The sequence below is a fragment of the Oncorhynchus clarkii genome, chromosome 25 (assembly GCF_045791955.1).
Source record: "Oncorhynchus clarkii lewisi isolate Uvic-CL-2024 chromosome 25, UVic_Ocla_1.0, whole genome shotgun sequence".
In the NCBI taxonomy this organism is placed as follows: Eukaryota; Metazoa; Chordata; class Actinopteri; order Salmoniformes; family Salmonidae; genus Oncorhynchus; species Oncorhynchus clarkii.
This window is the reverse complement of record NC_092171.1, coordinates 44,393,871-44,459,102: the sequence shown is the minus strand read 5'-3', so window position 1 is coordinate 44,459,102 and position 65,232 is coordinate 44,393,871. Positions and strand designations below refer to the sequence as shown.

Here is a 65,232-nt window from a genome sequence, read left to right as displayed (position 1 = left end):
TTCAGTCCAACGCTGACAGTCTACTCAGTCCAACGCTGACAGTCTCCTCAATACAACGCTGACAGTCTACTCAATACAACGCTGACAGTCTACTCAGTCCAACACTGACAGTCTACTCAGTCCAACACTGACAGTCTACTCAGTCCAACACTGACAGTCTACTCAGTCCAACGCTGAAAGTCTACTCAATAAAACCTACCGTTCAGTCCAACGCTGACAGTCTACTCAGTCCAACGCTGACAGTCTACTCAGTCCAACGCTGACGGTCTACTCAGTCCAACGCTGACAGTCTACTCAGTCCAACGCTGACAGTCTACTCAATACAACCTACCGTTCAGTACAACACTGACAGTCTACTCAGTCCAACGCTGACAGTCTACTCAATACAACGCTGACAGTCTACTCAGTCCAACGCTGACAGTCTACTCAATACAACGCTGACAGTCTACTCAGTACAACGCTGACAGTCTACTCAGTCCAACGCTGACAGTCTACTCAATACAACGCTGACAGTCTACTCAGTACAACGCTGACAGTCTACTCAATACAACCTACTGTTCAGTCCAACGCTGACAGTCTACTCAGTCCAACGCTGACAGTCTACTCAGTACAACCTACCGTTCAGTCCAACACTGACAGTCTACTCAGTCCAACGCTGACAGTCTACTCAATACAACGCTGACAGTCTACTCAGTCCAACGCTGACAGTCTACTCAATACAACGCTGACAGTCTACTCAGTACAACGCTGACAGTCTACTCAGTACAACGCTGACAGTCTACTCAGTCCAACGCTGACAGTCTACTCAATACAACCTACTGTTCAGTCCAACGCTGACAGTCTACTCAGTCCAACCTACCATTCAGTCCAACGCTGACAGTCTACTCAATACAACGCTGACAGTCTACTCAGTACAACGCTGACAGTCTACTCAGTCCAACGCTGACAGTCTACTCAATACAACCTACTGTTCAGTCCAACGCTGACAGTCTACTCAGTCCAACGCTGACAGTCTACTCAGTCCAACGCTGACAGTCTACTCAGTCCAACGCTGACAGTCTACTCAATACAACGCTGACAGTCTACTCAGTCCAACGCTGACAGTCTACTCAGTCCAACGCTGACAGTCTACTCAATACAACCTACTGTTCAGTCCAACGCTGACAGTCTACTCAATACAACGCTGACAGTCTACTCAATACAACGCTGACAGTCTACTCAGTCCAACGCTGACAGTCTACTCAGTCCAACGCTGACAGTCTACTCAGTACAACCTACTGTTCAGTCCAACGCTGACAATCTACTCAATACAACGCTGACAGTCTACTCAGTACAACCTACTGTTCAGTCCAACGCTGACAGTCTAACAACGCTGACAGTCTACTCAGTACAACGCTGACAGTCTACTCAGTACAACCTACTGTTCAGTCCAACGCTGACAGTCTACTCAGTACAACGCTGACAGTCTACTCAATACAACGCTGACAGTCTACGCTGAGTCTACAACGCTGACAGTCTACTCAGTACAACGCTGACAGTCTACAACGCTGACAGTCTACCAACGCTGACAGTCTACTCAGTACAACGCTGACAGTCTACTCAATACAACGCTGACAGTCTACTCAATACAACGCTGACAGTCTACTCAGTACAACACTGACAGTCTACTCAGTCCAACGCTGACAGTCTCCTCAATACAACGCTGACAGTCTACTCAATACAACGCTGACAGTCTACTCAATACAACACTGACAGTCTACTCAATACAACGCTGACAGTCTACTCAGTACAACCTACTGTTCAGTACAACGCTGACAGTCTACTCAATACAACGCTGACAGTCTACGCAGTACAACGCTGACAGTCTACTCAGTTCTACACTGACAGTCTACTCAGTACAACGCTGACAGTCTACTCAGTCCAACGCTGACAGTCTACTCAGTACAACCTACTGTTCAGTCCAACGCTGACAGTCTACTCAATACAACGCTGACAGTCTACTCAGTTCTACACTGACAGTCTACTCAGTACAACGCTGACAGTCTACTCAGTCCAACGCTGACAGTCTACTCAGTACAACCTACTGTTCAGTACAACGCTGACAGTCTACTCAATACAACGCTGACAGTCTACTCAGTTCTACACTGACAGTCTACTCAGTACAACGCTGACAGTCTACTCAGTCCAACGCTGACAGTCTACTCAGTCCAACGCTGACAGTCTACTCAGTACAACCTACTGTTCAGTCCAACGCTGACAATCTACTCAATACAACGCTGACAGTCTACTCAGTGCTACACTGACAGTCTACTCAGTACAACGCTGACAGTCTACTCAGTACAACCTACTGTTCAGTCCAACGCTGACAGTCTACTCAGTACAACGCTGACAGTCTACTCAATACAACGCTGACAGTCTACGCAGTACAACGCTGACAGTCTACTCAGTACAACGCTGACAGTCTACTCAGTCCAACGCTGACAGTCTACTCAGTACAACGCTGACAGTCTACTCAATACAACGCTGACAGTCTACTCAGTCCAACACTGACAGTCTACTCAGTCCAACGCTGACAGTCTCCTCAATACAAGGCTGACAGTCTACTCAGTCCAACGCTGACAGTCTACTCAATACAACCTACTGTTCAGTACAACACTGACAGTCTACTCAATACAACGCTGACAGTCTACTCAGTCCAACACTGACAGTCTACTCAGTTCTACACTGACAGTCTACTCAATACAACGCTGACAGTCTACTCAGTCCAACGCTGACAGTCTACTCAATACAACCTACTGTTCAGTCCAACACTGACAGTCTACTCAGTCCAACGCTGACAGTCTACTCAGTCCAACGCTGACAGTCTCCTCAATACAACGCTGACAGTCTACTCAATACAACGCTGACAGTCTACTCAATACAACGCTGACAGTCTACTCAGTCCAACACTGACAGTCTACTCAGTCCAACACTGACAGTCTACTCAGTCCAACACTGACAGTCTACTCAGTCCAACGCTGAAAGTCTACTCAATAAAACCTACCGTTCAGTCCAACGCTGACAGTCTACTCAGTCCAACGCTGACAGTCTACTCAATACAACGCTGACAGTCTACTCAGTACAACGCTGACAGTCTACTCAGTCCAACGCTGACAGTCTACTCAATACAACCTACCGTTCAGTACAACACTGACAGTCTACTCAGTACAACGCTGACAGTCTACTCAATACAACGCTGACAGTCTACTCAGTCCAACGCTGACAGTCTACTCAATACAACGCTGACAGTCTACTCAGTACAACGCTGACAGTCTACTCAGTCCAACGCTGACAGTCTACTCAATACAACGCTGACAGTCTACTCAGTACAACGCTGACAGTCTACTCAATACAACCTACTGTTCAGTCCAACGCTGACAGTCTACTCAGTCCAACGCTGACAGTCTCCTCAATACAACGCTGACAGTCTACTCAATACAACGCTGACAGTCTACTCAGTCCAACGCTGACAGTCTACTCAATACAACGCTGACAGTCTACGCAGTACAACGCTGACAGTCTACTCAGTTCTACACTGACAGTCTACTCAGTACAACGCTGACAGTCTACTCAGTCCAACGCTGACAGTCTACTCAGTACAACCTACTGTTCAGTCCAACGCTGACAGTCTACTCAATACAACGCTGACAGTCTACTCAGTTCTACACTGACAGTCTACTCAGTACAACGCTGACAGTCTACTCAGTCCAACGCTGACAGTCTACTCAGTACAACCTACTGTTCAGTACAACGCTGACAGTCTACTCAATACAACGCTGACAGTCTACTCAGTTCTACACTGACAGTCTACTCAGTACAACGCTGACAGTCTACTCAGTCCAACGCTGACAGTCTACTCAGTACAACGCTGACAGTCTACTCAGTACAACCTACTGTTCAGTCCAACGCTGACAATCTACTCAATACAACGCTGACAGTCTACTCAGTTCTACACTGACAGTCTACTCAGTCCAACGCTGACAGTCTACTCAGTACAACCTACTGTTCAGTCCAACGCTGACAATCTACTCAATACAACGCTGACAGTCTACTCAGTTCTACACTGACAGTCTACTCAATACAACCTACCATTCAGTCCAACGCTGACAGTCTACTCAGTCCAACGCTGACAGTCTACTCAGTCCAACACTGACAGTCTACTCAGTACAACGCTGACAGTCTACTCAGTCCAACGCTGACAGTCTACTCAATACAACCTACCATTCAGTCCAACGCTGACAGTCTACTCAGTCCAACGCTGACAGTCTACTCAGTCCAACACTGACAGTCTACTCAGTACAACGCTGACAGTCTACTCAGTCCAACGCTGACAGTCTACTCAATACAACCTACCATTCAGTCCAACGCTGACAGTCTACTCAGTCCAACGCTGACAGTCTACTCAGTCCAACGCTGACAGTCTACTCAGTACAACGCTGACAGTCTACTCAGTACAACGCTGACAGTCTACTCAATACAACGCTGACAGTCTACGCAGTACAACGCTGACAGTCTACTCAGTACAACGCTGACAGTCTACTCAGTCCAACGCTGACAGTCTACTCAGTACAACGCTGACAGTCTACTCAATACAACGCTGACAGTCTACTCAGTCCAACACTGACAGTCTACTCAGTCCAACGCTGACAGTCTCCTCAATACAACGCTGACAGTCTACTCAATACAACGCTGACAGTCTACTCAGTCCAACGCTGACAGTCTACTCAATACAACCTACTGTTCAGTCCAACACTGACAGTCTACTCAGTCCAACGCTGACAGTCTACTCAGTCCAACGCTGACAGTCTCCTCAATACAACGCTGACAGTCTACTCAATACAACGCTGACAGTCTACTCAGTCCAACACTGACAGTCTACTCAGTCCAACACTGACAGTCTACTCAGTCCAACACTGACAGTCTACTCAGTCCAACGCTGAAAGTCTACTCAATAAAACCTACCGTTCAGTCCAACGCTGACAGTCTACTCAGTCCAACGCTGACAGTCTACTCAGTCCAACGCTGACGGTCTACTCAGTCCAACGCTGACAGTCTACTCAGTCCAACGCTGACAGTCTACTCAATACAACCTACCGTTCAGTACAACACTGACAGTCTACTCAGTCCAACGCTGACAGTCTACTCAATACAACGCTGACAGTCTACTCAGTCCAACGCTGACAGTCTACTCAATACAACGCTGACAGTCTACTCAGTACAACGCTGACAGTCTACTCAGTCCAACGCTGACAGTCTACTCAATACAACGCTGACAGTCTACTCAGTACAACGCTGACAGTCTACTCAATACAACCTACTGTTCAGTCCAACGCTGACAGTCTACTCAGTCCAACGCTGACAGTCTACTCAGTACAACCTACCGTTCAGTCCAACACTGACAGTCTACTCAGTCCAACGCTGACAGTCTACTCAATACAACGCTGACAGTCTACTCAGTCCAACGCTGACAGTCTACTCAATACAACGCTGACAGTCTACTCAGTACAACGCTGACAGTCTACTCAGTACAACGCTGACAGTCTACTCAGTCCAACGCTGACAGTCTACTCAATACAACCTACTGTTCAGTCCAACGCTGACAGTCTACTCAGTCCAACCTACCATTCAGTCCAACGCTGACAGTCTACTCAATACAACGCTGACAGTCTACTCAGTACAACGCTGACAGTCTACTCAGTCCAACGCTGACAGTCTACTCAATACAACCTACTGTTCAGTCCAACGCTGACAGTCTACTCAGTCCAACGCTGACAGTCTACTCAGTCCAACGCTGACAGTCTACTCAGTCCAACGCTGACAGTCTACTCAATACAACGCTGACAGTCTACTCAGTCCAACGCTGACAGTCTACTCAGTCCAACGCTGACAGTCTACTCAATACAACCTACTGTTCAGTCCAACGCTGACAGTCTACTCAATACAACGCTGACAGTCTACTCAATACAACGCTGACAGTCTACTCAGTCCAAAGCTGACAGTCTACTCAATACAACCTACTGTTCAGTACAACACTGACAGTCTACTCAATACAACGCTGACAGTCTACTCAATACAACCTACCATTCAGTCCAACGCTGACAGTCTACTCAGTCCAACGCTGACAGTCTACTCAATACAACCTACCATTCAGTCCAACGCTGACAGTCTACTCAGTCCAACGCTGACAGTCTACTCAGTACAACCTACCATTCAGTCCAACGCTGACAGTCTACTCAGTCCAACGCTGACAGTCTACTCAATACAACCTACCATTCAGTCCAACGCTGACAGTCTACTCAGTCCAACGCTGACAGTCTACTCAGTACAACCTACCATTCAGTCCAACGCTGACAGTCTACTCAGTACAACCTACCGTTCATTCCAACACTGACAGTCTACTCAATACAACCTACTGTTCAGTCCAACACTGACAGTCTACTCAGTACAACGCTGACAGTCTACTCAGTCCAACGCTGACAGTCTACTCAGTCCAACGCTGACAGTCTACTCAGTCCAACACTGACAGTCTACTCAATACAACCTACTGTTCAGTCCAACACTGACAGTCTACTCAGTACAACGCTGACAGTCTACTCAGTCCAACGCTCACAGTCTACTCAGTCCAACGCTGACAGTCTACTCAGTCCAACGCTGACAGTCTACTCAGTCCAACGCTGACAGTCTACTCAGTCCAACGCTGACAGTCTACTCAGTCCAACGCTGACAGTCTACTCAGTCCAACACTGACAGTCTACTCAGTACAACCTACCGTTCAGTCCAACAGACAAACATAGTCATAAACTTGAGTCTACTCTGTAATTATTAATCCATTTCCTGCCAAGGCAGCAGCTACCCTTCCTGGGGTTTATTATGGATCCCCATTAGTTCCTGCCAAGGCAGCAGCTACTCTTCCTGGGGTTTATTATAGATCCCCATTAGTTCCTGCCAAGGCAGCAGCTACTCTTCCTGGGGTTTATTATGTATCCCTATTAGTTCCTGCCAAGGCAGCAGCTACTCTTCCTGGGGTTTATTATGGATCCCCATTAGTTCCTGCCAAGGCAGCAGCTACTCTTCCTGGGGTTTATTATGGATCCCCATTAGTTCCTGCCAAGGTAGCAGCTACTCTTCCTGGGGTTTATTATGGATCCCCATTAGTTCCTGTCAAGGCAGCAGCTACTCTTCCTGGGGTTTATTATGGATCCCCATTAGTTCCTGCCAAGGTAGCAGCTACTCTTCCTGGGGTTTATTATGGATCCCCATTAGTTCCTGCCAAGGCAGCAGCTACACTTCCTGGGGTTTATTATGGATCCCCATTAGTTCCTACCAAGGCAGCAGCTACTCTTCCTGGGGTTTATTATGGATCCCCATTAGTTCCTGCCAAGGCAGCAGCTACCTTCCTGGGGTCTAGCAAAATTAAGGCAGTTTATACAATTTGAAAATCATTACAATACAATAAGTAATTATTTTGTGGCACCTGACCACACGACTGAACAGTTGTCCAGGTGTGACAAAACTAGGGCCTGTAGGACCTGCCTTGTTGATAGTGTTGTTTAGAAGGTAGAAACTAGATCCTGTAGGACCTGCCTTATTGATAGTGCTGTTAAGAAGGTAGAAACTAGGGCCTGTAGGACCTGCCTTGTTGATAGTGTTGTTAAGAAGGTAGAAACTAGGGCCTGTAGGACCTGCCTTGTTGATAGTGTTGTTAAAAAGGTAGAAACTAGGGCCTGTAGTACCTGCCTTGTTGATAGTGCTGTTAAGAAGGTAGAAACTAGGGCCTGTAGGACCTGCCTTCTTGATAGTGTTGTTTAGAAGGTAGAAACTAGGGCCTGTAGGACCTACCTTGTTGATAGTGTTGTTAAGAAGGTAGAAACTAGGGCCTGTAGGACCTGCCTTGTTGATAGTGCTGTTAAGAAGGTAGAAACTAGGGCCTGCAGGACCTGCCTTGTTGATAGTGTTGTTAAGAAGGTAGAAACTAGGGCCTACAGGACCTGCCTTGATGATAGTGTTGTTAAGAAGGTAGAAACTAGGGCCTGTAGGACCTGCCTTGTTGATAGTGTTGTTAAGAAGGTAGAAACTAGGGCCTGTAGGACCTGCCTGGTTGATAGTGCTGTTAAGAAGGTAGAAACTAAGGCCTGTAGGACCTGCCTTGTTGATAGTGCTGTTAAGAAGGTAGAAACTAGGGCCTGTAGAACCTGCCTAGTTGATAGTGCTGTTGAGAAGGTAGAAACTAGGGCCTGTAGGACCTGTCTTGTTGATAGTGTTGTTAAGAAGGTAGAAACTAGGTCCTATAGGACCTGCCTTGTTGATTGTGCTGTTAAGAAGGTAGAAACTAGGGCCTGAAGGACCTGCCTTGTTGATAGTGTTGTTAAGAAGGTAGAAACTAGGGCCTGTAGGACCTGCCTTGTTGATAGTGTTGTTAAAAAGGTAGAAACTAGGGCCTGTAGTACCTGCCTTGTTGATAGTGCTGTTAAGAAGGTAGAAACTAGGGCCTGTAGGACCTGCCTTCTTGATAGTGTTGTTTAGAAGGTAGAAACTAGGGCCTGTAGGACCTACCTTGTTGATAGTGTTGTTAAGAAGGTAGAAACTAGGGCCTGTAGGACCTGCCTTGTTGATAGTGCTGTTAAGAAGGTAGAAACTAGGGCCTGCAGGACCTGCCTTGTTGATAGTGTTGTTAAGAAGGTAGAAACTAGGGCCTACAGGACCTGCCTTGATGATAGTGTTGTTAAGAAGGTAGAAACTAGGGCCTGTAGGACCTGCCTTGTTGATAGTGTTGTTAAGAAGGTAGAAACTAGGGCCTGTAGGACCTGCCTGGTTGATAGTGCTGTTAAGAAGGTAGAAACTAAGGCCTGTAGGACCTGCCTTGTTGATAGTGCTGTTAAGAAGGTAGAAACTAGGGCCTGTAGAACCTGCCTAGTTGATAGTGCTGTTGAGAAGGTAGAAACTAGGGCCTGTAGGACCTGTCTTGTTGATAGTGTTGTTAAGAAGGTAGAAACTAGGTCCTATAGGACCTGCCTTGTTGATTGTGCTGTTAAGAAGGTAGAAACTAGGGCCTGTAGGACCTGCCTTGTTGATAGTGTTGTTAAGAAGGTAGAAACTAGGGCCTGTAGGACCTGCCTTGTTGATAGTGTTGTTAAGAAGGTAGAAACTAGGGCCTGTAGGACCTGCCTTGTTGATAGTGATGTTAAGAAGGTAGAGCAGCGCTTTATTAGACAGACTTCTCCCCATCTTAGCTACTGTTGTATCAATATGTTTTGACCATGACAGTTCACAATCCAGGGTTACCCCAAGCAATTTATTCACCTCAACTTGCTCAATTTCTACATTATTCATTACAATGTTTAGTTGAGGTTTAGAGTTTAGTGAATGTTTTACACAGTCACTCGTCTCAGGGCACCAGTCTCCCCTTCTCCAAACATCTTGTATTGAATCAAAATCCCGTAACTAGTCATTGTTATTCAATTTAGTCATTTCCTGTCTACTTGGCTGAGGACATAGGGTTGTTTTAGTCTCTGCTTTGCTGAGGCCATAGGGTCGTTTTAGTCTGCCTACTTGGCTGAGGCCATGGGGTCGTTTTAGTCTGGCTACTTGGCTGAGGCCATAGGGTCGTTTTAGTCTGCCTACTTGGCTGAGGCCATAGGGTCGTTTTAGTCTGTCTACTTGGCTGAGGCCATGGGGTCGTTTTAGTCTGCCTACTTGGCGTTTGTTAAGTCGGGCAACTTTACCTGTCCTTATTATTCCATTGCTGATGACGTCTGTCGTTATTGCCGGGTTCAAGTGCTAGTCGGGAACTAGGAAACTTCAACCAGTTAGCAAGTCAAACATTTCAGAGTTTCCTAGTTCTGACTAGCACATGAACGCGGCGGCATTGGTCGTGATCCAAGCCCATGCTTCTTTTGATATTATTTATTCTCTCCCCAGGCATGTTTACCAAGCAACAGATCATTAGAAAAACAAAATTACATGTAGATAGTTTATTTTGATTGTATAAATGTTGTGACAAGTGTCAGGAGAGAAGCTTTGCTCCTCTCTAAAGTGAACCACTATATGGTGAACAGTGAGTTCTCCTTACGTTCATCTGAATGTGTCTGTGGTAAAGGCAGGCAGTAGCCATGCGTTAGGCTATTTATTAACCCATTTCATTGATCATTGAATAGGACAACGTAAGTGTATCGTGTGCATTTTCATCTGCCAGGTTGTTTACCTCTGAACAATGTGAATGACTGACGGAACCATAACAAGTGTACTGAGTGATAGAGCAGTAGACATAACCATGTGCTCTGAGAATGGCCATCATATTTACAATGTTTATCATTGAAAGAATGTAGCCAACTACATTTCCTAATGTTTATTTTAAAAGTTAATCTTGCATTTTAACTTTCTACTGGAAAAAATAAAAAAAGAGGAGAAAAGTAGCATCAGTCAGACCGCTGTCTGGTGACCCAATGAACAGATACAATATATATTCATCCCAGTGGAAAAGTGCAACTAAGGCACGAAATCACTTATTTTCCATGATTTGGAGCGAACCCTGACTGAAGCTGGGCAGAATATACAATAACAAGCTGTTTAGATCTGCAGCAAGGTCTTTTTCTGTGTTTTATCTAAAAATCCTGCATTAACGAGTCCTGCATTAACGAATCCTGCATTAACGAGTCCTGCATTAACGAATCCTGCATTAACGAGTCCTGCATTAACGAGTCCTGCATTAACGAATCCTGCATTAACGAGTCCTGCATTAACGAGTCCTGCATTAACGAGTCCTGCATTAACGAATCCTGCATTAACGAGTCCTGCATTAACGAATCCTGCATTAACGAGTCCTGCATTAACGAGTCCTGCATTAACGAGTCCTGCATTAACGAATCCTGCATTAACGAGTCCTGTATTAACGAATCCTGCATTAACGAGTCCTGCATTAACGAGTCCTGCATTAACGAGTCCTGCATTAACGAGTCCTGCATTAACGAATCCTGCATTAACGAGTCCTGCATTAACGAGTCCTGCATTAACGAGTCCTGTATTAACGAGTCCTGCATTAACGAGTCCTGCATTAACGAGTCCTGCATTAACGAATCCTGCATTAACGAGTCCTGCATTAACGAGTCCTGCATTAACGAGTCCTGCATTAACGAATCCTGCATTAACGAATCCTGCATTAACGAGTCCTGCATTAACGAATCCTGCATTAACGAATCCTGCATTAACGAGTCCTGCATTAACGAGTCCTGCATTAACGAGTCCTGCATTAACGAGTCCTGCATTAACGAATCCTGCATTAACCAGTCCTGCATTAACGAGTCCTGCATTAACGAATCCTGCATTAACGAGTCCTGCATTAACGAGTCCTGCATTAACGAATCCTGCATTAACGAATCCTGCATTAACGAATCCTGCATTAACGAGTCCTGCATTAACGAGTCCTGTATTAACGAGTCCTGCATTAACGAGTCCTGCATTAACGAATCCTGCATTAACGAGTCCTGCATTAACGAGTCCTGCATTAACGAGTCCTGCATTAACGAGTCCTGCATTAACGAGTCCTGCATTAACGAGTCCTGCATTAACGAGTCCTGCATTAACGAGTCCTGCATTAACGAGTCCTGCATTAACGAGTCCTGCATTAACGAATCCTGCATTAACGAGTCCTGCATTAACGAGTCCTGCATTAACGAATCCTGCATTAACGAGTCCTGCATTAACGAGTCCTGTATTAACGAGTCCTGCATTAACGAGTCCTGTATTAACGAGTCCTGCATTAACGAATCCTGCATTAACGAGTCCTGCATTAACGAATCCTGCATTAACGAGTCCTGCATTAACGAGTCCTGCATTAACGAGTCCTGCATTAACGAGTCCTGCATTAACGAGTCCTGCATTAACGAGTCCTGCATTAACGAGTCCTGCATTAACGAATCCTGCATTAACGAATCCTGCATTAACGAGTCCTGCATTAACGAATCCTGCATTAACGAGTCCTGCATTAACGAGTCCTGCATTAACGAATCCTGCATTAACGAGTCCTGCATTAACGAGTCCTACATTAACGAGTCCTGCATTAACGAGTCCTACATTAACGAGTCCTGCATTAACGAGTCCTACATTAACGAATCCTGCATTAACGAATCCTGCATTAACGAATCCTGCATTAACGAATCCTGCATTAACGAGTCCTGCATTAACGAGTCCTGCATTAACGAGTCCTACATTAACGAGTCCTGCATTAACGAGTCCTGCATTAACGAATCCTGCATTAACGAATCCTGCATTAACGAATCCTGCATTAACGAATCCTGCATTAACGAATCCTGCATTAACGAATCCTGCATTAACGAGTCCTGCATTAACGAATCCTGCATTAACGAGTCCTGCATTAACGAATCCTGCATTAACGAGTCCTGCATTAACGAGTCCTGCATTAACGAGTCCTGCATTAACGAGTCCTGCATTAACGAGTCCTGCATTAACGAGTCCTGCATTAACGAATCCTGCATTAACGAGTCCTGCATTAACGAATCCTGCATTAACGAGTCCTGCATTAACGAGTCCTGCATTAACGAGTCCTGCATTAACGACTCCTGCATTAACGAGTCCTGCATTAACGAATCCTGCATTAACGAATCCTGCATTAACGAATCCTGCATTAACGAATCCTGCATTAACGAATCCTGCATTAACGAATCCTGCATTAACGAATCCTGCATTAACGAATCCTGCATTAACGAGTCCTGCATTAACGAATCCTGCATTAACGAGTCCTGCATTAACGAATCCTGCATTAACGAGTCCTGCATTAACGAATCCTGCATTAACGAATCCTGCATTAACGAGTCCTGCATTAACGAGTCCTGCATTAACGAGTCCTGCATTAACGAGTCCTGCATTAACGAATCCTGCATTAACGAGTCCTGCATTAACGAATCCTGCATTAACGAATCCTGCATTAACGAATCCTGCATTAACGAATCCTGCATTAACGAGTCCTGCATTAACGAATCCTGCATTAACGAGTCCTGCATTAACGAGTCCTGCATTAACGAGTCCTGCATTAACGAGTCCTGCATTAACGAATCCTGCATTAACGAATCCTGCATTAACGAGTCCTGCATTAACGAGTCCTGCATTAACGAGTCCTGCATTAACGAGTCCTGCATTAACGAATCCTGCATTAACGAGTCCTGCATTAACGAATCCTGCATTAACGAATCCTGCATTAACGAATCCTGCATTAACGAATCCTGCATTAACGAATCCTGCATTAACGAGTCCTGCATTAACGAATCCTGCATTAACGAATCCTGCATTAACGAGTCCTGCATTAACGAGTCCTGCATTAACGAGTCCTGCATTAACGAGTCCTGCATTAACGAATCCTGCATTAACGAGTCCTGCATTAACGAATCCTGCATTAACGAATCCTGCATTAACGAATCCTGCATTAACGAATCCTGCATTAACGAATCCTGCATTAACGAGTCCTGCATTAACGAATCCTGCATTAACGAATCCTGCATTAACGAGTCCTGCATTAACGAGTCCTGCATTAACGAGTCCTGCATTAACGAGTCCTGCATTAACGAATCCTGCATTAACGAATCCTGCATTAACGAATCCTGCATTAACGAATCCTGCATTAACGAGTCCTGCATTAACGAATCCTGCATTAACGAGTCCTGCATTAACGAGTCCTGCATTAACGAGTCCTGCATTAACGAGTCCTGCATTAACGAATCCTGCATTAACGAATCCTGCATTAACGAGTCCTGCATTAACGAGTCCTGCATTAACGAGTCCTGCATTAACGAGTCCTGCATTAACGAATCCTGCATTAACGAGTCCTGCATTAACGAATCCTGCATTAACGAATCCTGCATTAACGAATCCTGCATTAACGAATCCTGCATTAACGAATCCTGCATTAACGAGTCCTGCATTAACGAATCCTGCATTAACGAATCCTGCATTAACGAGTCCTGCATTAACGAGTCCTGCATTAACGAGTCCTGCATTAACGAGTCCTGCATTAACGAATCCTGCATTAACGAGTCCTGCATTAACGAATCCTGCATTAACGAATCCTGCATTAACGAATCCTGCATTAACGAGTCCTGCATTAACGAGTCCTGCATTAACGAGTCCTGCATTAACGAATCCTGCATTAACGAATCCTGCATTAACGAGTCCTGCATTAACGAGTCCTGCATTAACGAGTCCTGCATTAACGAGTCCTGCATTAACGAATCCTGCATTAACGAGTCCTGCATTAACGAATCCTGCATTAACGAATCCTGCATTAACGAATCCTGCATTAACGAATCCTGCATTAACGAATCCTGCATTAACGAGTCCTGCATTAACGAATCCTGCATTAACAAGTCCTGCATTAACGAATCCTGCATTAACGAATCCTGCATTAACGAATCCTGCATTAACGAGTCCTGCATTAACGAATCCTGCATTAACGAGTCCTGCATTAACGAGTCCTGCATTAACAAATCCTGCATTAACGAATCCTGCATTAACGAGTCCTGCATTAACGAGTCCTGCATTAACGAGTCCTGCATTAACAAATCCTGCATTAACGAGTCCTGCATTAACGAGTCCTGCATTAACGAGTCCTGCATTAACGAGTCCTGCATTAACAAATCCTGCATTAACGAATCCTGCATTAACGAATCCTGCATTAACAAATCCTGCATTAACGAGTCCTGCATTAACGAGTCCTGCATTAACAAGTCCTGCATTAACGAATCCTGCATTAACGAATCCTGCATTAACGAATCCTGCATTAACGAGTCCTGCATTAACAAGTCCTGCATTAACGAATCCTGCATTAACGAATCCTGCATTAACGAATCCTGCATTAACGAGTCCTGCATTAACGAGTCCTGCATTAACGAGTCCTGCATTAACGAATCCTGCATTAACGAATCCTGCATTAACGAGTCCTGCATTAACGAGTCCTGCATTAACGCAACCTGCATTAACGAGTCCTGCATTAACGAGTCCTGCATTAACGAATCCTGCATTAACGCGACCTGCATTAACGCGACCTCTGTAGGGTTAGGGTTAGGGGTTAGGGTTAGAGTGAAGGAAACATAGTGAAGGAAACAGAGTAAAGTGAGAAAACAGAGTGAAGTGAGAAAACAGAGTGAAGGAAACAGAGTGAAGTGAGAAAACAGAGTGAAGGAAACAGAGTGGAGGAAACAGAGTGAAGGAAACAGAGTGATGTGAGAAAACAGAGTGAAGGAAACAGACTGAAGGAAACAGACTGAAGGAAACAGACTGAAGTGAGAAAACAGAGTGAAGAAAACAGAGTGAAGGAAACAGAGTGAAGGAAACAGAATGAAGTGAGAAAACAGAGTGAAGGAAACAGAATGAAGGAAACAGAGTGAAGGAAACAGAGTGAAGTGAGGAAACAGAGTGATGGAAACAGAGTGAAGGAAACAGACTGAAGGAAACAGACTGAAGGAAACAGAGTGATGTGAGAAAACAGAGTGAAGGAAACAGAGTGAAGGAAACATAGTGAAGGAAACATAGTGAAGGAAACAGAGTGAAGGAAACAGAGTGAAGGAAACAGAGTGACGTGAGGAAACAGAGTAAAGAAAACAGAGTGAAGGAAACAGAGTGAAGTGAGAAAACAGAGTGATGGCCTCTATTAAAAAGAGGAGGATCCCATCAGCTTTCTATAGGCTAGGTCTACTATATTTATTTCTCAACTTTCCTAATATTATGCAAATATTAAGCACATTGTTTATCTTTACATAACGTGAAGAAACAGTCTAATAGTTCGTCAGTATTTTAAGCTAAACATTCTGATCTGTTGCGTCAGCCACATTGCGTTTAAAAAAAAACGATTTTGATGCTAGTGGTTGTATTAATTTGGGATCTATCGCATCTCACAACTGTCCCAGACTATGATTGGAATATATTTTTCCTCGCACAGAATATGTACTATGGGGAAAGGAGATTGACAAGATTGGCTAGTGCTTTCGCTGTTCGTTAGACCTACTCATCTTGTTGGCTGACGAAAAGTAAAATGTGGACAGTTCTTCCAATAGCTTCAATATGCACCTCGGAATTGGATGAGGATGGGCACAGTTGCGTCCCCGATGTGTCCGTCTTCACTTGCAGCCTGTGAGAAAGACCCGATCACGTGATGGAGAGCCGTGTGAGTGAGACGAGAGGTTCTTCGGAGCAGGCAGCACTCAGGGAGAAGGGCTGCAAAAAAGGTATGGATATTTTAGGGTGCATCGTGGTCACACAAACGGGATCCCGCTGGGAAATCCGAGACATTATCAAGTGCTTCTCAAAAAAAAAAAAACAATGCAGAGCTCATGCATTTCAAGCAACTTTTTTTTCCAAATCATCATTAGAGTCCCATCATGCAGCCTTACAATGTATTAAACACCAAAACATACAGGCCAACGTTTGTAGAACAACTAAAGTTACATTAATGACTCTAAATTAAGCGTCTAGGAGGACCTGTTTCTTTGTTGACCAAACAACACAGAATAGCAGTATGTGCGTTTTACAGCTTTGTTCAATTGTATTCTTCATACCATAAAATAATATCAAATAATGCCACGGAATACTAAGCAAATCTTGTCTGTTAAATTAACTAGTGTAGCCCACAGCCAGATCAGGACCTAACATAAGGACAACTCAGAGTATGCTATTCTGTTCTTCTGAAATAGGCAACATTTTCTTCATATCATGTTTCTTTAGACCTGTCTAAAATAAATCATGGATTTATTGTGAAGGTGTAGGATATATTACATGGATTTATTGTGATGGTGTAGGATATATTACATGGATTTATTGTGAAGGTGTAGGATATATTACATGGATTTATTGTGAAGGTGTAGGCTATATTACATGGATTTATTGTGAAGGTGTAGACTATATTACATGGATTTATTGTGAAGGTGTAGACTATATTACATGGATTTATTGTGAAGGTGTAGGCTATATTACATGGATTTATTGTGAAGGTGTAGGATATATTACATGGATTTATTGTGATGGTGTAGGATATATTACATGGATTTATTGTGATGGTGTAGGATATATTACATGGATTTATTGTGATGGTGTAGGATATATTACATGGATTTATTGTGAAGGTGTAGGATATATTACATGGATTTATTGTGAAGGTGTAGGCTATATTACATGGATTTATTGTGAAGGTGTAGACTATATTACATGGATTTATTGTGAAGGTGTAGGCTATATTACATGGATTTATTGTGAAGGTGTAGACTATATTACATGGATTTATTGTGAAGGTGTAGGCTATATTACATGGATTTATTGTGAAGGTGTAGGATATATTACATGGATTTATTGTGAAGGTGTAGGATATATTACATGGATTTATTGTGAAGGTGTAGGATATATTACATGGATTTATTGTGAAGGTGTAGGATATATTACATGGATTTATTGTGAAGGTGTAGGATATATTACATGGATTTATTGTGAAGGTGTAGGATATATTACATGGATTTATTAGACTTTTATCAAATGTAGATGTTCCAAAGGTCTGCTCAGTGACTTGTAGGCTGTGTTGAAGCCAGGAGACACTAAATGTGTTCGTGTTAATTAACGGTCAATTACCGTGAGACCAACAGTTATTTGCTTGACAATCACCCGCTGACGAAATTTCGTGATCCCCACAGCCCTCTCGCCTCACCTGAATGTCACCTGACTGCATTGCCTGGAAACCAAACTCAGGCGGAAATTAGGATTTGATTTGTATTGTTTATTTCACCTTTATTTAACCACGTGGGCCAGTTGAGAACAAGTTCTCATTTACAACTGCGACCTGGCCAAGATAAAGCAAAGCAGTTCGACACAAACAACACAGAGTTACACATGGAATAAACAAACGTACAGTCAATAACACAGTAGAAAAATATATATACGGTGTGTGCAAATAAAGTAAGGAGGTAAGGCAATAAATAGGTCAATAGTGGCGAAATATTTATAATTTAGCAATTAACACTGGAGTGATAGATGTGCAAGTAGAAATACTTGATCAGGAAAGTTTCCTCTCATGACCTCTACAGGCCGCCAGATTTTTTTAATAAAATTATATTTGAACTTTCTTTACCGGTTTGTCCATGTGGTTGGTCCTTTTGGCAGTAGAAATGTGAGACAATATATCCACAGGAATATATGTCCAATTTTTTAAAGCGCTGGAAGAGCATTCATATTTCTACCTGAAGCATGTACACAACCGTGTAAACACGTGCACGCATACCGTTCCTTACCGAGCTGCTGTGTTTTCATCTTCGGCTCGAGATAATGTGATATACATCTGAACGCTGCACCAGCGCTGTGAAAACTGATGCAAGTACACTTTCCTGTGGATATATTGTCTCACATTCCTACCGACAAAAAAGGACCAACCGTACGGAAAACTGGTCAAGTACGTTAAAATATATAATTGTATTCAACATTTTGGCTTATAGAGAAAACGGTCCTTATTCAAACGCTCATCTCTGACAGAGTTCAGTTTCGGGTCCCAGACAACTGACCACAGTGTCAATGCCCTATATTTCAGTAATCCAATTAATACGACATCTAAACCTGATCTTCCCTAGCTATTTGATACCTAGCTATATTAGTTATTCGTTTCTATCGATTAGCAAATAGCACGTAACTCTACTGGAAAACTAAACCTAGCTATTTACTCCGAATGGTTACCTAGCTAGATAGCAAGTTATCTTTTTTATCTAACCGTTATTTAACTAGGCCGATAGTCAGATCATATATATTTGCATTCCATCAAAAAACGTGTATGATTCATCTTTCAGCTGTAATGGAAACGATTTGTAAGAGAAGAAAAACCCCCACCTGATTTTGATACGTCTCGGAGAAATATAAATCCTGTTGGAGAGGAACAATTATCGGTTCTGTTGATTGTGGTTCTGACGTCCGCATTCACTGACATAGGAGGGGTTTAGGGTATGTCTTGTTTCCCATTGGCTGACAGGAACATCCATCCATTCATTCATTCGCTCCATCCTACTCTTCATTCTGCAGTTTATTGGCACCATTGTAAAAAGGATGAAGAAACGCTGTTATAGAAACACACGGCCAGTTTATGTGGAAAGATCAAGCAAGGCGGCAGCTAAACAAGTGAAATAATATCTTGCTATCTTGTTATCTTGCTATGCTAAATTCATAGGATTCCGTGTGGCTCGGATGGTATAGCATTGAGGCTTGCAACGCAAGGGTTGTGGTTTCGGGACCAGCACTAGAATGTCTGCATTGTGTCCCGCCACCCCCTCTTTTTACGCTTCTGCTACTCTCTGTTCATCATATATGCATAGTCACTTTAACCATATCTACATGTACATACTACCTCAATCAGCCTGACTAACCGGTGTCTGTATGTAGCCTTGCTACTGTATATATCCTCTCTACTGTATAAAGCCTCTCTACCGTATACAGCCTCTCTACTGTATATAGCCTCTCTACCGTATACAGCCTCTCTACCGTATACAGCCTCTCTACTGTATATAGCCTCTCTACTGTTTATAGCCTCTCTACTGTATATAGCCCCTCTACTGTACATAGCCCCTCTACTGTATATAGCCTCTCTACTGTATATAGCCTGTCTACTGTATATAGCCCCTCTACTGTAAGTAGCCTCTCTACTGTAAGTAGCCTCTCTACTGTATATAGCCTCTCTACTGTATATAGCCTCTCTGCTGTATATAGCCCCTCTACTGTATATAGCCCCTCTACTGTATATAGCCTCTCTACTGTATATAGCCCCTCTACTGTATATAGCCTCTCTACAGTATACAGCCTCTCTACTGTATATAGCCTCTCTACTGTATATAGCCTCTCTACTGTATATAGCCTCTCTACTGTATATAGCCTCTCTACTGTATATAGCCTCTCTACAGTATACAGCCTCTCTACTGTATATAGCCTCTCTACTGTATATAGCCTCTCTACTGTATATAGCCTCTCTACTGTATATAGCCTCTCTACTGTATATAGCCTCTCTACTGTATATAGCCTCTCTACTGTATATAGCCTCTCTACAGTATACAGCCTCTCTACTGTATATAGCCTCTCTACTGTATATAGCCTCTCTCCTCTATATAGCCTCTCTCCTCTATATAGCCTCTCTCCTCTATATAGCCTCTCTACTGTTATTTTTCACTGTCTTTTTACTGTTGTTTTTATTTCTTTACCTACCTATTGTTCACCTAATACCTTTTTTGCACTATTGGTTAGAGCCTGTAAGTAAACATTTCACTGTAAGGTCTACTACACCTGTTGTATTCAGCATTTCACTGTGAGGTCTACTACACCTGTTGTATTCAGCATTTCACTGAAAGGTCTACTACACCTGTTGTATTCAGCATTTCACTGTAAGGTCTACTACACCTGTTGTATTCAGTATTTCACTGTCAGGTCTACTACACCTGTTGTATTCAGCATTTCACTGTGAGGTCTACTACACCTGTTGCATTCAGCATTTCACTGTGAGGTCTACTACACCTGTTGTATTCAGCATTTCACTGTGAGGTGTATTCGGCGCACGTGACAAATAAACTTTGATTTGATTTGTAGTTACTCACTATTCTAAATCGCTCTGGATAAGAGCGTATGTTAAATGGCTCACACATTATTGAATTATTTTTCTACAGCAAAGAGATTGAGTCTGGTCGAGACCAATTTATTTATTACTGAACATAAATATAAACGCAACAGGTAAAGTGTTGGTCCCATGGTTCATGAGCTGAAATAAAAGATCACAGAAATGTTTCATACGCACAAAAATGCTTATTTCTCTAAAATGTTGTGCACAAATTTGTTTACATCCCTGTTAGTGAGCATTTCTCTTTTGCCAAGATAATCCATCCACCCTGACAGGTGTGGCATATAAAGAAGCTGATTAAACAGCATGATCATTACACAGGTGCACCTTGTGCTGGGGATCCATAAAAGGCTACTAAAAAAGTTTTGTCAAACAACACAATGCCACAGATGTCTCAAGTTTCCAGGGAGTGTGCAATTGGCATGCTGACTGCAGGAATGTCCACAAGAGCTGTTGACAGAGAATTTAATGTTAATTTCTCTACCATAAGCCACCTCCCACGTCGTTTTAGAGAATTTGGCACTACGTCCAACCGGCCTCACAACCACAGGCCAGGTGTAACCACGCCAACCCAGGACCTCCACATCCGGCTTCTTCACCTGCTGGATCGTCTGAGACCAGCCACCCAGACAGCTGATAAAACTGAGGAGTATTTCTGTCTGTAATAAAGCCCTTTTGTGGGGGAAAACTCATTCTGATTGGCTGGGCCTGCCCTCCCAGGCTGCACCTCTGCCCAGTCATGGTAAATCCATAGATTAGGGCCTAATGAATTTATTTTAATTGACTGATTTCCTTATATGAACTTTAACTCAGTAAAATTGTTCAAATTGTTGGATGTTGAGTTTATATTTTTGTTCAATAAATATCAAACTCATTCCACGGAGGACCGAGTGTCTGCAGGTTTTCGCTCCTCCCTTGTACTTGATTGGTGAATTAAAGTAACTAATTAGTAAAGACCTCCCCTCACCTGGTTGTCTAGGGCTTAACTGACCAATACAATTTGATTCGAAAGGAAAAACCTGCAAACACGAGGCCCTCCTTGGAATGAGTTTAGTACCCTTATTGTATGTAAACCCTGAACTGCTGATGCTACAGTATGTATTGGCCATAGAGCCCCACAGTATGAGTCATAATACCCGTAAAACCTAGCAGTCAAACAGGGAAATGGTTCCAATCGTTTTTTTCCACCCTTCATTTTTCCCCCATAGGGAAACACTTAAAATAAGGGCAGTGTTTCGTGTAGGCTTACCCTGGCGAGACATCTTTTTTAACCATGTAAAACTCTCTCTAGGACAAGGTGACACTTATCAATACATTCGGCTCTATTTTCTCTCAGATTTAGAAAATGCTAATTAGCGTCAAAGTAGACATCGTTGAAGACTACAAAACCGTGATTTAAAACTACAAATCCCTGCAAGCTCCTGCACATCATCTCTAGCTGACACCTTTGTTAACAGGTATTGTGTCAATTTAAATCTTACACAAGACAGTTCACAGAATTGTCCATTTAATTTATTTTTTTTGCCAATTTATTCATTACTAAATTTAGCCTCGGTGTACATATCACTGACAAACTGAAATTGTCCACACAGACAGTGTGGTGAAGGCGCCACAGTGCCTCTTCAACCTTAGGAGGATGAAGAAATGTAGCTTGTCACCAAAAGCACTCACAAACTTCTACAGATGCACAATTGAGTGCATCCTGTCGGGCTGTATCACCGCCTGGTACGGCAACTGCTCTGCCCACAACCGCAGGGCTCTCCAGAGGGTGGTGCTATCTGCACAACTCATCACTGGGGACAAACTACGTGCCCTCCAGGACACCTACACCACCCGATGTCACAGGAAGGCCATAAAGATCATCAAGGACAACAACCACTCAAGCCACTGCCTGTTCACCCCGCTATCATCCAGAAGGCGAGGTCAGTACAGGTGCATCACAGCCTGGACCGAAAGACTGAAAAACAGCTTCTATCTCAAGGCCATCAGACTGTTAAACAGCCGTCACTAACACAGAGAGGCTGCTGCCTACATACATACTTGAAATCATTGGCCACTTTAATAAATGGAACACTAGTCACTTTAATAATGTTTACATATCTTGCATTACTCATCTCATATGTATATACTGTATACTATTCTACTGTATCTTAGTCTATGCCGCGCTGACATTGCTCATCCATATATTTATATATTCTTAATTCCATTACTTAGATTTGTGTATTAGGTATTTGTTGTGAAATTGTTAGATATTACTTGAAAGACAATGTTTTTATATACTGTATTTTTGATTTGTTATGTTTAGCTCACATATCATTTAAAAGTATGAATGAAGGTGTCTGTAATAGAAGAAATGTGGCAAAGACAAAGGTAGACATTCATAAATGGATTTCTATAGATTCCTAAATACTATGGTGGGGGAGTTCCAAGATGGAGGCACGGTGGCTTCAACAGCGCCCCCTATCAGTCATCTAGTGTATATATAAATCATTGGTGGAGACAACAGATCCAGTCAATCAGTTCAAGTAAAAGCAAGACAAGTTCACAAGAAAATTGTAAAGACTGAAAAAATAATTTATTGAAAACGTTTGTTTTAAATACATTGTTTCTTTATTTCATTTACACTAGTTACGTGATTGTTCGCTCTATTTAAATATAATGATAGTCAGAAGAAAAAACTAAACAAAAAGAACAAGTATTTAGTTTCCCAGTAAACAATTAGTGTAAAACAAGTCGTGGGCCGATGTGAGATCGGAGCGGAATGAAAGCAGCTCTGTTCAGTCACGTTTTGTTCTTTGAAATGATATATTTCTCTCATTGTTCCTCTCATTCTCGTTTTTCTCTCCCTCCCTTGTTCTTCTCTTCCCTCTCACCCAGCTCTACCCAATGATGTGTATAAACACTAGATTGCCCGATGCTATATATTGGTCAATGACAGGCTCTGAAGCCACCGTCCACCATATTGGTACTCCTCAGAAGGAGCAGTCCTCCATAGGAATGAAATTAAGTCTACGGTATTTCAATGTTTTTTTTTTAAAGATGGTGGCGCAGTGGCTTCAAAACAACCCCCCACTCAATCATCTAGTGTTTCTATAGCTACAGCATCGGCTCTAACCCAGGTTGATCTCACCAACGAACATGGTGATGAGCAGGATGATAGCGAACCCGGTGAGCAGCCCGGCGTTCTGGATCAGGAAGAAGATAACATTGGTCACCGTCGACCCGTCCTGTTCATTCATGATGGCGTTCATCTCTGGGAACTGAAATCAGAACCAACCGGTTTTAAACCAACAGTTAAATATCGCATTCTGTTTCTTCCCAAGATATCAGAATAATTTCAGTCTCTCTCTCTTTCACTCCCACTCTCTCCCTCGTTCTCTCTCTATCTCTCCATTGTCGCTGTCACGATGTTCGTAATAATGATGGTCGGACCAAGGCCGTAGAGGTACGTAGAGTTCCACATATTTTAATGAAAGAAGTGAAACGTAAACAAAACAATAAAGAATAAACGTACCGTGACGACAATGCAGAGCGAACAGGCAACTAAACATAAACAATATCCCAAAACGAACAGGTGGAAAACATGCTACTTAAGTATGATCCCCAATTAGAGACAACGATAACCAGCTGCCTCTAATTGGGAATCATACAAATCACCAACATAGAAAATGAACCTAGAACCCCACATAGAAAATATAAACTAGAACAAGCCCCCAGTCACACCCTGACCTACTCTACCATAGAAAATAAAATCTTTCTATGGTCAGGACGTGACAGCAGCTATCATCAGGTCACACTGTTTTACAGTCAATAAAGCTGTGCTCCCTCCGTCTCTCCCTCAGTCTCTCCCTCCCTCCCTCAGTCTCTCCCTCCCTCCCTCCCTCCTGGGGTGGGGGGTAGAAGCAGCTCTGCAGCTGTGATAACACGTACAGTATGGTATGATGAGAAACTGACTGTCCACTGGGTCATTCAGTGGTTGGGTCCTTAAAAAAAATAATGACCCGTCTGCTCTCCCTGCAAGACCAGAGAACCTTCATACTAAACTCAATATAGATATACTACTGAGCTATTGAAAAGTTAGGCCCTGATTCTCTAATACATGTACGCCCTGCTTGGCAGCTGAAGGTTGATGAACGGCAGAACACAGCATATACAAGTTAAAAACTAAAGTCAATTCAGTTAGTCAGTCAGTTGGGGATCTAAAGGATAAGCGTTGTAATCTGGGAGTTGAAGCAGATCAGGTGGCATTGAGGGTGGAGGAAGCATCATGGGAGAATCTCAATTGCATTTCCTTGATTCCTAGCATCCTCTCTCCTCACCTCAAGCCCCCCCCCCCCCCCCCCCCGCTCTGCGAGAAATGCAAGGATTCAAGGAAATGCAATTGAGATTCTCCCATGTCATTCACCATGTCTACCAGGAACATTCTACTCACCATATCTGCCAGTACTATGTAGAGGAACATTCTACTCACCATATCTACCAGGAACATTCTACTCAACATATCTACAGGTGATATGTAGAGGAACATTCTACTCACCATATCTACCAGTACTATGTAGAGGAACATTCTACTCACCATATCTACCAGGAACATTCTACTCAACATATCTACAGGTGATATGTAGAGGAACATTCTACTCACCATATCTACCAGGAACATTCTACTCACCATATCTACCAGGAACATTCTACTCACCATATCTACCAGGAATATTCTACTCACCATATCTACCAGGAACATTCTACTCACCATGTCTGCCAGTACTATGTAGAGGAACATTCTACTCGCCATATCTACCAGGAACATTCTACTCACCATATCTACCAGGAACATTCTAATCACCATTTCTACCAGGAACATTCTAATCACCATGTCTGCCAGTGCTATGTAGAGGAACATTCTACTCACCATATCTGCCAGTGCTATGTAGAGGAACATTCTACTCACCATGTCTACCAGGAACATTCTACTCACCATATCTACCAGTACTATGTAGAGGAACATTCTACTCACCATATCTACCAGGAACATTCTACTCACCATATCTACAGGTGATATGTAGAGGAACATTCTACTCACCATATCTACCAGTACTATGTAGAGGAACATTCTACTCACCATATCTACCAGTACTATGTAGAGGAACATTCTACTCACCATATCTACCAGGAACATTCTACTCAACATATCTACAGGTGATATGTAGAGGAACATTCTACTCACCATATCTACCAGGAACATTCTACTCACCATATCTACTGGTGATATGTAGAGGAACATTCTACTCACCATATCTACCAGGAACATTCTACTCACCATGTCTGCCAGTACTATGTAGAGGAACATTCTACTCACCATATCTACTAGGAACATTCTACTCACCATATCTACTGGTGATATGTAGAGGAACATTCTATTCACCATATCTACCAGGAACATTCTACTCACCATATCTACCAGGAATATTCTACTCACCATATCTACCAGGAACATTCTACTCACCATGTCTGCCAGTACTATGTAGAGGAACATTCTACTCACCATATCTACCAGGAACATTCTACTCACCATATCTACTGGTGATATGTAGAGGAACATTCTACTCACCATATCTACCAGGAACATTCTACTCACCATGTCTGCCAGTGCTATGTAGAGGAACATTCTACTCACCATATCTGCCAGTGCTATGTAGAGGAACATTCTACTCACCATGTCTACGAGGAACATTCTACTCACCAAATCTACCAGTACTATGTAGAGGAACATTCTACTCACCATATCTACCAGTGCTATGTAGAGGAACATTCTACTCACCATGTCTGCCAGTGCTATGTAGAGGAACATTCTACTCACCATGTCTGCCAGGAACATTCCACTCACCATGTCTGCCAGTTCTATGTAGAGGAACATTCTACTCACCATGTCTGCCAGGAACACTCTACTCACCATATCTGCCAGTGCTATGTAGAGGAACATTCTACTCACCATGTCTGCCAGGAACATTCTACTCACCATGTCTGCCAGTGCTATGTAGAGGAACATTCTACTCACCATATCTGCCAGGAACATTCTACTCACCATATCTACCAGTACTATGTAGAGGAACATTCTACTCACCATATCTACCAGGAACATTCTACTCAACATATCTACAGGTGATATGTAGAGGAAACATTCTACTCACCATATCTACCAGGAACATTCTACTCAACATATCTACAGGTGAAATGTAGAGGAACATTCTACTCACCATATCTACCAGGAACATTCTACTCACCATATCTACTGGTGATATGTAGAGGAACATTCTACTCACCATATCTACCAGGAACATTCTACTCACCATATCTACCAGGAATATTCTACTCACCATATCTACCAGGAACATTCTACTCACCATGTCTGCCAGTACTATGTAGAGGAACATTCTACTCACCATATCTGCCAGTGCTATGTAGAGGAACATTCTACTCACCATGTCTACCAGGAACATTCTACTCACCGTATCTACCAGTACTATGTAGAGGAACATTCTACTCACCATATCTACCAGTGCTATGTAGAGGAACATTCTACTCACCATATCTACCAGTACTATGTAGAGGAACATTCTACTCACCATATCTACCAGTGCTATGTAGAGGAACATTCTACTCACCATATCTACCAGTACTATGTAGAGGAACATTCTACTCACCATGTCAGCCAGGAACATTCTACTCACCATGTCAGCCAGGAACATTCTACTCACCATGTCTGCCAGGAACATTCTACTCACCATATCTGCCAGTGCTATGTAGAGGAACATTCTACTCACCATGTCAGCCAGGAACATTCTACTCACCATGTCTGCCAGGAACATTCTACTCACCATATCTGCCAGTGCTATGTAGAGGAACATTCTACTCACCATATCTGCCAGTGCTATGTAGAGGAACATTCTACTCACCATGTCAGCCAGGAACATTCTACTCACCATGTCTGCCAGGAACATTCTACTCACCATATCTGCCAGTACTATGTAGAGGAACATTCTACTCACCATATCTGCCAGTGCTATGTAGAGGAACATTCTACTCACCATGTCTGCCAGGAACATTCTACTCACCATATCTACCAGGAACATTCTACTCACCATATCTGCCAGGAACATTCTACTCACCATATCTACCAGGAACATTCTACTCACCATGTCTGCCAGGAACATTCTACTCACCATATCTACCAGGAACATTCTACTCACCATATCTGCCAGGAACATTCTACTCACCATATCTACCAGTACTATGTAGAGGAACATTCTACTCACCATGTCTGCCAGTGCTATGTAGAGGAACATTCTACTCACCATATCTACCAGTGCTATGTAGAGGAACATTCTACTCACCATGTCTGCCAGTACTATGTAGAGGAACATTCTACTCACCATATCTGCCAGGAACATTCTACTCACCATATCTGCCAGTACTATGTAGAGGAACATTCTACTCACCATGTCTGCCAGTGCTATGTAGAGGAACATTCTACTCACCATGTCTGCCAGTGCTATGTAGAGGAACATTCTACTCACCATATCTGCCAGTACTATGTAGAGGAACATTCTACTCACCATATCTGCCAGTACTATGTAGAGGAACATTCTACTCACCATGTCTGCCAGGAACATTCTACTCACCATATCTACCAGGAACATTCTACTCACCATGTCTACCAGGAACATTCTACTCACCATGTCTGCCAGTGCTATGTAGAGGAACATTCTACTCACCATGTCTGCCAGTGCTATGTAGAGGAACATTCTACTCACCATATCTGCCAGTACTATGTAGAGGAACATTCTACTCACCATATCTGCCAGTGCTATGTAGAGGAACATTCTACTCACCATATCTGACAGTGCTATGTAGAGGAACATTCTACTCACCATATCTGACAGTGCTATGTAGAGGAACATTCTACTCACCATATCTGCCAGTACTATGTAGAGGAACATTCTACTCACCATATCTGCCAGTGCTATGTAGAGGAACATTCTACTCACCATATCTGACAGTGCTATGTAGAGGAACATTCTACTCACCATGTCTGCCAGTGCTATGTAGAGGAACATTCCCCCAGCGATGGCGAAGATGGCGTTGGGGGCGAAGTTGCTCCCCAGCAGGATGCCGAAGGCCAGGCCGATGTAGCAGGACATGGCTGACAGCAGGTTGAAGAAGACGGCCTGGGGGATACTCATCCCAGCATTCAGCAGAATCACAAAGTCCCCTGCAGGAAGGGTCGGAGAGACAGCGACAGGTTCAGGAACACAGTAGACACATCGAGGAACACAGCACGACTTTTAGTTATGTTTATTAACAAAAAAAAAATTGCCAAGTTATTTAAAAAAGGAATCTATCGTTTTTTCAGATGAAGGTCGGTTTAGTTCAGCCAAAGTTGCTTACCGTTGTTACTGTACAATCACTTAATGACAACTGCTTATAAAAAAAAAACGAAGGCAATTCTAGATACATATGATTGATTGATCTCTCACCTAGCTCGTGGGGGAACTCCTCACAGACGATGGCGATGGAGGTACTGAAACCAGCGACGACAGACACGGTAAAAGAGGCTCCGATCGCCAGGCCGTCGATGAAGTTGTGCAGAGCGTCACTCAGTGTGATCATCCAGGCCACCGTCTTTATGTTAGCGATGCGCTGACCCCGCAGCCAGTGGCACATCACATTATTGACATGGACTTCCTGCTGGGACAGGAAGTCACAGAGGAAGGAGGCAGAGTAAAGGGGAGTAAAACTGGATTGTACATGAGAGTAATATCATAATCTAGATAATATAACATATTTTTACTATATAATATGTCATATCCTAATTAATACAACATATTTACTATATAATATGTCATATCCTAATTAATACAACATATTTACTATATAATATGTCATATCCTAATTAATACAACATATTTACTATTTAATATGTCATATCCTAATTAATACAACATATTTACTATATAATGTGTCATATCCTAATTAATACAACATATTTACTATATAATATGTCATATCCTAATTAATACAACATATTTACTATATAATATGTCATATCCTAATTAATACAACATATTTACTATTTAATATGTCATATCCTAATTAATACAACATATTTACTATATAATATGTCATATCCTAATTAATACAACATATTTACTATTTAATATGTCATATCCTAATTAATACAACATATTTACTATATAACACGTTTACTATGTAACAGAATTATGTTTGTTTATTTTCTCTCTGAAAAGGAAAGAAACACAACAACAATCTGATGCAGTATGTAAACAACAGTCTGATGCAGTATGTAAACAACAGTCTGATGCAGTATGTAAACAACAGTCTGATGCAGTATGTAAACAACAGTCTGATGCAGTATGTAAACAACAGTCTGATGCAGTATGTAAACAACAATCTGATGCAGTATGTAAACAACAGTCTGATGCAGTATGTAAACAACAATCTGATGCAGTATGTAAACAACAGTCTGATGCAGTATGTAAACAACAATCTGATGCAGTATGTAAACAACAGTCTGATGCAGTATGTAAACAACAATCTGATGCAGTATGTAAACAACAGTCTGATGCAGTATGTAAACAACAATCTGATGCAGTATGTAAACAACAGTCTGATGCAGTATGTAAACAACAATCTGATGCAGTATGTAAACAACAGTCTGATGCAGTATGTAAACAACAGTCTGATGCAGTATGTAAACAACAGTCTGATGCAGTATGTAAACAACAATCTGATGCAGTATGTAAACAACAGTCTGATGCAGTATGTAAACAACAATCTGATGCAGTATGTAATCAACAGTCTGATGCAGTATGTAAACAACAGTCTGATGCAGTATGTAAACAACAGTCTGATGCAGTATGTAAACAACAGTCTGATGCAGTATGTAAATAACAATCTGATGCAGTATGTAAATAACAGTCTGATGCAGTATGTAAACAACAGTCTGATGCAGTATGTAAACAACAGTCTGATGCAGTATGTAAACAACAGTCTGATGCAGTATGTAAACAACAGTCTGATGCAGTATGTAAACAACAGTCTGATGCAGTATGTAAACAACAGTCTGATGCAGTATGTAAACAACAGTCTGATGCAGTATGTAAACAACAACCTGATGCAGTATGTAAACAGTCTGATGCAGTATGTAAACAACAGTCTGATGCAGTATGTAAACAACAGTCTGATGCAGTATGTAAACAACAGTCTGATGCAGTATGTAAACAACAGTCTGATGCAGTATGTAAACAACAGTCTGATGCAGTATGTAAACAACAGTCTGATGCAGTATGTAAACAACAATCTGATGCAGTATGTAAACAGTCTGATGCAGTATGTAAACAACAGTCTGATGCAGTATGTAAACAACAGTCTGATGCAGTATGTAAACAACAGTCTGATGCAGTATGTAAACAACAGTCTGATGCAGTATGTAAACAACAGTCTGATGCAGTATGTAAACAACAGTCTGATGCAGTATGTAAACAACAGTCTGATGCAGTATGTAAACAACAGTCTGATGCAGTATGTAAACAACAGTCTGATGCAGTATGTAAACAGTCTGATGCAGTATGTAAACAACAATCTGATGCAGTATGTAAACAACAGTCTGATGCAGTATGTAAACAACAATCTGATGCAGTATGTAAACAACAGTCTGATGCAGTATGTAAACAACAATCTGATGCAGTATGTAAACAGTCTGATGCAGTATGTAAACAACAGTCTGATGCAGTATGTAAACAACAGTCTGATGCAGTATGTAAACAACAGTCTGATGCAGTATGTAAACAACAGTCTGATGCAGTATGTAAACAACAGTCTGATGCAGTATGTAAACAACAGTCTGATGCAGTATGTAAACAGTCTGATGCAGTATGTAAACAACAGTCTGATGCAGTATGTAAACAACAGTCTGATGCAGTATGTAAACAACAATCTGATGCAGTATGTAAACAACAGTCTGATGCAGTATGTAAACAACACGATGGTCGCTCGGTAGCTTCTCTGCTGCCGTGACAAACCAACTCCTTATTGGCCCAGGCCAGAACAAGCCGTCTTTGTGTACAAGCGAGACAATTCTTGCTTTTATCAAGAGTCTAGGCTACGCAGGCCTGTGATCAGTCCCACTGACGCTGTCACACAGGGCTAAGGGAAATGGGACTCTGTTCGTAGTCTCCTGTGTGACAGAGGCAGCATGCCAAATGGTACCCTATTCCCTGGAGTGAACGGCATTTGACCAGAGTCCATACTCCAAAAAGAGAATAGGTATCCCATTTGGCATGCAGACTCTGTCCCACAGGAGACTATGAACAGAGTCCCATTTCCCTTAGCCCTGTGTGACAGAGGCAGTCGCGTCCATTTTGCTCAGTATCTGTGATGTGTAACAAGGCCATTCTCCTCCACTTGAGCCAGAGAACTAATGGTTATACATTAATAATTAACATGATTTCCCCAATCAATAACGTCACAGATAACAGCTCAATAAATAACTAAGCTTAATACTCAGCGCTGCTGTAAATGTCGTTCTAGGTCAGGATGCCCCAACTGGCATCCCACAAGCCCCCAGTGTGTCCCGCGGGTGGTTTGATATCAATACACCTGGTGATCCCTGTGGCAGGCCATCTATGTGTTTGTCATATTTCTGTTATGTTATTACTGTGTTACTACGGCGTTACTACTGTGTTACTACTGTGTTACCACGGTGTTACTACGGTGTTACTACGGTGTTACTACTGTGTTACTACTGTGTTACTACTGTGTTACTACTGTGTTACTACTGTGTTACTACGGTGTTACTACGGTGTTACTACGGTGTTACTACGGTGTTACTACTGTGTTATTACTGTACTACTGTGTTATTACTGTACTACTGTGTTACTACTGTGTTACTACGGTGTTACTGTGTTACTACGGTGTTACTACGGTGTTACTACTGTGAGTATTGACCTCTCTCTCATTTAACCCCGTCTAACCCCTCTGTCTTTGGTGAGAAAGCCACAGACGGGCTACAGACAGGTTACAGACAGACTACAGACAGGCTACAGACAGGCTACAGAAAGCCACAGACAGGATACAGACAGCCACAGACAAGCTACTGACATCCACACACAAGCCACAGACGGGAAACAGACAGGGTACAGACAGCCACAGGCAGGCTACAGACAGGCTACAGACTGCCCCAGGCAGGCTACAGACAGGCTACAGACAGCCACAGGCAGGCTACAGACAGCCACAGGCAGGCTACAGACAGGCTACAGGCAGGCACAGACAGGTTACAGACAGGCTACAGACAGCCCCAGGCAGGCTACAGACAGGCTACAGACAGCCACAGGCAGGCTACAGACAGCCACAGGCAGGCTACAGACAGGCTACAGACAGGCACAGACAGGTTACAGACAGGCTACAGATAGCCACAGACAGGTTACAGACAGGCCACAGGCAGGCTACAGACAGGCTACAGACTGGCCACAGGCAGGCTACAGACAGGCTACAGACAGCCACAGACAGGTTACAGACAGGCTACAGACAGCCACAGACAGGCTACATACAGGCTACAGACAGCCACAGACAGGCTACAGACAGCCACAGACAGGTTACAGACAGGCCACAGGCAGGCTACAGACAGGCTACAGACAGCCACAGACAGGCTACAGACAGCCACAGGCAGGCTACAGACAACCACAGGCAGGCTACAGACAGCCACAGGCAGGCTACAGACAGCCACAGGCAGGCTACAGACAGCCACAGGCAGGCTACAGACAGGCTACAGACAGCCACAGACAGGCTACAGACAGCCACAGGCAGGCTACAGACAACCACAGGCAGGCTACAGACAGCCACAGGCAGGCTACAGACAGCCACAGGCAGGCTACAGACAGCCACAGGCAGGCCACAGGCAGGCTACAGACAGCCGCAGACAGGCTACAGACAGCCACAGACAGGATACAGACAGCCACAGACAGGCTACAGACAGGCTACAGACAGCCACAGACAGGCCACAGGCTGGCTACAGACAGCCACAGGCAGGCTACAGACAGCCACAGGCAGGCTACAGACAGCCACAGGCAGGCTACAGACAGCCACAGGCAGGCTACAGACAGCCACAGGCAGGCTACAGACAGCCACAGACAGGCTACAGACAGCCACAGACAGGCTACAGACAGCCACAGGCAGGCTACAGACAGCCACAGACAGGCTACAGACAGCCACAGACAGGCTACAGACAGCCACAGGCAGGCTACAGACAGCCACAGGCAGGCTACAGACAGCCACAGGCAGGCTACAGACAGCCACAGGCAGGCTACAGACAGCCACAGGCAGGCTACAGACAGGCTACAGACAGCCATAGACAGGTCAAGTCAGTTGAGCACTTTGTGACTCACACCTGGGTCGTGTTCAGAGCCCAACGTACCAAACATTTTTACGGACACTAAATAAATTAGTTCTTGTTCGACAAATTCACGGAAGTACTTCCTCCCTTTCAAAATGTTTTCTCCTGTTTTCTGTCTAGTGAACAGAACACACTGCTTGGTAGACGGTGTAGGACTAAGTAGCCCCTAAACGTTGATCGGGGGTCAGTTTTGTATTCTTTGTAGTTTAGGTTTAGGATGAGGATTAGGGGAGGGGAAGCTGACCTGATGTCAGTACCTATAGGAAATGGTACCTGAGGTGGTGGTTCCGTGGATGACACTGGAGGGTCTGGGCTGGTGTTGTCTGTACTGATGCTGCTGATGGTACACGTCGTCATGGTGACAGACTCTTTCTTCTCAGACACATCTCCATTCTGGAGAGAGTTCTGCCTCAGTTGACCTGGAGGAGAGAAGTGACTGTGGCCATGCTGCAGAGGCAGGACAAAGAAGATGGTTAAAAAGAGAGCATTTGTGTATTCCAAATGGCGCACCCTGTTCCTATTGGCCGCGGTCAAAAGAAGTGTACTATATTTGGAATAGGGTGTAATTTGGGATGCAGGCTTAAGGTTACTGCCGGAGAGACAGGACAAAGATGTTAAAATAACTTAGGACTAGGCGTCCCGTCAGCGGGACACCGGTCGACAATTTCCAGTGAAATTGGAGGAAGCGCAATTCAAATAAATTATCGCAAAAAATGTCGGATATTAAAGATCTCTGTACATACAATGTCGTTAAAAACTTAAATTATTTTTAAATCTAACTATTGTCCGATTTACAGTAGGCTGTACAGCGAAAGCATGCCATGTGATTGTTTGAGGATGGCGCCCCACATCAACATATTTTTCAACCAACACAGGCTTCATAAAATCACAAATGGCGATTAAATAAATCACTTACTTTTTGAAAATCTTCCTCTGATTTGTAATCCAAAGGGTCCCAGCTACATCATGAATGGTCGTTTTGTTAGATAAAATCCTTCTTTATATCCCAAAAAGTCAGTTTAGTTGGCACCATTGATTTGAGTTCAACATGCAGACAAAGGAGTCCAAAAAGCTACCGCTAAACTTCGTCCAAACAAGTCAAACTATGTTTCTAACCAATCCTCAGGTTCCCTAAAATGTAAATAAACTAGAATATTTAATACGGAAAGAAGTATGTTCTATAGAAAAGTGAAATTAGCAAGTGCGAGTCTCCTTCGTCACGCGCCCACAGACTGATTTCCAACTGTGACTCCCTGTACCAAACTCAAAAATCTTCCTCGTTTTGGAAAAAACAAGCTTGGAACCTTGAACAAAGACTGTTGACATCTAGTGGAAGCCATAGGAATTGCAATCTGGGAGCTGGAATTGCATAGGACCCATTGCTTTCCATTGTAAGAGCATGGGACCTCAAAAATAAAAATTGGGTTGGTTTTTCTTTGGATTGTCTCCCACCATATCAATTGTGTTATAGTCTCATACTTTATTTTAACATTTCTACAAACTGCAAAGTGTTTTCTATCCAATGGTACCAATTATATGCATATCCTGGCTTCTGGGCCTGAGTAGCAGGCAGTTTACTTTGGGCACGTCATTCAGACAGGAAGTGGAAATAAAAAAGGACCTAGCCCTAAGACGTTTTACATAGAGAGACAGGACAAAGATGTTAAACATACTAGAGACAGGACAAAGATGTTTAAACATACTAGAGACAGGACAAAGATGATAAACATACTAGAGACAGGACAAAGATGTTAAACATACAGAGACAGGAAAAAGATGATAAACATACTAGAGACAGGACAAAGATGTTAAACATACAGAGACAGGACAAAGATGATAAACATACAGAGACAGGACAAAGATCATAAACATACTAGAGACAGGACAAAGATGTTAAACATACAGAGACAGGACAAAGATGTTAAACATACAGAGACAGGACAAAGATGTTAAACATACAGAGACAGGACAAATATGATAAACGTACTAGAGACAGGACAAAGATGTTAAACATACTAGAGACAGGACAAAGAATTTAAACATACTAGAGACAGGACAAAGATGTTAAACATACAGAGTCAGGACAAAGATGTTAAACATACTAGAGACAGGACAAAGATGTTAAACATACTAGAGACAGGACAAAGATGATAAACATACAGAGACAATAGATGTACAGTTCTGCTTACCATATCTCAAAGGGTACTCCCTATACGAGTTTTGACCAGGGCCCTATGGTAAACATACAGAGACGGAACACACAGACGCTGGCTGGATGACCAGAGATGTACAGACAGGAAATGACGCTGGCTAGATGACCAGAGATGTACAGACAGGAAATGACGCTGGCTAGATGACCAGAGATTACAGACAGGAAATGACACTGGCTAGATGACCAGAGATTACAGACAGGAAATGACGCTGGCTAGATGACCAGAGATGTACAGACAGGAAATGACGCTGGCTAGATGACCAGAGATTACAGACAGGAAATGACGCTGGCTAGATGACCAGAGATTACAGACAGGAAATGACGCTGGCTAGATGACCAGAGATTACAGACAGGAAATGACGCTGGCTAGATGACCAGAGATGTACAGACGGGAAATGACGCTGGCTAGATGACCAGAGATTACAGACAGGAAATGACGCTGGCTAGATGACCAGAGATGTACAGACAGGAAATGACGCTGGCTAGATGACCAGAGATGTACAGACAGGAAATGACGCTGGCTAGATGACCAGAGATGTACAGACAGGAAATGACGCTGGCTAGATGACCAGAGATGTACAGACAGGAAATGACGCTGGCTAGATGACCAGAGATTACAGACAGGAAATGACGCTGGCTAGATGACCAGAGATGTACAGACAGGAAATGACGCTGGCTAGATGACCAGAGATTACAGACAGGAAATGACGCTGGCTAGATGACCAGAGATGTACAGACAGGAAATGAACCGGGCCAAATCGTGAACCATGTCACAATCAATCAATTAATTAAATCAATCAATTAATCAATAATAATGCTCTCAAAAAACAGACAGGAAATACACACCCTAGAGAAAGCAACTTGTAACATTGCTACGTCTCTGATTAATGCGAAGTTACAGGTACAGTGTGTATATATATATATATATATGCTGTTTAAATGGTTTAAAGCAGACAATACCTCATGCTCTGTTCTTAGTGCCATCTTCAATACTTTCTCTGTGAAGAACAGCAGGTAAAATCCACCAAATATTCCAACGGCTTTGAGAATGTAGTCATCCGCTCTGGGATCGAATCCCAGGGCCTGTTGGTGTTGGAAAAACATGCATGTGGTAACAGTAGGGTACCAACAATTCCTGGGTGGAAGATTCCTGGAATTATGAGGGGGAAAAGCAGGAAATCCAGGGAATGTGGGGAAAGTTACAGTAATTTTACAACCCTAGGTAGCAGTCATTATACAACCCTAGGTAGCAGTCATTTTACAACCCTAGGTAGCAGTCATTTTACAACCCTAGGCAGCAGTCATTTTACAACCCTAGGTAGCAGTCATTTTACAACCCTAGGTAGCAGTAACACAGTAAATTAACCATGAATAGAGTTGAAAGATTAAAACAGTAAAATATATCCATTATTTAACACAACCATGACCATCTCTTTTCCCTCCATTTGACCACGAAGACTCAGTTTCCATATTCAATCAACGCCGGTGACACTTATTAACAACTTTGATGAAAAAGCTCAAAGATCAACTATTATGAGACATTTATAATGTTTTCTTTTCTAGGGTAGCACCGACTGAAAGGACATTTTGGCTCCTACTGTACTTTTGTCCCTTAATATTAGAAGGTTTTCATCAAGGATCTCTACTTTGCTCCGTTCATCTTTCTCTCGATCCTGACTAGTCTCCCAGTCCCTGCCGCTGAAAAAACATCCCCACAGCGTGATGCTGCCACCACCATGCTTCACCGTAGGGATGGTGCCTGGCTTCCTCAAGACGTCACGCTTGGCATTCAGGCCAAAGAGTTCCATCTTGGTACCTCCGTTTCTTTATCTGCTACAAGGAAGTCTTTAAATCTTTTAATCTTATGGTCTGAGAGTCTTTAGGTGCCTTTTGGCAAACTCCAAGCAGGCTGTCATGTGCCTTTTACAGAGGAGTGGCTTCCGTCTGGCCACTCTACCATAAAGGCCTGATTGGTGAAGTGCTGCAGAGATGATTGTCCTTCTGGAAGGTTCTCCCATCTCCACAGAGGAACTCTAGAGCTTTGTCAGAGTGACCATCAGGTTCTTGGTCACCTCCCTGACCAAGGCCCTTCTCCCCTGATTGCTCAGTTTGGCTGGGGGGCCAGCTCTAGGAAGAGTCTTGGTGATTCTAAACTTCTTCCATTTAAGAATGATGGAGGCCACTGTGTTCTTGGGGACCTTCAATGCAGCAGAAATGTTTTGGTTCCCTTCCTCAGATCTGTAGCTTGGCACAATCCTGTTTCGGAGCTCTAAGGACAATTCCTTCAACCTCGTGGCTTGGTTTTTATTCTGACATGCACTGTCAATTTGTGGGACCTTATATAGACAGGTGTGTGCCTTTCCAAATAATGTCCAATCAATTGAATTTACCACTGGTGGACTCCAATCAAGTTGAAGAATCTTCCAAGTCTCATAGTCTGAATACTTATGTAAATAAAGTATTTCTGTGTTTCTTTTTTGTTGTTGCAAAAATGTCTAAAACCCTGTTTTTGCTTTGTCTTTAAGGGCTATTGTGATGTCATTATGGGGTATTGTGATGTCATTAAGGGGTATTGTGATGTCATTATGGGGTATTGTGATGTCATTAAGGGGTATTGTGATGTCATTATGGGGTATTGTGTGTAGATTGATGAGGATTTTTTAAAATTTAATCCATTTTAGAGTAAGGCTGTAACGTAACAAAATGTGGAAGAATGGAAGGGGTCTGAATACTTTCCAAATACACTGTACATACGTACACTACCAGTCAAAAGTTTGGACAACTACTCATTCAAGGGTTTTTCTTTATTTTTACTATTTTCTACACCGTAGACAAGGCACTTGGAACCAAAAAGCTCTGGGTCTTCCTTTCCTGTGGCGGTTCTCATGAGAGCCAGTTAACTCTAATGAACATATCGTCTACAGCAGAGGTAACTCTGGGTCTTCCTTTCCTGTGGCGGTTCTCATGAGAGCCAGTTAACTCTAATGAACATATCGTCTACAGCAGAGGTAACTCTGGGTCTTCCTTTCCTGTGGCGGTTCTCATGAGAGCCAGTTAACTCTAATGAACATATCGTCTACAGCAGAGGTAACTCTGGGTCTTCCTTTCCTGTGGCGGTTCTCATGAGAGCCAGTTAACTCTAATGAACATATCGTCTACAGCAGAGGTAACTCTGGGTCTTCCTTTCCTGTGGCGGTTCTCATGAGAGCCAGTTAACTCTAATGAACATATCGTCTACAGCAGAGGTAACTCTGGGTCTTCCTTTCCTATGGCGGTTCTCATGAGAGCCAGTTAACTCTAATGAACATATCGTCTACAGCAGAGGTAACTCTGGGTCTTCCTTTCCTGTGATGGTCCTCATGAGAGCCAGTTTCATCATAGACCTTGATGGTTTTTGCAACTGCACTTGAAAAAAACTTTAAAAGTTCTTGAAATGTTCTGGATTAACTGACCTTCATGTCTTATAGTAATGATGGACTGTCATTTCTCTTTGCTTATTTGAGCTGTTCTTGCCATAATATGGACTTGGTCTTTTACCAAATAGGGATATGTTCTGTATACCACCCCCTACCTTGTCACAACACAACTGATTGACTCAAACGCATTAAGAAGGAAAGAAATTCCACAATTAACACCTGTTAAGTGAAATGCATTCCAGGTGACTACCTCAGGAAGCTGGTTGAGAGAATGCCAAGAGTGCGCAAAGCGGTCATCAAGGCAAAAGGGTGGCTACTTTGAAAAATGTCAAATATATATATATTTTTTTTAATGATTTGTTTAACACTTTTTTGGTTACTACATGATTCCATATGTGTTATTTCATAGTGTTGATGTCTTCACTATTATTCCACAATGTAGAAAATAGTAAAAAAAATAAAGAAAATCCCTGGAATGAGTAGGTGTGTCCAAACTTTGGACTGGTACTGTACATACATACATAAACACATATATACATACATACAAATATACAGTGCCTTGCGAAAGTATTCAGCCCCCTTGAACTTTGCGACCTTTTGCCACATTTCAGGCTTCAAACATACAGATATAAAACTGTATTTTTTTGTGAAGAATCACCAACAAGTGGGACACAATCATGAAGTGGAACGACATTTATTGGATATTTCAAACTTTTTTAACAAATCAAAAACTGAAATATTGGGCGTGCAAAATTATTCAGCCCCCTTAAGTTAATACTTTGTAGCGCCACCTTTTGCTGCGATTACAGCTGTAAGTTGCTTGGGGTATGTCTCTATCAGTTTTGCACATCGAGAGACTGACATTTTTTCCCATTCCTCCTTGCAAAACAGCTCGAGCTCAGTGAGGTTGGATGGAGAGCATTTGTGAACAGCAGTTTTCAGTTCTTTCCACAGATTCTCGATTGGATTCAGGTCTGGACTTTGACTTGGCCATTCTAACACCTGGATATGTTGATTTTTGAACCATTCCATTGTAGATTTTGCTTTATGTTTTGGATCATTGTCTTGTTGGAAGACAAATCTCCGTCCCAGTCTCAGGTCTTTTGCAGACTCCATCAGGTTTTCTTCCAGAATGGTCCTGTATTTGGCTCCATCCATCTTCCCATCAATTTGAACCATCTTCCCTGTCCCTGCTGAAGAAAAGCAGGCCCAAACCATGATGCTGCCACCACCATGTTTGACAGTGGGGATGGTGTGTTCAGCTGTGTTGCTTTTACGCCAAACATAACGTTTTGCATTGTTGCCAAAAAGTTCAATTTTGGTTTCATCTGACCAGAGCACCTTCTTCCACATGTTTGGTGTGTCTCCCAGGTGGCTTGTGGCAAACTTTAAACAACACTTTTTATGGATATCTTTAAGAAATGGCTTTCTTCTTGCCACTCTTCCATAAAGGCCAGATTTGTGCAATATACGACTGATTGTTGTCCTATGGACAGAGTCTCCCACCTCAGCTGTAGATCTCTGCAGTTCATCCAGAGTGATCATGGGCCTCTTGGCTGCATCTCTGATCAGTCTTCTCCTTGTATGAGCTGAAAGTTTAGAGGGACGGCCAGGTCTTGGTAGATTTGCAGTGGTCTGATACTCCTTCCATTTCAATATTATCGCTTGCACAGTGCTCCTTGGGATGTTTAAAGCTTGGGAAATCTTTTTGTATCCAAATCCGGCTTTAAACTTCTTCACAACAGTATCTCGGACCTGCCTGGTGTGTTCCTTGTTCTTCATGATGCTCTCTGCGCTTTTAACGGACCTCTGAGACTATCACAGTGCAGGTGCATTTATTCGGAGACTTGATTACACACAGGTGGATTGTATTTATCATCATTAGTCATTTAGGTCAACATTGGATCATTCAGAGATCCTCACTGAACTTCTGGAGAGAGTTTGCTGCACTGAAAGTAAAGGGGCTGAATAATTTTGCACGCCCAATTTTTCAGTTTTTGATTTGTTAAAAAAGTTTGAAATATCCAATAAATGTCGTTCCACTTCATGATTGTGTCCCACTTGTTGTTGATTCTTCACAAAAAAATACAGTTTTATATCTTTATGTTTGAAGCCTGAAATGTGGCAAAAGGTCGCAAAGTTCAAGGGGGCCGAATACTTTCGCAAGGCACTGTATACACATTCCCATACATACACACATAAAAGACACACACAACACCATCCACATTGGATTTCCATTTGCCATATATATTTCAACTGTGTTGTGATGTTTCACAAGTTCTGAACTTTTCTATTCTCAAAGTTTCTACAGATTGTAAATGAAAGATTAAAAAAACAATTTTTGCTAAAATAATTATTATATTACTGATAAGATTGACTTTTCAGATCACCCAGAGTGATCACCCTGGACTTAGCTCCAGGTAAATGTTGTAATTCTTCAGCCATTCCTGGACCTGTGACCAAAAACAGGCTACATATGGACAGGACCAAAACAAATGATCTAATGACTCTGTCTCTTCACAGCAAAATCTGCAGAGCTGAGAAGGTTGTATCCATATGTATATGGTTGTATCCCCCATATATATATATATATATATATATATATATATATATATATATATATATATAATATAACAATCATTTAAATGGAATGTGTCAGTTCATAAACCATGTGCCATGGAATCTGTACATCCAAAATCTACAACTATTTTCTCATCTATATGGCATCGCTAAACATTGTTTGGTCCTTAAATTAAACTGGTATATTTTTTTTATTCATCACAATTTTCTTGAACCAATTTTGGTCTTTAATGCAGAGTCGACAAGACCTTTACTTTTTCCCTCTTCCACTTGCTTCTTCCATTTTTGCGGTAATGCTGCAATTAGTTGGTTGTCATTTTGGGTAGAGCAGACATTTCCATATATTTTTGTTAGCTGCCTGTGTGACAACTCCACCGATGACATTTATGATATCACGGTAATAAACAGCATTAGAGAGATCCTACCTCTGGTATTAACAGCATTAGAGAGATCCTACCTCTGGTATTAACAGCATTAGAGAGATCCTACCTCTGGTATTAACTGCATTAGAGAGATCCTACCTCTGGTATTAACAGCATTAGAGAGATCCTACCTCTGGTATTAACAGCATTAGAGAGATCCTACCTCTGGTATTAACAGTATTAGAGAGATCCTACCTCTGGTATTAACAGCATTAGAGAGATCCTACCTCTGGTATTAACAGTATTAGAGAGATCCTACCTCTGGTATTAACAGCATTAGAGAGATCCTACCTCTGGTATTAACAGCATTAGAGAGATCCTACCTCTGTTATTAACAGCATTAGAGAGATCCTACCTCTGGTATTAACTGCATTAGAGAGATCCTACCTCTGGTATTAACAGCATTAGAGAGATCCTACCTCTGGTATTAACTGCATTAGAGAGATCCTACCTCTGGTATTAACAGTATTAGAGAGATCCTACCTCTGGTATTAACAGCATTAGAGAGATCCTACCTCTGGTATTAACTGCATTAGAGAGATCCTACCTCTGGTATTAACTGCATTAGAGAGATCCTACCTCTGGTATTAACAGTATTAGAGAGATCCTACCTCTGGTATTAACAGTATTAGAGAGATCCTACCTCTGGTATTAACTGCATTAGAGAGATCCTACCTCTGGTATTAACTGCATTAGAGAGATCCTACCTCTGGTATTAACTGCATTAGAGAGATCCTACCTCTGGTATTAACTGCATTAGAGAGATCCTACCTCTGGTATTAACAGTATTAGAGAGATCCTACCTCTGGTATTAACAGTATTAGAGAGATCCTACCTCTGGTATTAACTGCATTAGAGAGATCCTACCTCTGGTATTAACTGCATTAGAGAGATCCTACCTCTGGTATTAACTGCAGGACAGCGTTGGAGAAGAGCGTGCCGATGGCCAGGCCGATGAAGTAGGTGAGCACCTTGGGGAAGTACGGCTTCTTGGTGAAGGGGATGAGTGCCAGGCCCAGGAGAGAGGCCAGGTTAATAATGGTGACAGACAGGAAGCCATAACCCCACACTGGACAGGACAAGAGAAAAGAGATGCATATTGAACATGGTTACATGCACAGAATAATACGATTATTGTGGATAGTCAGATTAAAACTTTTTCATGAATAATGATTTCCCTAATAATCCTGTTTACATGGACACATCTGAAAATCAGGCTGCCTGATGGGACTTTGGATAAATGCATAAAAAAATCACCAATCAAAATAAACATTCTACCACAAAGACCACGTCATTTTTTTGTAAAGCCTAATTGATTTATATGTGAACCCTGATTAAAACCTGCTGCTGGCCCAGATCAGATCCACCTCTGGAACCCTGATTAAAACCTGCTGCTGGCCCAGATCAGATCCACCTCTGGAACCCTGATTAAAACCTGCTGCTGGCCCAGATCAGATTCACCTCTGGAACCCTGATTAAAACCTGCTGCTGGCCCAGATCAGATCCACCTCTGGAACCCTGATTAAAACCTGCTGCTGGCCCAGATCAGATCCACCTCTGGAACCCTGATTAAAACCTGCTGCTGGCCCAGATCAGATCCACCTCTGGAACCCTGATTAAAACCTGCTGCTGGCCCAGATCAGATCCACCTCTGGAACCCTGATTAAAACCTGCTGCTGGCCCAGATCAGATCCACCTCTGGAACCCTGATTAAAACCTGCTGCTGGCCCAGATCAGGTCCACCTCTGGAACCCTGATTAAAACTGTTCACATGTCCTAGTCATTTCAAACTGTTCACATGTCCTAATCATTTAAAACTGTTCACATGTCCTAATCATTTAATTGTTCACATGTCCTAATCATTTAATTGTTCACATGTCCTGTTTACCTGTCCTAATCATTTAAAACTGTTCACATGTCCTAATCATTTAAAACTGTTCACGTGTCCTAATAATTTCATAGATTGCTCAGAAAACCAGGGTGTTTTTAATCAGGATATGCCTACTTTGATGTTGACCATACGCTGATTAAGATAAGGTGATTACAAGGCTAATGCTATAATTGGTCTATTAACATAGTAGGTTAAATGTTGAATTGTTAGTGCGCATGTAAATACACTCAATGTTACTGACCCATCCTATAACCACAGTGTTACTGACCCATCCTATAACCACAGTGTTACTGACCCATCCTATAACCACAGTGTTACTGACCCATCCTATAACCACAGTGTTAGTGACCCATCCTATAACCACAGTGTTAGTGACCCATCCTATAACCACAGTGTTAGTGACCCATCCTATAACCACAGTGTTAGTGACCCAACCTATAACCACAGTGTTACTGACCCATCCTATAACCACAGTGTTACTGACCCATCCTATAACCACAGTGTTACTGACCCATCCTATAACCACAGTGTTACTGACCCATCCTATAACCACAGTGTTACTGACCCATCCTATAACCACAGTGTTACTGACCCAACCTATAACCACAGTGTTACTGACCCATCCTATAACCACAGTGTTACTGACCCATCCTATAACCACAGTGTTACTGACCCATCCTGTTACCACAGTGTTACTGACCCATCCTATAACCACAGTGTTACTGACCCATCCTATAACCACAGTGTTACTGACCCATCCTATAACCACAGTGTTACTGACCCATCCTATAACCACAGTGTTACTGACCCATCCTATAACCACAGTGTTACTGACCCATCCTATAACCACAGTGTTACTGACCCATCCTATAACCACAGTGTTACTGACCCATCCTATAACCACAGTGTTAGTGACCCAACCTATAACCACAGTGTTACTGACCCATCCTATAACCACAGTGTTACTGACCCATCCTATAACCACAGTGTTACTGACCCATCCTATAACCACAGTGTTACTGACCCATCCTATAACCACAGTGTTAATGACCCATCCTATAACCACAGTGTTACTGACCCAACCTATAACCACAGTGTTACTGACCCATCCTATAACCACAGTGTTACTGACCCATCCTATAACCACAGTGTTACTGACCCATCCTGTTACCACAGTGTTACTGACCCATCCTATAACCACAGTGTTACTGACCCATCCTATAACCACAGTGTTACTGACCCATCCTATAACCACAGTGTTACTGACCCATCCTATAACCACAGTGTTACTGACCCATCCTATAACCACAGTGTTACTGACCCATCCTATAACCACAGTGTTACTGACCCATCCTATAACCACAGTGTTAGTGACCCATCCTATAACCACAGTGCTACTGACCCATCCTATAACCACAGTGTTACTGACCCATCCTATAACCACAGTGTTACTGACCCATCCTATAACCAGTGTTACTGACCCATCCTATAACCACAGTGTTACTGACCCAACACACCAACCATTATCCACCCATAGTGACAGAGGGGAGGGGAGCAGCATCAATACTGATCACAGCATCAATACTGATCACAGCATCAATACTGATCACAGCATCAATACTCATCACAGCATCAATACCATCACAGCATCAATACCCATCACAGAATCAATACTGATTACAGCATCAATGCCCATCACAGCATCAATACTCATCACATAATCAATACTGATTACAGCATCAATGCCCATCACAGCATCAATACTCATCACAGCATCAATACTGATCACAGCATCAATACTCATCACAGCATCAATACTGATCACAGCATCAATACTGATCACAGCATCAATACTGATCACAGCATCAATACCCATCACAGCAAAAATACTGATCACAGCATCAGTACCATCACAGCATCAATACTGATTACAGCATCAATGCCCATCACAGCATCAATACTCATCACAGCATCAATACTGATCACAGCATCAATACTCATCACAGCATCAATACTGATCACAGCATCAATACTGATCACAGCATCAATACTGATCACAGCATCAATACCCATCACAGCAAAAATACTGATCACAGCATCAGTACCATCACAGCATCAATACTGATCACAGCATCAATACCCATCACAGAATCAATACTGATTAGAGCATCAATGCCCATCACAGCATCAATACTCATCACAGCATCAATACTGATCACAGCATCAATACTGATCACAGCATCAATACTGATCACAGCATCAATACCCATCACAGCATCAATACTGATCACAGCATCAATACCATCACAGCATCAATATTGATCACAGCATCAATACCATCACATAATCAATACTGATTACAGCATCAATGCCCATCACAGCATCAATACTCATCACAGCATCAATACTGATCACAGCATCAATACTCATCACAGCATCAATATTGATCACAGCATCAATACCCATCACAGCATCAATACCATCACAGCATCAATATTGATCACAGCATCAATACTGATCACAGCATCAATACACATCACAACATCAATACTGATCACAGCATCAATACCCATCACAACATCAATACTGATCACAGCATCAATACTGATCAGCATCAACTCATCACAGCATCAATACTGATCACAGCATCAATTCATCACAGCATCAATACTGATCACAGCATCAACTCATCACAGCATCAATACCATCACAGCATCAATACCCATCACAGCATCAATACTGATCACAGCATCAATACTGATCACAGCATCAATACCCATCACAGCATCAAGATGTCCAACATCTACCTAAGATCAGACAGCAGCAGATCAAAGCTCGTATATAACAGTATTAGGTTATGGGTAGGGTACTTTGGGGTAGTAAGGATATCTTATGACAGTATTAGGTTATGGGTAGGGTACTTTGGGGTAGTAAGGATATCTTAGGACAGTATTAGGTTATAGGCTACTTTGGGGTAGTAAGGATATCTTATGACAGTATTAGGTTATAGGCTACTTTGGGGTAGTAAGGATATCTTATGACAGTGTTAGGTTATAGGTAGGGTACGTTGGGGTAGTAAGGATATCTTATGACAGTATTAGGTTATAGGGTATGTTGGGGTAGTAAGGATATCTTATGACAGTATTAGGTTATAGGCTACTTTGGGGTAGTAAGGATATCTTATGACAGTATTAGGTTATAGGTTGGGTACGTTGGGGTAGTAAGGATATCTTATGACAGTATTAGGTTATAGGTAGGGTACGTTGGGGTAGTAAGGATATCTTATGACAGTATTAGGTTATAGGGTATGTTGGGGTAGTAAGGATATCTTATGACAGTATTAGGTTATAGGGTACTTTGGGGTAGTAAGGATATCTTATGACAGTATTAGGTTATAGGGTACTTTGGGGTAGTAAGGATATCTTATGACAGTATTAGGTTATAGGGTACTTTGGGGTAGTAAGGATATCTTATGACAGTATTAGGTTATAGGGTACTTTGGGGTAGTAAGGATATCTTATGACAGTATTAGGTTATAGGGTACTTTGGGGTAGTAAGGATATCTTATGACAGTATTAGGTTATGGGTAGGGTACGTTGGGGTAGTAAGGATATCTTATGACAGTATTAGGTTATAGGGTACTTTGGGGTAGTAAGGATATCTTATGACAGTATTAGGTTATAGGGTACTTTGGGGTAGTAAGGATATCTTATGACAGTATTAGGTTATAGGGTACTTTGGGGTAGTAAGGATATCTTATGACAGTATTAGGTTATAGGGTACTTTGGGGTAGTAAGGATATCTTATGACAGTGTTAGGTTATAGGGTACTTTGGGGTAGTAAGGATATCTTATGACAGTATTAGGTTATAGGGTACGTTGGGGTAGTAAGGATATCTTATGACAGTATTAGGTTATAGGGTACGTTGGGGTAGTAAGGATATCTTATGACAGTATTAGGTTATAGGGTACTTTGGGGTAGTAAGGATATCTTATGACAGTATTAGGTTATAGGGTACTTTGGGGTAGTAAGGATATCTTATGACAGTATTAGGTTATAGGGTACTTTGGGGTAGTAAGGATATCTTATGACAGTATTAGGTTATAGGGTAGGGTACGTTGGGGTAGTAAGGATATCTTATGACAGTATTAGCTTATAGGGTACGTTGGGGTAATAAGGATATCTTATGACAGTATTAGGTTATAGGGTACTTTGGGGTAGTAAGGATATCTTATGACAGTATTAGGTTATAGGGTACTTTGGGGTAGTAAGGATATCTTATGACAGTATTAGGTTATAGGGTACTTTGGGGTAGTAAGGATATCTTATGACAGTATTAGGTTATGGGTAGGGTACGTTGGGGTAGTAAGGATATCTTATGACAGTATTAGGTTATAGGGTACTTTGGGGTAGTAAGGATATCTTATGACAGTATTAGGTTATAGGGTACTTTGGGGTAGTAAGGATATCTTATGACAGTATTAGGTTATAGGGTACTTTGGGGTAGTAAGGATATCTTATGACAGTATTAGGTTATAGGGTACTTTGGGGTAGTAAGGATATCTTATGACAGTGTTAGGTTATAGGGTACTTTGGGGTAGTAAGGATATCTTATGACAGTATTAGGTTATAGGGTAGGGTACGTTGGGGTAGTAAGGATATCTTATGACAGTATTAGGTTATAGGGTACTTTGGGGTAGTAAGGATATCTTATGACAGTATTAGGTTATAGGGTAGGGTACGTTGGGGTAGTAAGGATATCTTATGACAGTATTAGGTTATAGGGTACTTTGGGGTAGTAAGGATATCTTATGACAGTATTAGGTTATAGGGTACTTTGGGGTAGTAAGGATATCTTATGACAGTATTAGGTTATAGGGTACTTTGGGGTAGTAAGGATATCTTATGACAGTATTAGGGCACATTGGGTTTTATTTGATCACACAGGAATTGCTCCCTGCAGGAATGTGCATCTGAAACCTTGCTTCTATCATCAGCTAGCTATCAGTGAGCGTGTGTCTGTGTGTATGTGTATGTGTATGTGTATGTGTATGTGTATGTGTGTGTGTGTGAGTGTGTGTATGTGTGTGTATGTGTGTGTGTTCTCAACAGCCCAGATAATCATCTCATTCCTTCATGCTCCCTCTGTCCCCAAGAACAATGAGGTTGATTATAAAGCTGAGTCTCAGGTCCATATGGACCAGAACAGGTGTATCAAGCGTTAACTCGTGGTTCGTATAGCACAGGGGCATCAAGCTTTAACTATAATTTTTACATTGCAAATAGTGACAATTATTTTTCATGCCAGGAGAGGTACCGGATCCTGGTAAATGTGTTCCAGAACGAAACAGTCCAAAACTGAGAGGTGCCAGATCCAGTTCTGGGAAGATCTGGCTCAAATTCAGCACATTGTAGGTAATGGTAGGTAACATGGTAGGTAACATGGTAGGTCATGTAGGTAACATGGTAGGTCATGTAGGTAACATGGTAGGTAATATGGTAGGTAACATGGTAGGTCATGTAGGTAACATGGTAGGTCATGTAGGTAACATGGTAGGTCATGTAGGTAACATGGTAGGTAACATGGTAGGTCATATAGGTAACATGGTAGGTCATGTGGGTAACATGGTAGGTCATGTAGGTAACATGGTAGGTCATGTGGGTAACATGGTAGGTCATGTGGGTAACATGGTAGGTCATGTAGGTAACATGGTAGGTAACATGGTAGGTCATGTAGGTAACATGGTGGGTAACAGGTTTCAGTACCGAGGGTTAATATGGTACTCACCATGGTAGGTAACAGGTTTCAGTACCGTGGGTTAATATGGTACTCACCATGGTAGGTAACAGTTTTCAACCGTGGGTTAATATGGTACTCACCATGGTAGGTAACAGGTTTCAGTACCGAGGGTTAATATGGTACTCACCATGGTAGGTAACAGGTTTCAGTACCGTGGGTTAATATGGTACTCACCATGGTAGGTAACAGGTTTCAGTACCGTGGGTTAATATGGTACTCACCGTGGTAGGTAACAGGTTTCAGTACCGAGGGTTAATATGGTACTCACCGTGGTAGGTAACAGGTTTCAGTACCGTGGGTTAATATGGTACTCACCGTGGTAGGTAACAGGTTTCAGTACCGAGGGTTAATATGGTACTCACCGTGGTAGGTAACAGGTTTCAGTACCGTGGGTTAATATGGTACTCACCGTGGTAGGTAACAGGTTTCAGTACCTAGGGTTAATATGGTACTCACCGTGGTAGGTAACAGGTTTCAGTACCGTGGTACTCACCATGGTAGGTAACAGGATGCAGGGCCGTGGGGTTTTTATATGGGCAGGAGGGCAGCAGCACCTGAGTCAACACAGCAGGACAGATCCTCTCCAGATGCTCCACTGTCAGCTGACTGGCGTTAGTCAACCCATAGTGGGACAAGATCTGGCCCACAGAGGGACACTGCAGGGGACAGAGAGAGAAGGGGTTCACATTACTGTCAACATTAGAATATAACACAGCGTGGTGTTATGTTTATAACTGTGATGGAACAATACGGGATCATTCAAGATGCAGCAGTGATGGTGATTGAATAAGACATTAATACGATCCAACATATTCATGTAATATATTTATATATATATATTTATATATATTTATTTATATATATATTTATTTATATATATTTATTTATATATATATTTATTTATGTATATATATATATGTATTTATATATATTTATTTATATGTATATATATATATATATATATATATGTATTTATATTTATATATTTATTTATATTCATTTATATATATTTATATATATTTATATATATATTTATTTATATTTATTTATATATATGTATTTATATTTATTTATATATATATATGTATTTATATATGTATTTATATTTATATATTTATTTATATATATTCATTTATATATATTTATTTATATATATATATATATATATATATATATATATATATATGTATTTATATATTTATTTATATATATTTATTTATTTTCCTGGCTGATCAAAATATATAATACCTAGTCACACCACTAGTACCAGATCATACCTAGTCACACCACTACCTAGTCACACCACTAGTACCAGATAATACCTAGTCACACCACTACCTAGTCACACCACTAGTACCAGATAATACCTAGTCACACCACTAGTACCATATAATACCTAGTCACACCACTAGTACCAGATAATACCTAGTCACACCACTACCTAGTCACACCACTAGTACCAGATAATACCTAGTCACACCACTAGTACCAGATACTACCTAGTCACACCACTACCTAGTCACACCACTAGTACCAGATACTACCTAGTCACACCACTACCTAGTCACACCACTAGTACCATATAATACCTAGTCACACCACTAGTACCAGATACTACCTAGTCACACCACTAGTACCATATAATACCTAGTCACACCACTAGTACCAGATACTACCTAGTCACACAACTACCTAGTCACACCACTAGTACCAGATAATACCTAGTCACACAACTAGTACCAGATACTACCTAGTCACACCACTAGTACCATATAATACCTAGTCACACCACTAGAACCATATAATACCTAGTCACACCACTAGTACCAGATAATACCTAGTCACACCACTACCTAGTCACACCACTAGTACCATATAATACCTAGTCACACCACTGCCTAGTCACACCACTACCTAGTCACACCACTACCTAGTCACACCACTACCTAGTCACACCACTAGTACCATATAATACCTAGTCACACCACTAGTACCATATAATACCTAGTCACACCACTACCTAGTCACACCACTACCTAGTCACACCACTACCTAGTCACACCACTAGTACCAGATAATACCTAGTCACACCACTACCTAGTCACACCACTAGTACCAGATAATACCTAGTCACACCACTACCTAGTCACACCACTAGTACCATATAATACCTAGTCACACCACTACCTAGTCACACCACTAGTACCAGATAATACCTAGTCACACCACTAGTACCATATAATACCTTTGTCACACCACTAGTACCAGATAATACCTAGTCACACCACTACCTAGTCACACCACTAGTACCAGATAATACCTAGTCACACCACTACCTAGTCACACCACTAGTACCAGATACTACCTAGTCACACCACTACCTAGTCACACCACTAGTACCATATAATACCTAGTCACACCACTAGTACCAGATACTACCTAGTCACACCACTACCTAGTCACACCACTAGTATCATATAATACCTAGTCACACCACTAGTACCAGATACTACCTAGTCACACCACTACCTAGTCACACCACTAGTATCATATAATACCTAGTCACACCACTACCTAGTCACACCACTACCTAGTCACACCACTAGTACCAGATAAAACCAAGTCACACCACTATTTCAATGTAATATATATATATATATGAAATACCAAGGAAAATACTCACAAAATGTAATTATATTGTAACACATTTTAGTCCCAAAGGTAAGTACAAGTAAGGACTAGCTTATTACTGGTAATACAGTCCTGGAAGGCTGTTTCAAAGTAATACCTAAGAAACATCAATGAATATACATGGTCATGTATAATTTATTACCACGTAATTACCCATAACATACCTTGAAGTCATCTTCTCATCTTACCTTTTACATTCGTAGTAACAAGGCTGTAAAATGAGCTGGGTATCTGTTTCCACATTGATAATAGTGTCATTATTTGTAAGGTTGCACTGGATTGGATGGCTCCTTCCCATAAAGACAACATAAACATGTTTAGTTTTTTTTACTCATAAAAAGCTGTTTTTATTTTAGTCCATTCAAACAGACCCCATGTAAAAGAAAACAAGCACTCAGATCAGGTGTTGCCAATTAGCCAACACACCTGAACACACTTAACAAGATAGAAGATAGAGGGTTTTTTTTAAGCTGAGAAAGGAATATTCTGTATACCTTTAAAAAAAAAAAAAAACATTCTTTGAACGTTACAACCATTGGTTGATGCATGCAACGTCCCGAGCAGTAGAACGCAACCAATATCTGTGATGCTGCTCCTTGCAACGTCATCTCGCTGAGTCTACCTTTAAATTAAAGTCAATCTCAGTGGGACCCGCAGATTCTGAAACTTGAAAACCCCATTAGAAAAAAAAGCTTGAGAACCCCATAAATGTTTCACTCACTATTTAGAGAGAAACTAATTGAACATAATTAATTATGTTTTTATTCTTATTTTAGAGTCATTTTTTAAACGGGTTTGTTAATTATTTTAGATGACTAAATCGTTTTTTAATGATTATTTATTGTTTTAGTTTCAGTGGTTCGAATAGATTCAAATGTTAGCTCCATCTTGGTTGCCCAGTGGATTAATTCCATTGACAGAGAATAGAGGATTATAGGTTCAAATCTCACTGATGCCGTGTCACAATGAAGAAATGTGTGTTTGCATGATTAATGCCTAAGGTAATGAATTTCCAAGTGTCCTATCTGTGCTTGGAATTATTTAAAAAAAAAGTTTGCCCAAAAGAAGCTAGCAGTGTTAATAAAAGTCTAATTGAAACATTCGGTGAAAGTTTTAAAGATAATTTCTGTTTTCATAATTTTAATTTTCCTCCCAGGAACACTTTCAAGTAACCAGAGTAAAACGTTCTCAGAACATCCCTGCAACCTACAAATACATGTCTCCAGAAAGGCATTTTCGCTTCAGTTCTCAGAACATTGGGGAAAAAAGTTCAGTTTTACCGGTCAAGAAATGTATGGCTTCGTTCCCAGAACCAATGGGAAACCAAACATTGTACGGTCCAACAACTTCCAAGGAATCAAATGAGCTAGCTGGGTTACTATTGCATAATAAAAACGTACTATCTCATGATTATGACTTACTTTGTCATTATTGTGACTTACTATCTCAACAGGCTTCCATAAAAATAAGACCGTTATTTGCATTACATTGTGCTGAGTAAGTAATTACTGAACATTTTATTTTTCAACAGTGGTCTTAAAAAAAAAAAAAATTGATAACCTATTTCATTTTTTTTATTCTATTGATACCTTCTTGAATTTGCTTATAAGCACCGTAGAAACGGATTAAAATGTAATATATTTGAATGAGTTATCCACCCTGACATTTTTTGAAACGCAAGGTTTTTATTTTCACGGTTTCCTCATTACCATAGGAAAGTGACGTCATCGTTAGGCTAGCAGAATAGTAGTGAATAACAAGATCAATACAATATTCATGGAGGGGGGGAAAAAAACACTGTTTTGGGAGGAAAGTTGTTAAATGGCCTTAAATATATGGCGCAATGTACCTCAGAATTGATAAGTGGGTTTTCCTCATCCACAATAAAAGCTGGTCTTCTGGTTGATATTAGCAGCAGAAAGTGTTCAAGGTGTGCTGTTGAAATAGAGCCATTTTCACCGTAAAACCGCAATATGTCCTCAAGAAAGCCTTGTCCTTTCTTACTGTCCACTTGTACACATTTCGATAATGAAATAAAAAGAAGCGCGCACGTAACTAAAGATCTGAAGTAATACATTATATCTGGCGAGGACTAATCCTGGAGTTGTGCTGGAGAAAGTTTTGATGCGTCGCTTGCTCTAAAGAGAAAACGTGGAAATACTGCATGGAGTTTTCATTGAAATAAATATGCTTACAATCCTACAGAAAAACGGAAGGAACGCTTTTCAGCGAGGCAAAGTGTTCATCGATCCAAAGCTATTTCCTTTAACTTTCCGTTACATGTCATTATAATAAGGACTGCAATGATAAAGACAGGTCCTGTTGCACATTCGACTCCGTTCGTTCTGGGATGTTCACTGAATGAATCCTAGCAGGGCTATGCTATCAGTAGTTGCAGAGATTAGAAAGCGATCCAGCGGTTCAAAGATCACCTCGGCATGAGCCGGTTGGAAGGCGAATATTGAGGTGACTGTTTCTACGACATTTAGTGGCACAGGGGGGCTATTTCAATGGGTTCTTTGTGACTTTTTCACTTGCTTGCCGACGTGTTCACTGAATTACCGTATTACAACATTAAAACGGCGGGTTAAATGGGGATAAATTGAGAGCCCCCTATGAGAAAAACGCACATGTAACAGGGAGTGCCAAATTCCTAATGGTAAAATGGACTGTTGCTTCAATCCGTGTGTTAACATGTGTAGTTTGTGGAGCAGGGACACTGAAGACCTTGTGAAATATAAAGGGAACTTCTTAGGTAATGTTTTCTTACTGCCTCGTTGTGGATAGTGGATATCACTTCATCCAATGACACAGTAATGGTACTAAAAGCCTCACTCACATTGGCATTATATTCTAGTCTGAAATAGACTAATCTAATCTGAAAGACTAATCAAGTCTGAAATATACTAATCTAATCTGAAATAGACTAATCTAGTCTGAAATAGACTAATCTAATCTGAAATAGACTAATCTAGTCTGAAATAGACTAATCTAGTCTGAAATAGTCTAATCTAATCTGAAATAGACTAATCTAGTCTGAAATAGACTAATCTAATCTGAAATAGACTAATCTAGTCTGAAATAGACTAATCTAGTCTGAAATAGACTAATCTAATCTGAAATAGACTAATCTAGTCTGAAATAGACTAATCTAATCTGAAATAGACTAATCTAATCTGAAGTAGACTAATCTAGTCTGAAATAGACTAATCTAATCTGAAATAGACTAATCTAGTCTGAAATAGACTAATCTAATCTGAAGTAGACTAATCTAGTCTGAAATAGACTAATCTAGTCTGAAATAGACTAATCTAATCTGAAATAGACTAATCTAGTCTGAAATAGACTAATCTAGTCTGAAATAGACTAATCTAATCTGAAATAGACTAATCTAGTCTGAAATAGACTAATCTAGTCTGAAATAGACTAATCTAGTTTGAAATAGACTAATCTAATCTGAAGTAGACTAATCTAATCTGAAATACTAATCTAGTCTGAAATACAAATCTAAAATGTATCTACATTTACTTTATTATTGCAAATTCCTTATTTACATTGAATCTCACAAACAACATTGTTCATCCACATACCTGAGTAGGAGTGTTCAACTTCCAAGATAAAGTATATCGCAGTATTATTTTAGTTTAGGAATTTCTGGGTGTACTGGGTACTGTAGGGGATCAGTAAACATCTCTCAAAGAGGTGATAGAGAGGGTTTAGCTGTTGGGTATTGGGTAGAGGATCAGTAAGTATGTGCGAAATGGCACCCAATCCCTATATAGTGCACACCTTTTGACCAGGGCCCATGGGGCTCCAACCAAGACAAACCAAGACCCGTGGGACTCCAACCAAGACCTGTGGGGCTCCAACCAAGACCCGTGGGGCTCCAACCAAGACCCGTGGGGCTCCAACCAAGACCAACCAAGACCTGTGGGGCTCCAACCAAGAAGAACCAAGACCCGTGGGGCTCCAACCAAGACCCGTGGGGCTCCAACCAAGACCAACCAAGACCTGTGGGGATCCAACCAAGACCAACCAAGACCCGTGAGGCTCCAATCAAGACCAACCAAGACCTGTGGGGCTCCAACCAAGACCTGTGGGGCTCCAACCAAGACCAACCAAGACCTGTGGGGCTCCAACCAAGACCAACCAAGACCCGTGGGGCTCCAACCAAGAACAACCAAGAACCATAGGGCTCCAACCAAGACCTGTGGGGCTCCAACCAAGACCAACCAAGAAATGTGGGGCTCCAACCAAGACCCATGAGGCTCCAACCAAGACCAACCAAAACCTGTGGGGCTCCAACCAAGACCCGTGGGGCTCCAACCAACACCAACCAAGACCCGTGGGGCTCCAACCAAGACCCGTGGGGCTCCAACCAAGACCCGTGGGGCTCCAACCAAGACCCGTGGGGCTCCAACCAAGACCACGTGGGGCTCCAACCAAGACCACGTGGGGCTCCAACCAAGACCCGTGGGGCTCCAACCAAGACCCGTAGGGCTCCAACCAAGACCCGTGGGGCTCCAACCAACACCAACCAAGACCCGTGGGGATCCAAACAAGACCTGTGGGGCTCCAACCAAGACCTGTGGGGCTCCAACCAAGACCTGTGGGGCTCCAACCAAGACCTGTGGGGCTCCAACCAAGACCCCGTGGGGCTCCAACCAAGACCCCGTGGGACTCCAGCCAAGACCAACCAAGACCCGTGGGGCTCCAACCATGACCAACCAAGACCCGTGGGGCTCCAACCATGACCAACCAAGACCCGTGGGGCTCCAACCAAGACCAACCAAGACCCGTGGGGCTCCAACCACGACCAACCAAGACCCGTGGGTTCCCAACCAAGACCAACCAAGACCCGTGGGGCTCCAACCAAGACCCGTGGGGCTCCAACCAAGACCCGTGGGGCTCCAACCAAGACCAACCAAGACCCGTAGGGCTCCAACCAAGACCTGTGGGGCTCCAACCAAGACCAACCAAGACCCGTGGGGCTCCAACCAAGACCCGTGGGGCTCCAACCAAGACCAACCAAGACCCGTGGGGCTCCAACCAAGACCCGTGGGGCTCCAACCAAGACCAACCAAGACCCGTGGGATCCAACCAAGACCCGTGGGGCTCCAACCAAGACCAACCAAGACCCGTGGGGCTCCAACCAAGACCAACCAAGACCCTTGGGGCTCCAACCAAGACCAACCAAGACCTGTGGGGCTCCAACCAAGACCCGTGGGGCTCCAACCAAGACCCGTGGGGCTCCAACCAAGACCAACCAAGACCCGTGGGGCTCCAACCAAGACCCGTGGAGCTCAAACCAAGACCAACCAAGACCCGTGGGGCTCCAACCAAGACCAACCAAGACCCGTGGGGCTCCAACCAAGACCCGTGGGGCTCCAACCAAGACCAACCAAGACCCGTGGGGCTCCAACCAAGACCCGTGGGGCTCCAACCAAGACCCGTGGGGCTCCAACCAAGACCAACCAAGACCCGTGGGGCTCCAACCAAGACCCGTGGGGCTCCAACCAAGACCAACCAAGACCCGTGGGGCTCCAACCAAGACCAACCAAGACCTGTGGGGCTCCAACCAAGACCTGTGGGGCTCCAACCAAGACCAACCAAGACCCGTGGGGCTCCAACCAAGACCAACCAAGACCCGTGGGGCTCCAACCAAGAACAACCAAGACCCGTAGGGCTCCAACCAAGACCTGTGGGGCTCCAACCAAGACCCGTGGGGCTCCAACCAAGACCAACCAAGACCTGTGGGGCTCCAACCAAGACCCGTGGGGCTCCAACCAACACCAACCAAGACCCTTGGGGCTCCAACCAAGACCCGTGGGGCTCCAACCAAGACCTGTGGGGCTCCAACCAAGACCACGTGGGGCTCCAACCAAGACCACGTGGGGCTCCAACCAAGACCCGTGGGGCTCCAACCAAGACCCGTGGGGCTCCAACCAAGACCCGTGGGGCTCCAACCAAGACCCGTGGGGCTCCAACCAACACCAACCAAGACCCGTGGGGCTCCAAACAAGACCTGTGGGGCTCCAACCAAGACCTGTGGGGCTCCAACCAAGACCTGTGGGGCTCCAACCAAGACCCCGTGGGGCTCCAACCAAGACCCCGTGGGACTCCAACCAAGCCCCGTGGTGCTCCAACCAAGAACAACCAAGACCCGTGGGGCTCCAACCAGGACCAACCAAGACCCGTGGGGCTCCAACCAAGACCAACCAAGACCCGTGGGGCTCCAACCAAGACCAACCAAGACCCGTGGGTTCCCAACCAAGACCAACCAAGACCCGTGGGGCTCCAACCAAGACCCGTGGGGCTCCAACCAAGACCCGTGGGGCTCCAACCAAGACCAACCAAGACCCGTGGGGCTCCAACCAAGACATGTGGGGCTCCAACCAAGACCAACCAAGACCCGTGGGGCTCCAACCAAGACCCGTGGGGCTCCAACCAAGACCAACCAAGACCCGTGGGGCTCCAACCAAGACCCGTGGGGCTCCAACCAAGACCCGTGGGGCTCCAACCAAGACCCGTGGGGCTCCAACCAAGACCAACCAAGACCCTAGGGGCTCCAACCAAGACCCGTGGGGCTCCAACCAAGACCAACCAAGACCCGTGGGGCTCCAACCAAGACCAACCAAGACCCGTGGGGCTCCAACCAAGACCAAACAAGACCTGTGGGGCTCCAACCAAGACCAACCAAGACCCGTGGGGCTCCAACCAAGACCCGTGGGGCTCCAACCAAGACCAACCAAGACCCGTGGGGCTCCAACCAAGACCCGTGGGGCTCCAACCAAGAACCGTGGGGCTCCAACCAAGACCAACCAAGACCCGTGGGGCTCCAACCAAGACCAACCAAGACCAGTGGGGCTCCAACCAAGACCCGTGGGGCTCTAACCAAGACCAACCAAGACCCGTGGGGCTCCAACCAAGACCCGTGGGGCTCCAACCAAGACCCGTGGGGCTCCAACCAACACCAACCAAGACCCGTGGGGCTCCAAACAAGACCTGTGGGGCTCCAACCAAGACCTGTGGGGCTCCAACCAAGACCTGTGGGGCTCCAACCAAGACCAACCAAGACCTGTGGGGCTCCAACCAAGAAGAACCAAGACCCGTGGGGTTCCAACCAAGACCCGTGGGGCTCCAACCAAGACCAACCAAGACCTGTGGGGATCCAACCAAGACCAACCAAGACCCGTGAGGCTCCAATCAAGACCAACCAAGACCTGTGGGGCTCCAACCAAGACCTGTGGGGCTCCAACCAAGACCAACCAAGACCTGTGGGGCTCCAACCAAGACCAACCAAGACCCGTGGGGCTCCAACCAAGAACAACCAAGAACCGTAGGGCTCCAACCAAGACCCGTGGGGCTCCAACCAAGACCAACCAAGAAATGTGGGGCTCCAACCAAGACCCATGAGGCTCCAACCAAGACCAACCAAAACCTGTGGGGCTCCAACCAAGACCCGTGGGGCTCCAACCAACACCAACCAAGACCCTTGGGGCTCCAACCAAGACCCGTGGGGCTCCAACCAAGACCCGTGGGGCTCCAACCAAGACCCGTGGGGCTCCAACCAAGACCACGTGGGGCTCCAACCAAGACCACGTGGGGCTCCAACCAAGACCCGTGGGGCTCCAACCAAGACCCGTGGGGCTCCAACCAACACCAACCAAGACCCGTGGGGATCCAAACAAGACCTGTGGGGCTCCAACCAAGACCTGTGGGGCTCCAACCAAGACCTGTGGGGCTCCAACCAAGACCTGTGGGGCTCCAACCAAGACCCCGTGGGGCTCCAACCAAGACCCCGTGGGACTCCAACCAAGCCCCGTGGGGCTCCAACCAAGACCAACCAAGACCCGTGGGGCTCCAACCATGACCAACCAAGACCCGTGGGGCTCCAACCATGACAAACCAAGACCCGTGGGGCTCCAACCAAGACCAACCAAGACCCGTGGGGCTCCAACCAAGACCAACCAAGACCCGTGGGTTCCCAACCAAGACCAACCAAGACCCGTGGGGCTCCAACCAAGACCCGTGGGGCTCCAACCAAGACCCGTGGGGCTCCAACCAAGACCAACCAAGACCCGTAGGGCTCCAACCAAGACCTGTGGGGCTCCAACCAAGACAAACCAAGACCCGTGGGGCTCCAACCAAGACCCGTGGGGCTCCAACCAAGACCAACCAAGACCCGTGGGGCTCCAACCAAGACCCGTGGGGCTCCAACCAAGACCAACCAAGACCCGTGGGTTCCAACCAAGACCCGTGGGGCTCCAACCAAGACCAACCAAGACCCGTGGGGCTCCAACCAAGACCAACCAAGACCCTTGGGGCTCCAACCAAGACCAACCAAGACCTGTGGGGCTCCAACCAAGACCCGTGGGGCTCCAACCAAGACCCGTGGGGCTCCAACCAAGACCAACCAAGACCCGTGGGGCTCCAACCAAGACCCGTGGAGCTCCAACCAAGACCAACCAAGACCCGTGGGGCTCCAACCAAGACCAACCAAGACCCGTGGGGCTCCAACCAAGACCCGTGGGGCTCCAACCAAGACCAACCAAGACCCGTGGGGCTCCAACCAAGACCCGTGGGGCTCCAACCAAGACCCGTGGGGCTCCAACCAAGACCAACCAAGACCCGTGGGGCTCCAACCAAGACCCGTGGGGCTCCAACCAAGACCAACCAAGACCCGTGGGGCTCCAACCAAGACCAACCAAGACCTGTGGGGCTCCAACCAAGACCTGTGGGGCTCCAACCAAGACCAACCAAGACCCGTGGGGCTCCAACCAAGACCAACCAAGACCCGTGGGGCTCCAACCAAGAACAACCAAGACCCGTAGGGCTCCAACCAAGACCTGTGGGGCTCCAACCAAGACCCGTGGGGCTCCAACCAAGACCAACCAAGACCCGTGGGGCTCCAACCAAGACCCGTGGGGCTCCAACCAACACCAACCAAGACCCTTGGGGCTCCAACCAAGACCCGTGGGGCTCCAACCAAGACCCGTGGGGCTCCAACCAAGACCACGTGGGGCTCCAACCAAGACCACGTGGGGCTCCAACCAAGACCCGTGGGGCTCCAACCAAGACCCGTGGGGCTCCAACCAAGACCCGTGGGGCTCCAACCAAGACCCGTGGGGCTCCAACCAACACCAACCAAGACCCGTGGGGCTCCAAACAAGACCTGTGGGGCTCCAACCAAGACCTGTGGGGCTCCAACCAAGACCTGTGGGGCTCCAACCAAGACCCCGTGGGGCTCCAACCAAGACCCCGTGGGACTTCAACCAAGCCCCGTGGTGCTCCAACCAAGAACAACCAAGACCCGTGGGGCTCCAACCAGGACCAACCAAGACCCGTGGGGCTCCAACCAAGACCCGTGGGGCTCCAACCAAGACCAACCAAGACCCGTGGGTTCCCAACCAAGACCAACCAAGACCCGTGGGGCTCCAACCAAGACCCGTGGGGCTCCAACCAAGACCAACCAAGACCCGTGGGGCTCCAACCAAGACCTGTGGGGCTCCAACCAAGACCAACCAAGACCCGTGGGGCTCCAACCAAGACCCGTGGGGCTCCAACCAAGACCAACCTTGACCCGTGGGGCTCCAACCAAGACCCGTGGGGCTCCAACCAAGACCCGTGGGGCTCCAACCAAGACCCGTGGGGCTCCAACCAAGACCAACCAAGACCCGTGGGGCTCCAACCAAGACCCGTGGGGCTCCAACCAAGACCCGTGGGGCTCCAACCAAGACCAACCAAGACCCGTGGGGCTCCAACCAAGACCAACCAAGACCTGTGGGGCTCCAACCAAGACCAACCAAGACCCGTGGGGCTCCAACCAAGACCCGTGGGGCTCCAACCAAGACCAACCAAGACCCGTGGGGCTCCAACCAAGACCCGTGGGGCTCCAACCAAGAACCGTGGGGCTCCAACCAAGACCAACCAAGACCTGTGGGGCTCCAACCAAGACCAACCAAGACCCGTGGGGCTCCAACCAAGACCCGTGGGGCTCCAACCAACACCAACCAAGACCCGTGGGGCTCCAAACAAGACCTGTGGGGCTCCAACCAAGACCTGTGGGGCTCCAACCAAGACCTGTGGGGCTCCAACCAAGACCAACCAAGACCCGTGAGGCTCCAACCAGGACCAACCAAGACCCGTGGGGCTCCAACCAAGACCAACCAAGACCCGTGGGGCTCCAACCAAGACCAACCAAGACCCGTGGGTTCCCAACCAAGACCAACCAAGACCCGTGGGGCTCCAACCAAGACCCGTGGGGCTCCAACCAAGACCCGTGGGGCTCCAACCAAGACCAACCAAGACCCGTGGGGCTCCAACCAAGACCCGTGGGGCTCCAACCAAGACCAACCAAGACCCGTGGGGCTCCAACCAAGACCCGTGGGGCTCCAACCAAGACCCGTGGGGCTCCAACCAAGACCCGTGGGGCTCCAACCAAGACCAACCAAGACCCGTGGGGCTCCAACCAAGACCCGTGGGGCTCCAACCAAGACCAACCAAGACCCGTGGGGCTCCAACCAAGACCAACCAAGACCCGTGGGGCTCCAACCAAGACCAACCAAGACCTGTGGGGCTCCAACCAAGACCAACCAAGACCCGTGGGGCTCCAACCAAGACCCGTGGGGCTCCAACCAAGACCAACCTAGACCAGTGGGGCTCCAACCAAGACCCGTGGGGCTCCAACCAAGAACCGTGGGGCTCCAACCAAGACCAACCAAGACCCGTGGGGCTCCAACCAAGACCAACCAAGACCCGTGGGGCTCCAACCAAGACCCGTGGACTCTAACCAAGACCAACCAAGACCCGTGGGGCTCGGGGCTCCAACCAAGACCCGTGGGGCTCCAACCAAGACCAACCAAGACCCGTGGGGCTCCAACCAAGACCTGTGGGGCTCCAACCAAGACCAACCAAGACCCGTGGGGCTACAACCAAGACCAACCAAGACCCGTGGGGCTCCAACCAAGACCAACCAAGACCTGTGGGGCTCCAACCAAGACCAACCAAGACCCGTGGGGCTCCAACCAAGACCCGTGGGGCTCTAACCAAGACCAACCAAGACCCGTGGGGCTCCAACCAAGACCTGTGGGGCTCCAACCAAGACCTGTGGGGCTCCAACCAAGACCAACCAAGACCCGTGGGGCTCCAACCAAGACCAACCAAGACCTGTGGGGCTCCAACCAAGACCAACCAAGACCCGTGGGGCTCCAACCAACACCCGTGGGGCTCCAACCAAGACCCATGGGGCTCCAACCAAAACCCGTGGGGCTCCAACCAAGACCCGTGGGGCTCCAACCAAGACCAACCAAGACCCGTGGGGCTCCAACCAAGACCAACCAAGACCTGTGGGGCTCCAACCAAGACCAACCAAGACCTGTGGGGCTCCAACCAAGACCAACCAAGACCCGTGGGGCTCCAACCAACACCCGTGGGGCTCCAACCAAGACCCGTGGGGCTCCAACCAAGACCAACCAAGACCCGTGGGGCTCCAACCAAGACCCGTGGACTCTAACCAAGACCAACCAAGACCCGTGGGGCTCGGGGCTCCAACCAAGACCCGTGGGGCTCCAACCAAGACCAACCAAGACCCGTGGGGCTCCAACCAAGACCTGTGGGGCTCCAACCAAGACCAACCAAGACCCGTGGGGCTACAACCAAGACCAACCAAGACCCGTGGGGCTCCAACCAAGACCAACCAAGACCTGTGGGGCTCCAACCAAGACCAACCAAGACCCGTGGGGCTCCAACCAAGACCCGTGGGGCTCTAACCAAGACCAACCAAGACCCGTGGGGCTCCAACCAAGACCTGTGGGGCTCCAACCAAGACCTGTGGGGCTCCAACCAAGACCAACCAAGACCCGTGGGGCTCCAACCAAGACCAACCAAGACCTGTGGGGCTCCAACCAAGACCAACCAAGACCCGTGGGGCTCCAACCAACACCCGTGGGGCTCCAACCAAGACCCATGGGGCTCCAACCAAAACCCGTGGGGCTCCAACCAAGACCCGTGGGGCTCCAACCAAGACCAACCAAGACCCGTGGGGCTCCAACCAAGACCAACCAAGACCTGTGGGGCTCCAACCAA

At 44.2% G+C, this 65,232-nt stretch overlaps 2 protein-coding genes across 3 annotated transcripts; one reads left to right on the top strand and one right to left on the bottom strand.

Moving 5' to 3' along the window:
• Positions 1 to 23,218: 23,218 nt before the first annotated feature.
• LOC139383955 (metal cation symporter ZIP8-like) lies at positions 23,219 to 55,632 on the bottom strand. Of its 2 annotated transcripts, none has more exons than XM_071128580.1 (8): positions 54,995 to 55,632; positions 50,948 to 51,110; positions 43,663 to 43,832; positions 37,306 to 37,428; positions 34,407 to 34,580; positions 29,200 to 29,407; positions 28,750 to 28,934; positions 23,219 to 23,925 (listed from the first exon to the last, which is right to left on the bottom strand). In XM_071128580.1, the coding sequence occupies exons 1-8, from the start codon at positions 55,220 to 55,222 to the stop codon at positions 23,776 to 23,778; spliced, it is 1,401 nt and encodes a 466-aa protein (XP_070984681.1). In that variant the 5' UTR covers positions 55,223 to 55,632; the 3' UTR covers positions 23,219 to 23,775. The 2 variants fall into 2 exon arrangements, with proteins under 2 accessions (XP_070984681.1, XP_070984680.1); XM_071128579.1 differs by having other exon boundaries at positions 29,200 to 29,410; positions 54,995 to 55,508.
• LOC139383657 (proline-rich protein 2-like) lies at positions 55,584 to 60,561 on the top strand. Its single transcript, XM_071128193.1, has 4 exons — positions 55,584 to 55,591; positions 57,636 to 57,881; positions 58,750 to 59,014; positions 60,274 to 60,561. The coding sequence occupies exons 1-4, from the start codon at positions 55,584 to 55,586 to the stop codon at positions 60,559 to 60,561; spliced, it is 807 nt and encodes a 268-aa protein (XP_070984294.1).
• Positions 60,562 to 65,232: the final 4,671 nt, after the last annotated feature.

Bases quoted from the DNA above. Each gene is read 5' to 3' on its own strand.
- LOC139383955 (XM_071128579.1), bottom strand. From the start codon at position 55,222: ATGTATTACTTCAGATCTTTAGTTACGTGCGCGCTTCTTTTTATTTCA. The intron at 37,429-43,662 runs GTAGGATCTCTC...CAACACCAACAG, and splicing joins TCCTGCAGTTAATACCAGAG to GCCCTGGGATTCGATCCCAG. The intron at 28,935-29,199 runs GTGAGAGATCAA...CCCTTCCTGCAG, and splicing joins GGAGTTCCCCCACGAGCTAG to GGGACTTTGTGATTCTGCTG.
- LOC139383657 (XM_071128193.1), top strand. The intron at 57,882-58,749 runs GTGGGGCTCCAA...GCTCCAACCAAG, and splicing joins ACCATGACCAACCAAGACCC to ACCAACCAAGACCCGTGGGG. The intron at 59,015-60,273 runs GTGGGGCTCCAA...GTTCCAACCAAG, and splicing joins GGGGCTCCAACCAAGACCAC to ACCCGTGGGGCTCCAACCAA.